At 39.9% G+C, this 60,948-nt stretch overlaps 5 protein-coding genes across 6 annotated transcripts; 1 reads left to right on the top strand and 4 right to left on the bottom strand.

Annotated features, from left to right (window-relative positions):
• Positions 1-6,415: 6,415 nt before the first annotated feature.
• Positions 6,416-7,246, bottom strand: LOC124979261 (keratin-associated protein 4-12-like). The gene is made up of 2 exons (XM_047543781.1): positions 7,113-7,246; positions 6,416-7,052 (listed from the first exon to the last, which is right to left on the bottom strand). The coding sequence occupies exons 1-2, from the start codon at positions 7,244-7,246 to the stop codon at positions 6,416-6,418; spliced, it is 771 nt and encodes a 256-aa protein (XP_047399737.1).
• A 5,477-nt stretch (positions 7,247-12,723) lies between these two features.
• On the bottom strand, positions 12,724-13,530 carry LOC124979260 (keratin-associated protein 4-4-like). Its single transcript, XM_047543780.1, has 4 exons — positions 13,409-13,530; positions 13,082-13,303; positions 12,895-12,962; positions 12,724-12,815 (listed from the first exon to the last, which is right to left on the bottom strand). Exons 1-4 carry the CDS (start codon positions 13,528-13,530, stop codon positions 12,724-12,726), a joined length of 504 nt encoding a protein of 167 aa, XP_047399736.1.
• An 8,449-nt stretch (positions 13,531-21,979) lies between these two features.
• On the bottom strand, positions 21,980-22,591 carry LOC124979834 (keratin-associated protein 4-4-like). Of its 2 annotated transcripts, XM_047544604.1 has the most exons (3): positions 22,467-22,591; positions 22,324-22,397; positions 21,980-22,221 (listed from the first exon to the last, which is right to left on the bottom strand). In XM_047544604.1, the coding sequence occupies exons 1-3, from the start codon at positions 22,589-22,591 to the stop codon at positions 21,980-21,982; spliced, it is 441 nt and encodes a 146-aa protein (XP_047400560.1). The 2 variants fall into 2 exon arrangements, with proteins under 2 accessions (XP_047400560.1, XP_047400559.1); XM_047544603.1 differs by having other exon boundaries at positions 21,980-22,397.
• An 8,367-nt stretch (positions 22,592-30,958) lies between these two features.
• LOC124979833 (keratin-associated protein 5-2-like) lies at positions 30,959-31,588 on the bottom strand. The gene has a single exon (XM_047544602.1). It carries the CDS (start codon positions 31,586-31,588, stop codon positions 30,959-30,961), a length of 630 nt encoding a protein of 209 aa, XP_047400558.1.
• A 12,945-nt stretch (positions 31,589-44,533) lies between these two features.
• Positions 44,534-45,043, top strand: LOC124979259 (keratin-associated protein 4-2-like). Its single transcript, XM_047543779.1, has 2 exons — positions 44,534-44,667; positions 44,764-45,043. The coding sequence occupies exons 1-2, from the start codon at positions 44,534-44,536 to the stop codon at positions 45,041-45,043; spliced, it is 414 nt and encodes a 137-aa protein (XP_047399735.1).
• Positions 45,044-60,948: the final 15,905 nt, after the last annotated feature.

The following is a 60,948-nucleotide window of genomic DNA, read 5'->3' as shown; positions in this document are numbered from 1 at the left end:
TGCATTCTACTGTCATGCACAACTAATTGGAACAAATAGAATTAAAATAAAAAAAACCAGAAAGAACAGAAGTCATCCAAATCATTAAATTTCAATTAATGCCATTGAAGCCCGAATTAAAGGTAGTCAGTTAGTGTAGAATAGGAAGTTGGATTGAATAGAGAAAATGGAGGCCAATTTGAGTCTGGGAAGTTGGAAACTGCCCCTGGAGAATGGAATGCTCATGTCTCCAGAGCCCTTGGATACCACCCCTCCCAAAAAGGTCATTAATGAAGCGACTCCTGAGCAGACAGAGAGCTACTAACCAATGCCCCCTGGACTTCCACTCCCTTCCTAGCTAACACTCTGCTGTGACCCTTCCAGCCTACCTGCTCGTCCCCTGGCCACTCCACTGACATCTTCCAGTCACTATACAGGATGGGGAGAAATAAACAAGATGAGGGAGAAGAATGCAGGGGAACAAAGGAAACTTTAGATGTCTAAAATGGACAAGACTCCTCATCCCACGGATTCCGCCTTTGGGTCCCCTTCTTCCATCTGGGAGAAGGCTGTTTCACTATCCTTTAGTAAAGTTTCTTTCCTTCTACTCTCCATTTGCCTCTGCGTGCTTCTCTGGTGTTATATAGTTCACATCTGAGGAAGCAGGACTCGTCAAGGTAAATGATAACCGGCGGTATCACTAACTCAATAACAGATAAAATATCCTGAATGGGGAACACTGAAGATTGAACAATGTGGACTGGAAAACTGATATTCCTCTTTAGTGTTTTGGATCATTCTTGTACTCACATGGGTGAGATGGACCACAAGAGCATGAAGAACAATGGGAAATGGCTGTTCAGCACCCTGCACTGTGAGGGAGGGAACTCTAAACAGGGGAGACACGGCTAACTGTACTTCCTGGCAAATTTTACCTGTGAAATACAGTGAATACTTAATATCTGAACCTACACACAAATCACCTAAAGCCTTCTCTTCTGCTATGAGATGATATGGTACATGAAGTGTGATGTTTTCCCTTTACACTGTTACTTCTTTGACTTGTGGAAATGCCATAAAATAAAATACTGCAGATAATTAGGCACCAAGGACATTTGAATGAGTTGGAGCTAAATGACATTCGCAAGATCCAGGTAGGAACTGGATTATGTTTGTAAGCAGCCTGGACTCATCATGCCAGTATATCCTTTAAAAAATAAGGAAACAGACATTTGTTTTCAGGAGTCACTTACATGATATTAGTGCATTGCCATTTTAAAATAAATACATCCTATGTATTGTGTCCATAGTTACAATGTACTATGATAAATTGAATTACTGTGTGTTAGGAACAACATCATAATTGTGTAAGTAAACCTTTCACCACTGTGACCAAATAATTGACAAAAATAATTTAAAAGTGGAAATATTTATTTGGGCTCACAGTATCAGAGGTTCTGTCCATGCTCCACAGACTACATTGATTTGGTCCAAGAAAAGGCAGAACACTATGGCAGAAGGGCATGGTGAATATGCCTTGCTGTGCTCCATTAATCCCAGCCAGGAAGCAGAGAGATGGAAGGGGCCACAGGGAAGAGGCACTTACCAGGACCCCCCAGTGACCCACCTCCTCCAGCCATGCTCCACCTGCCTGCAGTTATTACTCAGTACTTTCAAACTAGGAAGCACTCTTAAGGTTGTAGCCCTCAAAACCCAATCATTTCAACTTTGAACAATTCTTCCTAAACACGGGGGGTTCTGGGGAGAACCTTTATCTGTTCATATTCAACCCATAAAGTTGCTCGAAGTGGAGACCTCTACAGTAACCATGTAGGTTGATAGGAATGTTAATGTACTTTAAATCCAACCCTTTACTTTACAATGAAAATCAAGTTGTTTCAAATATTGAAGTATATATAATGAGCAGTATTATCAGATTTGATATGAAGGGGTACATGTAATCAGAGCAGTATTTAAAGCAATAAAATTGTTGGTCTAGCATCAATTGGCTTTCCATTTTTCCTTGAAATATCTTCATTCATTTCTTCTCTAAAATTGTTTTTCATATTTTTGAATGAGTATTTCAATTCACCTGACTTCTTAAGAACACATTTTTTTTGGGCTGAGGGCACATGCCTGTAATGCCATACACTAAGAAGACTGAGGCAAGAGGATTCCAATGGTGAGGTCAACCTGGACAGCTTAGTTAGACCCTATATAAAAACAAAAATGAGAAGAGCTTGAGTTTGATCTCAGTGGTAAAGCACTCCTAGATAATACGCCAAGTAACAGAGAAAACAATAACAACAAAATGGTAAAAATTTTAAAATTTCCAGTGATTTTATTATGGAAATCACTTTTATTGCAAATATATGTAGATATAGATGTATATCTTATACTGGTCCTGGGCTTTTCTTGGTTGTTAGGCTTTTGATAGCTTCTTCCCTTTCAGTGCTTGATATCGATCTCTTTAATTGTGTATGACTTCCTGATTCAGTTTTGGAGGATCATATGTCTTTAAAAATTTATCATGTCTTCGATATTTTCTATTTCGTTGCAGTAGAGATTTTCAAAGTAGCTTCTAATTATGTTATGTATTTCAATGATGTCTGTCGTGATCTTTCCTTTTCCATCATGTATTCTAGTAATTGGAATTTCCTCTCTTCTTCTCTTCATTGTGTGGCTAAGGGTTTATCAATTTTGTTTACTTATTCAAAGAACCAATGTTTGGTTTTGTCAATTGTTTGAATTGTTTGTCTTGTTTCAATTTCATCAATTTCAGTTCTGATTTTAAAGATTTCCTGTCTTGTACTATTTTTGGTGCTGATGTGTTCTTCTTTCTCTAGGGCTTTGAGATGTAAGTTAGGTCATTTAGTTGTTGACTTTTTATTCTTTTAATGTATGAACTCAATGCAATGAGCTTTCCTCTTAGTACTGCTTTCAGAGTATCCGAGAGATTATCATGTGCTCTATCATTGTTCTTGTTTACCTCTAAGAATTTTTTTTTTATGTTCTCCCTGATGTCTGGTATCACTGCATCATTCAGTAGCATATTATTTAGTCTCCAGGTGTTGGAGTAGTTTTTGTTTTTTATTTTATCATTGTTTTCTAATTGCAGTCCATTATGCTCTGACAGAATACAAGGTAGTAGTTCTATACTTTTGGATTTACTAATGGCTGCTTTGTGCCATCGCATATGGTCTATTTTGGAGAAAGATCCATGAGAAGAAAGTGTACTTGCTCGCACATGGATTGATATACTCTATATGAGTCTATATCATTGATTGTAATGTTTAATTCTCTAGTTTCTTTGTTCAGTTTTTGTTTGGATGATCTATCCAGCAGTGGGAGTGGTGTGTTAAAGTCACCGAGTATTATTGTGTTCTGGTCTATTGATTCTTGAAATTGTGAAGGATTTGTTTGATCTACATAGATGCTCCATTGTTTGGGGCATAAATGTTTAAAATCATTATGTCTTCCTGGTTTATGGTTGACTGAAGCAATATGAAATGTCCTTCTTTATCCCTTTTGACTAACATAGATTTGAAATGCACTTTACCTGATATGAGCAGGGAGACCCCTGCTTTTCTTCTGAGTCCATGTGCATGGTATGCTTTTCTCCATCCTTTCACCTTTAGTCTGTGAATGTCTTTTTGTGTGTGATGAGTCTCTTGAGGGCAGCATATTGTTGGCTCGCTCTTTTTAACCAATCTGCCAGTCTATGTCTTTTGCTTAATGAGTTTAGGCCATTAACATTCAGAGTTATTATTGAGATATGATTTCTATTCCTGGTCGTTTGGCTTATTTTTGTTTTTTAACTTGACTTTGTTTCTCCTTCTATGGGCTTTTCCTCCCGTTACTGACTTGCATTGTTGCTTTTCACTTCTTCCTGATGAAATATTTTGCAGAGAATTTTCTGTAGTGCAGGCTTTGTATTTGTAAATTCTTTTAACTTCTGTTTATCACGGAAAGATTTTATTTCATCACCAAATCTGAAGGTTAATTTTGCTGGGCATAGGATTCTTGGTTGGTATCCATGTTCTTTCAGAGATTGAAATTTATTGTTCTGGTCCTTCTAGCTTCTGTGTCTCTGCTGAACAATCTGCTGATATCTGTATTGGTTTCACCTTATATGTAATCTGACACTTTTCTCTCACAACGTTTAAAATCCTATCATTATTTTGTATGTTAGACATTTTCATAATAATGTACCTTGGTGTGGATCTGTTGTAATTTTTTGCATTTGGCATTCTGTAAGCCTCTTCTATTTGATTTTCCATTTCATTTTCAGGTGTGGGAAACATTCTGATATTATTTCATTGAACATATTGCAGAATCCTTTGGTTTGTATCTCTGTGCTTTCCTCAATTCCAATAATTCATAAATTTGGTCTTTTATGATATCCCATAATTCGTGCACGATATATACTACATATTTTTATATATATATAGTATTATATATAATTATCAGACAAGTATCTACATGCTCAAAACTCAAGTCTGGAAGAGAAAGTCGGCATTACCATGGGATCTATATGTCATTTCCTGATCTCATCTCCCTCCCTCCACCTTGGAGAATCTGTATCCTGATATTTAACATATTCTTAACATCATTTCTCTTTGTACTTTATTCACCTACATATACATTTCTAAACAATGAAGTTTAGTTGTCCATGACTTTGCATTTTATATCAATAGAATCAGTGAATACAAGTTTTTTATTTTTATACTTTGAGTCAATATGCTGGACTATGAGAAATAGCAGCCTGTAGGAAGTCCCACCATTTTCTACTTCCTGGTGTTCTCAGTTACTGTGCATGAACATGGGACGTGTCTCTTATGCTTATGGTCAAGGATGGCCTCCCAGAGTGACAGAAATGGGAGATACTGTGGACCTTGAAAAGGTGAGTTTGCTGGGAAGCCATTAGGCCACTGGCAGCAGGCTCTCCAAAGGGACTGGCTGAACCCTGCCCTTTCTGTCTTTTTCTTTGCAGGTGGTGATGGGTGCAGTTTGCTCAAGGACAGAGTTTTGCCTTTGCCACTCAGCATACTCAGCAAAGACCCATAGAAAATTCACCACTTTTTCTTGACTCAAACCTCCAAAATGGTGAGGAAAAAAACCCTGACTTATATAAGTTCATTGCCCTCAATTATTTCCTTGCATTAATATGAAGGGAATAATAAAGAAGTTTATGCAATTGCCTCAGCTTTGAGAACTTCCATCTAGCCAATAGCATATGGGAACAGTCAGCATTTATGTTACAAAGACTCAGACATTCCTGTAGATAATCTACCTTGTTTTCAGGTTCTCCTTCTCTCACTGGTTTAGAAGGATCCAGCTCCAGTGTAACAGTGATACTTTGGGGAAAGAGCTGAGGACAATCTCCATTCAAAAGCCAGTCAGCCTTGAGACCCATCACTGAGAGAGTCAAGGGTGAAGGCCATTAAGAATGAGAGTTGCCCATCTGGTATTGTTCCCTGTCCCTCAGTTCCAGTGATATAGTGATATATCCAGTAATATCTTAAAGGAAACTATGAGGAAGTTGGTTAGAAGGAAAATTTGATGGGAAGATTTATTGGTTCAATGGCCAGTCAGACTAGGAACTGAACCTTACATTATAGAATCTATCAATGTTTTAAGAAAAGTCGTTGAAGGACACCAACACTGATAATAGGAGTACAGGATCCCATACCCTGTTCCCTGGAAATTATACCAGACAGAAAGACTTAGAAGTAGTAGTTGGGGAAGTGATAAGAGGGAGCACTGTAGGGAATTTGGAAATTAATTCAGCACAGTACAGAGGACGTAGACAGTGAAGAGAACACCACTGGTGCAATGAGATGCAATGAAGGATTGGAAGTACCCACCCAGGGGACACTGAGCTGGAGGTTTGGACAGGTTCCCATTCTCTGGTTGAGCTCCACTCCTGGACCCATTAACACTCCTTCCCAGAGCTCACTCCTCATCTAGAAAGAGTACTCAGCATTGAAGTCCAAGTGTTTCCTTTACAGATCATCTTTGAGTTATAAGGGTATCAAAATCTTTAAAGATGATCAATCCACAAATTGACAGAGAAGAGCAACAACACAAAGGGAAAAATAAAGAGACAGGATGCCATTATGTGCATATGACAGGAAAATTAAAATTTATTGAAGATGTAGGTCTATCTCCACATGAGACATCACGTTTGAGAAAATTAAAGTCTAGAGTGGTAAAGTGAAATTAGAGGGAGGATATAAAAATTTCAAACTTGTTTACATTTGTACAAGAGAGAGCATGCGAGGCAATACACTTAGGGGCACACTCTATGAAAGAATCAGTTGGAATTAGGGTGTCTAGTTGTTCCATCAGGGAAGGGCTCATACATGGAGTCCATGGAGAATATTGGTGAGAGGAGAGGGGAGAGATCAGGTCAGAATTCTCAGCAGCAGGTCCTCTAGAGCAGACTGAGGAGCAGCAGGTGGCTTGTAAACACATGAATGGAGTAGCAGGAAACACAGGAGGTGAGGGGCAGCACCAGGTTGTGCAGCAGGTATTCTAGCAGCCTTTGGTTATGCAGCAGGAGGGCTGAGAGGAGCTGGGCATGTAGCACCTGGGGTGGGTGCCAGCAAGGGGGCTGGCAGCACTCAACTGTAGCCAGGTTGGGTGTCATCAGCAGGAGCCAACAGCAGCTGGGGGCGGCAGCAGGTGGTCCTGCAGCAGTGGTCTGGCAGCAGGTGGGGCGACAGCAGCAGGAGCCACAGCCACTGGAACCACCACAGCCACCGCACCCACCACCAAGCCACTGGAGCCACCACAGCCACCGCAACCCCCCACAGCAGGGACTACAGCAGCAGCTGGGGCGGCAGCAGGTGGTCCTGCAGCAGGTGGTCTGGCAGCAGGTGGGGCGACAGCAGCAGGAGCCACAGCCACTGGAGCCACCACAGCCACCGCACCCACCACAGCCACTGGAACCACCACAGCCACCGCACCCACCACAGCAGGAGCTGCAGCAGCAGCTGGGGTGGCAGCAGGTGGTCCTGCAGCAGGTGGTCCTACAGCAGATGGGCCGACAGCAGCAGGAGCCACAGCCACTGGAGCCACCACAGCCACCGCACCCACCACAGCCACTGGAGCCACCACAGCCACCGCACCCACCACAGCAGGAGCTGCAGCAGCAGCTGGGGCGGCAGCAGGTGGTCCTGCAGCAGGTGGTCTGGCAGCACCTGGGCTGGCAGCAGCCACAGCCCTGCCCGGAACAGCAGGATCCACAACAGGAGTTGCACATGGTGTCACAGGATGGAGGTTCTGGGGATGTTTCCAGGAAGGTGGGTTTGGAAGGTTTGGAGGCCTCTCTCTCTGACATCCCCTTTTATACCCTGAGAATGGGCTGCCGACTTCTTAGGTAACACCATTTCCTGTCATTATATTAGTAAATGGACTATTATCAAATTAGGCCCATTTATTTTGGGCTTACATTTCCAGGTGCATGGAAATCATGAGTTCCTTTCATAGTGTGAGTACATTCATTGTCAGCTCTTCCTTGATCATTTCTGAAGTGTTTTTCAGGCTCTCCTTCCTCAAAGAGAGGTATCAGATGACATTCTACCTCTTCCTGGTGGGCCACAGTGTCAGTGTGCATAGGACATCATGTGTGTCTTGGGAAAGGTTGACTTTATCACCCCGTTTTTCTTTATGGGGACACAAAATGGAACAACTAATTATTGTCTGATGCCTCATTGTTTATGGGTCTTCAGGGGAATGGAGTTTAAATGTGCAACATGGACCATGTAGAAAACAGGCAGGTCATTAGGACATATTTCCCTTTCCAGAGTCTAAATCTTAATGTCCATGCTCCATGTTTAACCAAAGTCTAAGGTATTATGTCAGGTGGAATGTATGGAGTGAACCTGGATGCTACTCTTTCCTCAAAAAAAAATCTTTCAAAACTAAATTTGGGGATGCTTTTATATATTCATTTATTTCTTTTCAAATTTCTAAAAATGAATGCTCTTTTTATTCCTTCTTTTTAGATATACATGATAGTAGAGTGTATTTTGATGTGCTATTCCTACAGGGAGTATAACTTCCTATGCTTGTATTAGTACATGATGTGAACTTACAGTGGTCATATACCATATATGAGTATAGGAAAGTTACATCTGATTCATTCCACTCTCTTTCCTTTATGTATCCCCCTCCCATCCCTTCTTTTTCCATTGATTAATCCAACTTCTTAAGAACACATTTTTATTGGGCTGGGCACATGCCTGTAATGGCATACACTGAGAAGTCTGAGGCAAGAGAATCCCAATGGTGAGGTCAACCTGGAAGCTTAGGTAGACCCTATATAAAAACAAAAATGAGAAGAGCTTGAGTTTTATCTCAGTGGTAAAGCACTCTTAGATAATATGCCAAGTAACAGAGAAAACAAAGCAACAAATGGCAAAAAATTTAAGAAAACCAGATGTGTTATTATGGAGATCACGTTTATTACAAATATATGTAGATGTGGATATATATCTTATACTGGACCTCGGCTTTATCGGTTGTAGACTTTTGATAGCTTCTTCTCTTTTGGTGCTTGATATCGATCTCTTTAATTGTGTATGTCTTCCTGATTCAGTTTTGGAGGATCATATGTCTTTAAAAATTTATCATGTCTTCGATATTTTCTATTTCGTTGCAGTAGAGATTTTCAAAGTAGCTTCTAATTATGTTATGTATTTCAATGATGTCTGTTGTGATCTTTCCTTTTCCATCATGTATTCTAGTAATTGGAATTTCCTCTCTTCTTCTCTTCATTGTGTGGCTAAGGGTTTATCAATTTTGTTTACTTATTCAAAGAACCGATGTTTGGTTTTGTCAATTGAATTGTTTGTCTTGTTTCAATTTCCTCAATTTGAGTTCTGATTTTAATGATTTCCTGTATTGTACTACTTTTGGTGCTGATGTGTTCTTCTTTCTCTAGGGCTTTGAGATGTAAGTTAGGTCATTTAGTTGTTGACTTTTTATTCTTTTAATGTATGAACGCAATGCAATGAGCTTTCCTCTTAGTACTGCTTTCAGAGTATCCCAGAGGATATGATGTGTTCTATCATTTTTTTTGTTTACCTCTAAGAATTTTTTTATGTTCTCCCTGATGTCTGGTATCACTGCATCATTCAGTAGCATATTATTTAGTCTCCAGGTGTTGGAGTAGTTTTTGTTTTTTTATTTTATCATTGTTTTCTAATTGCAGTCCATTACGCTCTGACAGAATGCAAGGTAGTTGTTCTATATTTTTGTATTTACTAATGGCTGCTTTGTGCCATCGCATATGGTCTATTTTGGAGAAAGATCCATGAGGTGCTGAGAAGAAAGTGTACTTGCTTGCTCATGGATGATATACTCTATATGAGACTATACCATTGATGTAATATTTAATTCTCTAGTTTCTTTGTTCAGTTTTTGTTTGGATGATCTATCCAGTGGTGAGAGTGGTGTGTTAAAGTCACCGAGTATTATTGTGTTCTGGTCTATTGATTCTTGAAATTGTGAAGGATTTGTTTGATCTACATAGATGCTCCATTGTTTGGGGCATAAGTATTCAAAATCATTATGTCTTCCTGGTTTATGGTTGACTGAAGCAATATGAAATGTCCTTCTTTATCCCTTTTGAATAACATAGGTTTGAAATGCATTTTATCTGATATGTGGATGGAGACCCCTGCCTTTCTTCTGAATCCATGTGCATGGTATGCTTTTCTCCATCCTTTCACCTTTAGTCTGTGAATGTCTTTCTGTGTGTGATGAGTCCCTTGAGGCAGCATATTGTTGGCTCTTTCTTTTATCCAATCTGCCAGTCTATGTCTTTTGCTTAATGAGTTTAGGCCATTAACATTCAGAGTTATTATTGAGATATGATTTCTATTCCTGGTCATTTTGGCTTATTTTTTTTTAACTTGACTTTGTTTCTCCTTCTATTGGCTTTTCCTCCCTTTGCTGACTTGCATTATTGTTTTTCACTTCCTCCTCATGAAATATTTTGCAGAGAATGTTCTGTAGTGCAGGAATTGTATTTTTAATTTCTTTAACTTTTGTTTATCATGGAAAGATTTTATTTCATCATCAAATCGGAAGGTAATTTGGCTGGGCATAGGATTCTTGATTGGCATCCATGTTCTTTCAGAGATTGAAATTTATTGTTCCAGCTGTTTCTAGTTTTTAGAGTCTTGGCTGAACAATCTGCTGATATCTGTATTGGTTTCACCTTATATGTAATCTGACACTTTTCTCTCACAACGTTTAAAATCCTATCTTTTTTTGTATGTTAGGTATTTTCATAATTATGTACCTTGGTGTGGACCTGTTGTAATTTTGTGCATTTGGCCTTCTATATGCATCTTGTATTTGATTTTTCATTTCATTATTCAGGTTTGGGAAACATTCTGATATTATTTCATTGAACAAATTGCTGAATCCTTTGGTTGGTATCTCTGTGCTTTCTTCAATTACAATAATTCATAAACTTGGTCTTTTATGATATCCCATAATTTGAACACTATGTATACTACATATTTTTATATATATAGTATCATACATAATTATCAGACAAGAATCTACATGCACAAAAGTCAAGTCCAGGAAGAGTAAGTAAGCATTATCAAGGGGTCTATATGTCTTTTCCTGACCCATTATCCCTTGCTCCACCAAGGAGAATCTGTATCCTTATTCTTAACATATTCTTATCATCATTTCTCTTTGTACTTTAGTCACCTACATATACATTTGTAAACTGTACAGTTTAGTTGTCCATGACTTTGTATTTTATATCAATAGAATCACTGTACACAGTTTTTTTTTTTTATTCTTTGAATCAATATGCTGGAGTATCAGACATAGCCTGTAGGAGGCCTCACCATTTTCTACTTCCTGGTGTTCTCAGTTACTGTGCATGAACATGGGAAGGTCTCTTATGCTTATGGTCAAGGATGACCTCCTAGAGTGACAGAATGGTAGGTACTGTGAACCTTGAGAAGGTGAGGTTTCCTGGGAAGTCATTAGGCCACTGGAAGCAGGCTCTCCAAAGGTACTGGCTGAACCCTGCCCTTTCTGTCTTTTTCTTTCCAGGTGGTGATGGGTGCAGTTTGCTCAAGGACATAATTTTGCCTTTGCTATTCTCAGGAAAGTCCCATAGAAAATTCACCACTTATCTTGACTCAAACCTCCAAAATGGTGAAAAAAAAAAAAAAACCCTGCTTAAGTAAGATTGTTGCCTCAGTTATTTCCTTCCATTAATATGAAGGGAATAATAAAGAAGTTTATGCAATTGCCTCAGCTTTGAGAACTTCCATCTAGCCAACAGCATGTGGGAACAGTCAGCATTTATGTTACAAAGACTCAGACATTCCTGTAGATAATTGACCTTGTTTTCAAGGCTCTCCTTCAGTCACTGGTTTATAAGGATCCAGCTCCAGTGTAACAGTGATACTATTGGGAAAGAGCTGAGGACAATCTCCACTCAAAAGCCAGCCAGCCTTGAGACCCATCACTGAGAGAGTCAAGGGTGGAGGCCATTAAGAATGAGGTGCCCATCTGGTATTGTTCCCTGTCCCTCAGGTCCAGTGATATATTGATATATCCAGTACTCTCTTAAAGGAAACTATGAGGAAGTTGGTTAGAAGTAACAATTTTCTTGGAAGATTTATTAGTTCAATGGCCAGTCAGACTAGGACTGGACCCTTACTTATAAAATCTATCCATGTTTTTAGAAAAGTCGTGAAAGATACCAACAGTGAGAATAGGAGGACAGGGATCCAGTCTCTCTTCCCTGGAAATTATACCAGATAGAAAGACTTAGAAGAAGTAGCTGGAGAAGTGATAAGAGAAGCACTGTAGGGAATTTGGAAATTGATTCAGCACAGTACAGAGGACATAGACAGTGAAGAGGACACCACTGGTGCAATGAGATGCATGAAGGATTGGAAGTGGTCACCCAGGGGACACTGAGCTGGAGGTTTGCACCGGCTCCCCATTCACTGGTCTGAGATTGGCTCCTGAGCCCTTTAACACTCCTTCACCGAGCTCACTCTTCATCTAGAAAAGTCCTCAGGCATTGAGGTCCAGTGTTTCCTTTCCAGATCATCTTTGAGTTCTAATGGTATTAAAAACTTACAGATGATCTATCCACAAATTGACAGAGAAGGGCAACAACACAAAGGGAAAAATAAAGAGACATGATGCCATTATGTGCGTATGCCAGGAAAATTAAAATTTATTGAAGATGTAGGTCTATCTCCACATTGAGACATCACGTTTGAGAAAATTAAAGTCCAGAGTGGTAAAGTGAAATTAGAGGGAGGAGGATATAAAAATTTCAAATTTGTTTACATTTGTACAAGAGAGAGCAAGCGAGGCAATCACTTAGGGGCACACTCTATCAAAGTATCAGTTGGAATTAGGGTGTCCAGTTGTTCGATCAGGCAAGGGCTCATACATGGAGTCCGTGGAGAATATTGGTGGGAGAAGAAGAGGAGAGATCAGGTCAGAATTCTCAGCAGCAGGTCCTCCAGAGCAGACTGAGGAGCAGCAGGTGGCTTGTAAACACATGAATGGAGTAGCAGGAAACACAGTAGGTGAGGGGCAGCACCGGGTTGTGCAGCAGGTATTCTAGCAGCCTTTGGTTATGCAGCAGGAGGGCTGAGAGGAGCTGGGCATGTAGCACCTGGGGTGGGTGCCAGCAAGGGGGCTGGCAGCACTCAACTGTAGCCAGGTTGGGTGTCATCAGCAGGAGCCACAGCAGCTGGGGCGGCAGCAGGTGGTCCTGCAGCAGGTGGTCTGGCAGCAGGTGGGGTGACAGCAGCAGGAGCCCAGCACTGGAGCCACCATAGCCACCGCACCCACCACAGCCACTGGAGCCACCACAGCCACTGCAACCCCCACAGCAGGGACTACAGCAGCAGCTGGGGCTGCAGCAGGTGGTCCTGCAGCAGATGGTCCTACAGCAGATGGGCCGACAGCAGCAAGAGCCACAGCCACCACACCCACCACAGCCACTGGAGCCACCACAGCCACCGCACCCACCACAGCCACTGGAGCCACCACAGCCACTGCAACCCCCACAGCAGGGACTACAGCAGCAGCTGGGCGGCAGCAGGTGGTCCTGCAGCAGGTGGTCTGGCAGCAGGTGGGGCGACAGCAGCAGGAGCCGCAGCCACTGGAGCCACCACAGCCACCGCACCCACCACAGCCACTGGAGCCACCACAGCCACCGCAACCACCACAGCAGGGGCTGCAGCAGCAGCTGGGTTGGCAGCAGGTGGTCCTGCAGCAGGTGGTCCTACAGCAGATGGGCCGACAGCAGCAGGAGCCACAGCCACCGCACCCACCACAGCCACTGGAGCCACCACAGCCACCGCACCCACCACAGCCACTGGAGCCACCACAGCCACCGCACCCACCACAGCAGGAGCTGCAGCAGCAGCTGGGGCGGCAGCAGGTGGTCCTGCAGCAGGTGGTCTGGCAGCACCTGGGCTGGCAGCAGCCACAGCCCTGCCCGGAACAGCAGGATCCACAACAGGAGTTGCACATGGTGTCAGAGGATGGAGGTACTGGGGATGTTTCCAGGAAGGTGGGTTTGGGAGGTTGGAGGCCTCTCTCTCTGACATCCACTTTTATACCCTGAGAATGGGCTGCCGACTTCATAGGTAACATCATTTCCTAGTCATTATATTAGTAAATGGACTATTATCAAATTAGGCCCATTTATTTTGGGCTTACATTTCCAGGTGCATGGAAATCATGAGTTCCTTTCATAGTGTGAGTACATTCATTGTCAGCTCTTCCTTGATCATTTCTGAAGTGTTTTTCAGGCTCTCCTTCCTCAAAGAGAGGTGTCAGATGACATTCTACCTCTTCCTGTTGGGTTACAGTGTCAGTGTGCATAGGACATCATGTGTGTCTTGGGAAAGGTTGACTTTATCATCCCGTTTTTCTTTATGGGGACACAAAATGGAACAACTAATTATTGTCTGATGCCTCATTGTTTATGGGTCTTCAGGGGAATGGAGTTTAAATGTGCAACATAGACCATGTAGAAAACAGGCAGGTCATTATGACATATTTCCCTTTCCAGAGTCTAAATCTTAATGTCCATGCTCCATGTTTAACCAAAGATTAAGGTATTTTGTCAGGTGGAATGTATGGAGTGAACCTGGATTCTACTCTTTCCTCAAAAAAAATCTCTCAAAACTAAATTTGGGGACGCTTTTTATATATTCATTTATTTCTTTTCAAATTTTTAAAAATGAATGCTCTTTTTATTCGTTGTTTTTAGATATACATGATAGTAGAGTGTATTTTGATGTGCTATTCCTACAGAGAGTATAACTTCCTATGCTTGTGTTAGTACATGATGTGAACTTACAGTGGTCATATACTCATATGTGAGTATAGGAAAGTTACATCTGATTCATTCCACTCTCTTTCCTTTATGTATCCCCCTCCCATCCCTTCTTTTTCCTTTGATTAATCCAATGAACTTCTAACCCAATGAACTTCTGCCACCGCTTATTGTGTGTTAGCATGCTCATATCTTAGAGACTCTAGGGCTCCTTATTTTCTGGGATTGACTTAGTTCACTCAGCATGATATTCTCCTGTTCTATCCAATTATCTGTAATGGCATGATTTCATTCAATTTTATGGCTGAATAGTATTGCATTATATTTATATACCACACTTTTTCCCATTCATCTAAAGCACTGAGGTTCCTCATTTCCCATATAACTCCAACCTGCCACTTACTGTCTCCACTGCATTTCAAGGCTCTGAAGATGCTATGTATGCTCTTTTTCATTGTTGGGGCTATTGATCTCATTTCACCATATATGTTTATCATATAAGAAAGAAAAAAAAAATCAACCAGCCAACAAAAAGCAAAAGGAAATCAGAGTGAAAAAAGAAAACAGATATCTGGATAATCAGTATAAGCTGGCATATATTCATAGTGAGGATGAAGTCAACTTGCAAAGGTCACTGAATACCATGGTGAAAAGTCATTGACTAGTGTTGTAAAAATGAGGAATGTTGGCAGTTCATTAGTTGGTCTCCTGTTGGTCAAGACACAGGAAGGAAGAGACTATTTGGTCTCTGTATGATGGCATCCTTCAGTGTCTTCATTATTTGTTAATTACGTTCTTTTTAAATTTTATTCTTTAAATTTTTTGTTCTATTTTGTTGTTCATGACAGTAGAATTCACTTACACATTTTGATAGTTCAAGCATTAGTGAAGTTTAATCTCTTATTTTTCTTATTATATATATTGTAGGATCACATCAGTCAGGCAGTCATCTATGTACCTGAGGTAATAATGTCTGTGTCACTCTACTATCCTTCCTACCCCCATACCACTTCCCCTTCTATCACTCCCCTCTTCCTTGTATGAAGTAACTCTTAAGGATATGATCCTTTTAATATTCCCATCATGTTAGCTTGCTGAGCAAACACCTGATTTTGGTGTTCTCATTTTTAAGGCATGTGTTGTTAAGATTGGAGTATATGATTATTTAAATAATTCTATAGTCTGAGTAGGGAGATATTTCAGTGCATTTGCTGTGCCAAAGAGGTAGAGGGGAAAAAATACGAAAATAATTTTGATTACTGGGGGGATGTTTCCACACACAATTAGGGAGTTTGACAGAACCTTTTCACCATAGCTAAAAAGCAAGAAGACACTAGACATAGATCACAGTCTGGGCAATAACTACCACAAACAGTGGTTCTCAATACTACCTGCAGTTGAATCCACATGGGCAACATTAAAAACTGCCAAAGCTTGGGTCCTGCCAACAACAACATTGATGTAATTCCTCTGGGGTTACTTGGTCCTCTTCCTTGTTTATCCTGATCTGAAACAAAATTGATATCCTCCTATTAAATTATCCCTATTACATGCATTGGAGTGATTCCAATTAAGAACAGATGTCACGAAAATCACTAAATTTCAATGGATGCTACCTAAATAATTGAGGAAATATCCTGAATGGGGAACAATAAAGTTTGAACAACGTGGACTGGAAAACTGATATTCCTCTTTACTGCTTTGGATCAGTCTTGTACTCACATGGGTGAGATAGAACAAAGAGCATTTGAAACAATGGGAAATCACTGTTCAGCACCTTGCACTGTGAAGGAGGGAACTCTCAACAGGGGAGAATCTACTAACTGTACTCCCTGGTAAATTTGACCTGTGAAATACAGTCTATAATTAATATCTGAAACATACTCACAAATTCCTTGAATTCTTCACATCTTCCCTTCTCCTATGACTTGATGTAGTACATGAAGTGTGATGTTTTCCCAATAAATAGTTTTCTTTGTCTTTTTGGAATGCCCCAAGGTAAATTAATCCTGATAATGAAGCACGAAGGATATTTGAAAGAGGTGGACTCAGTTGTCATTTGCAAGACCCATCCAAGAATTTGGTTATGTCTGTGAGTAGCCTGGGCTCATCGAGTCAGTCTATCTTTTAAAAAGAATAAGGAAACAGTTTTGTTTTCAGGTGTCACTTACATGATGTTAGTGCACGACTTTTAAAAAATAAATACATGTTATGTACTGTGTTCACAGCTATATGGTAGGACAAGTATTTGGATTACACTGTGTTAGTAAAGATAAGACAATTGTGTCCATCAGTCATTCACCACTGTGACCAAATTACATGGTAAGAATTACTTGATTGAGGATAGATATATTTTGGCTCATGTTATCAGAGCTTCAGTTCATTGTGGACAGACTACTTTGCATTGGGTCCCAATCAAAATAGAACACCATGGCAGAAGGGCATAGTGAATATGCCTTGCTGTGCTCCATTAATCCCAGCAAGGAAGCAGAGAGAAGGAAGGGGCCACAGGGAAGTGGTATCTTCCAGGACCCTCCCAGTGACACACCTCCTCCAGCCATGCTCCACCTGCCTGCAGTTATCATTCAGACCTTTCAAATTTGGATGCACTCTTAAGGTTATAGTCCTCAAAACCCAATCATTTCTCCTTTGAACAATTCTTCCTAAACACGGGGGGTTCTGGGGAGAACCCTTATCTGTTCATATTCAACCCATAAACTTGCTTGAAGTGGAGACCATTACAGTAACCATGTAGGTTGATAGGAATGTTAATGTACTTTAAATCCAACCGTTTACTTTACAATGAAAATCAAGTTGTTTCAAATATTGAAGCATATATAATGAGCAGTATTATCAGATTTGATATGAAGTGGTACATGTAAGCAGAACAGTATTTAAAGCAATAAAATTGTTGGTCTAGCATCGATTGGCTTTCCATTTCACCTTGAAATATCTTCATTCATTTCTTCTCTAAAATTGTTTTTCATATTTTTGAATGAGTATTTCAATTCACCTGACTTCTTAAGAACACATTTTTATTGGGCTGAGGGCACATGCCTGTAATGGCATACACTGAGAAGTCTGAGGCAAGAGAATCCCAAAGGTGAGGTCAACCTGGAAGCTTAGGTAGGCCCTATATAAAAACAAAAATGAGAAGAGCTTGAGTTTTATCTCAGTGGTAAAGCACTCCTAGATAATATGCCAAGTAACAGTGAAAACAAAGCAACAAAATGGTAAAAACTTAAAAAATGCCAGATATGTTATTATGGAGATCACATTTATTGCAAATATATGTAGATGTAGATATATACCTTATACTGGACCTCGGCTTTTCTTGGTTGTAGACTTTTGATAGCTTCTTCTCTTTTGGTGCTTGATATCAATCTCTTTAATTGTGTATGACTTCCTGATTCAGTTTTGGAGGATCATATGTCTTTAAAAATTTATCATATCTTCGATATTTTCTATTTATTGCAGTAGAGATTTTCAAAGTAGCTTCTAATTATGTTATGTATTTCAATGATGTCTGTTGTGATCTTTCCTTTTCCATCATGTAGTCTAGTAATTGGAATTTCCTCTCCTCTTCATTGTGTGGCTAAGGGTTTATCAATTTTGTTTACTTATTCAAAGAACCAATGTTTGGTTTTGTCAATTGTTTGAATTTTTTGTCTTCTCTCAATTTCATCAATTTCAGTTCTGATCTTAATGATTTCCTGTCTTGTACTACTTTTGGTGCTGATGTGTTCTTCTTTCTCTAGGGCTTTGAGATGTAAGTTAGGTCATTTAGTTGTTGACTTTTTATTCTTTTAATGTATGAACTCAGTGCAATGAACTTTCCTCTTAGTACTGCTTTCAGAGTATCCCAGAGGATAAGATGTGTTCTATCGTTTTTCTTGTTTACCACTAAGAATTTTTTTATGTTCTCCCTGATGTCTGGTATCACTGCATCATTCAGTAGCATATTATTTAGTCTCCAGGTGTTGGAGTAGTTTTTGTTTTTTATTTTATCATTGTTTTCTAATTGCAGTTCACTATGGTCTGACAGAATACAAGGTAGTTGTTCTATATTTTTGTATTTACTAATGGCTGCTTTGTGCCATCGCATATGGTCTATTTTGGAGAAAGATCCATGAGGTGCTGAGAAGAAAGTGTACTTGCTTGCTCATGGATGATATACTCTATATGAGACTATACCATTGATGTAATATTTAATTCTCTAGTTTCTTTGTTCAGTTTTTGTTTGGATGATCTATCCAGTGGTGAGAGTGGTGTGTTAAAGTCACCGAGTATTATTGTGTTCTGGTCTATTGATTCTTGAAATTGTGAAGGATTTGATTGATCTACATAGATGCTCCATTGTTTGGGGCATAAGTATTCAAAATCATTATGTCTTCCTGGTTTATGGTTGACTGAAGCAATATGAAATGTCCTTCTTTATCCCTTTTGACTAACATAGGTTTGAAATGCACTTTATCTGATATGTGGATGGAGACCCCTGCCTTTCTTCTGAATCCATGTGCATGGTATGCTTTTCTCCATCCTTTCACCTTTAGTCTGTGAATGTCTTTCTGTGTGTGATGAGTCCCTTGAGGCAGCATATTGTTGGCTCTTTCTTTTATCCAATCTGCCAGTCTATGTCTTTTGCTTAATGAGTTTAGGCCATTAACATTCAGAGTTATTATTGAGATATGATTTCTATTCCTGGTCATTTTGGCTTATTTTTTTTTAACTTGACTTTGTTTCTCCTTCTATTGGCTTTTCCTCCCTTTATTTTTTTTCACTTCCTCCTCATGAAATATTTTGCAGAGAATGTTCTGTATTCCTGGTCATTTTGGCTTATTTTTTTTTAACTTGACTTTGTTTCTCCTTCTATTGGCTTTTCCTCCCATTATTGTTTTTCACTTCCTCCTCATGAAATATTTTGCAGAGAATGTTCTGTAGTGCAGGAATTGTATTTTTAATTTCTTTAACTTTTGTTTATCATGGAAAGATTTTATTTCATCATCAATCGGAAGGTAATTTGGCTGGGCATAGGATTCTTGATTGGCATCCATGTTCTTTCAGAGATTGAAATTTATTGTTCCAGCTGCTTCTAGTTTTTAGAGTCTTGGCTGAACAATCTGCTGATATCTGTATTGGTTTCACCTTATATGTAATCTGACACTTTTCTCTCACAACGTTTAAAATCCTATCATTATTTTGTATGTTAGGTATTTTCATAATTATGTACCTTGGTGTGGACCTGTTGTAATTTTGTACATTTGGCATTCTATATGCCTCTTGTATTTGATTTTTCATTTCATTATTCAGGTTTGGGAAACATTCTGATATTATTTCATTGAACAGATTGCTGAATCTTTGGTTGGTATCTTTGTGCTTTCCTCAATTCCAATAATTCATAAACTTGGTCTTTTATGATATCCCATAATTCATACACTATATATACTACATATTTATATATACATATATAGTATCATACATAATTATCAGACAAGTATCTACATGCTCAAAAGTGAAGTCCAGGAAGAGAAAGTCAGCATTATCAAGGGGTCTATATATCTTTTCCTGACCCCTTCTCCCTCGCTCCACCAAGGAGAATATGTATCCTGATTCTTAACATATTCTTATCATCATTTCTCTTTGTACTTTAGTCACCTACATATACATTTGTAAACTGTACAGTTTAGTTGTCCATGACTTTGTATTTTATATCAATAGAATCAGTGAATACAATTTTTTTTTTATTCTTTGAGTCAATATGCTGGAGTATCAGAAATAGCCTGTAGGAGGTCTCACCATTTTCTACTTCCTGGTGTTCTCAGTTACTGTGCATGAACATGGGACATGTCTCTTATGCTTATGGTCAAGGATGACCTCCTAGACAGAAATGGTAGGTACTGTGGACCTTGAGAAGGTGAGGTTTCCTGGGAAGTCATTAGGCCACTGAAAGCAGGCTCTCCAAAGGTACTGGCTGAACCCTGCCCTTTCTTTTTCTTTGCAGGTGGTGATGGGTGCAGTTTGCTCAAGGACATAGTTTTGCCTTTGCTATTCTCAGGAAAGTCCCATAGAAAATTCACCACTTTATCTTGACTCAAACCTCCAAAATGATGAAAAAAAAACCCTGCTTAGGTAAGTTTGTTGCCTCAGTTATTTCCTTCCATTAATATGAAGGGAATAATAAAGAAGTTTATGCAATTCCCTCAGCTTTGAGAACTTCCATCTAGCCAATAGCATGTGGGAACAGTCAGCATTTATGTTACAAAGACTCAGACATTCCTGTAGATAATCGACCTTGTTTTCCAGGCTCTCCTTCAGTGACTGGTTTAGAAGGATCCAGCTCCAGTGTAACAGTGAAACTATTGGGAAAGAGCTGAGGACAATCTCCACTCAAAAGCCAGCCAGCCTTGAGACCCATCACTGAGAGAGTCAAGGGTGGGAGCCATTAAGAATGAGAGTTGCCCATCTGGTATTGTTCCCTGTCCCTCAGGTCCAGTGATATAGTGATATGTCCAGTACTCTCTTAAAGGAAACTATGAGGAAGTTGGTTAGAAGTAACAATTTTCTTGGAAGATTTATTAGTTCAATGGCCAGTCAGACTAGGAGCTGACCCTTACATTATTGAATCTATCCACGTTTTTAGAAAAGTCATTGAGAATAGGAGGACAGGGATCCGAGACTCTGTTTCATGGAAATTATACCAGATAGAAAGACTTAGAAGAAGTATTTGGAGAAGTGATAAGAGGAAGCATTGTAGGGAATTTGGAAATTGCCTCAGCACAGTACAGAGGACGTAGACAGTGAAGAGAACACCACTGGTGCAATGAGATGCAATGAAGGATTGGAAGTGGTCACCCAGGGGACACTGAGCTGGAGGTTTGCACCGGCTCCCATTCACTGGTTGAGATTGGCTCCTGGACCCTTTAACACTCCTTCCCAGAGCTCACTCTTCATCTAGAAAAAGTCCTCAGGCATTGAGGTCCAAGTGTTTCCTTTCCAGATCATCTTTGAGTTATAATGGTATCAAAATCTTTACAGATGATCTATCCACAAATTGACAGAGAAGGGCAACAACACAAAGGGAAAAATAAAGAGACATGATGCCATTATGTGCATATGCCAGGAAAATGAAAATTTATTGAAGATGTAGGTCTATCTCTGCATAAGACATCACGTTTGAGAAAATTAAAGTCCAGAGTGGTAAAGTGAAATTAGAGGGAGGATATAAAAATTTCAAACTTGTTTACATTTGTACAAGAGAGAGCATGCGAGGCAATACACTTAGGGGCACACTCTATGAAAGAATCAGTTGGAATTAGGGTGTCCAGTTGTTCCATCAGGCAAGGGCTCATACATGGAGTCCATGGAGAATACTGGTGGGAGAAGAAGAGGAGAGATCAGGTCAGAATTCTCAGCAGCAGGTCCTCTAGAGCAGACTGAGGAGCAGCAGGTGGCTTGTAAACACATGAATGGAGTAGCAGGAAACACAGTAGGTGAGGGGCAGCACCGGGTTGTGCAGCAGGTATTCTAGCAGCCTTAGGCTATGGAGCAGGAGAGCCGAGAGGAGCTGGGCATGTAGCACCTGGGGTGGGTGCCAGCAAGGGGGCTGGCAGCACTCAACTGTAGCCAGGTTGGGTGTCATCAGCAGGAGCCACAGCAGCTGGGGCGGCAGCAAGTGGTCCTGCAGCAGGTGGTCTGGCAGCAGGTGGGGCGACAGCAGCAGGAGCCACAGCCACTGGAGCCACCACAGCCACCGCACCCACCACTGCCACTGGAGCCACCACAAACACCGCAACCCCCACAGCAGGGATTACAGCAGCAGCTGGGGCGGCAGCAGGTGGTCCTGCAGCAGGTGGTCTGGCAGCAGGTGGGGCGACAGCAGCAGGAGCCACAGCCACTGGAGCCACCACAGCCACCGCACCCACCACTGCCACTGGAGCCACCACAAACACCGCAACCCCCACAGCAGGGACTACAGCAGCAGCTGGGGCGGCAGCAGGTGGTCCTGCAGCAGGTGGTCTGGCAGCAGGTGGGGCGACAGCAGCAGGAGCCACAGCCACTGGAGCCACCACAGCCACCGCACCCACCACAGCCACTGGAGCCACCACAGCCACCGCACCCACCACACCAGGGGCTGCAGCAGCAGCTGGGGCGGCAGCAGGTGGTCCTGCAGCAGGTGGTCTGGCAGCACCTGGGCTGACAGCAGCCACAGCCCTGCCCGGAACAGCAGGATCCACAACAGGAGTTGCACATGGTGTCAGAGGATGGAGGTTCTGGGGATGTTTCCAGGAAGGTGGGTTTGGAAGGTTTGGAGGCCTCTCTCTCCCACATCCCCTTTTATACCCTGAGAAGGGGCTGCCATCTTCATAGGTAACACCATTTCCTAGTCATTATATTAGTAACTGGACTATTATCAAATTAGGCACTTTTATTTTGGGCTTACATTTCCAGGTGCATGGAAAACATGATTTCCTTTCATAGTGTGAGTACATTCATTGTCAGCTCTTCCTTGATCATTTCTGAAGTGTTTTTCAGTCTCTCCTTCCTCAAAGAGAGGTGTCAGATGACATTCTACCTCTTCCTGCTGGGCCACAGTGTCAGTGTGCATAGGACATCATGTCTGTCTTGGGAAAGGTTGACTTTATCATCCTGTTTTTCTTTATGGGGACACAAAATGGAACAACTAATTATTGTCTGATGCCTCATTGTTTATGGGTCTTCAGGGGAATGGAGTTTAAATGTGCAACATGGACCATGTAGAGAACAGGCAGGTCATTAGGACATATTTCCCTTTCCAGAGTCTAAATCTTAATGTCCATGCTCCATGTTTAACCAAAGACTAAGGTATTATGTCAGGTGGAATCTATGGAGTGAACCTGGACATTACTCTTTTCTCAAAAACAAATCTTTCAAAACTAAATTTGGAGCCTCTTTTTATGTATTCATTATTTCTTTTCAAATTTTTAAAAATGAATGCTTTTTTTTTGTTCTTTTTAGATATACATGATAGTAGAGTGTATTTTGATGTGCTATTCCTACAGGGAGTATAACTTCCTATTCTTGTTTTAGTACATGATGTGAGCTGACACTGGTCATATACTCATATATGAGCATAAGAAAGTTACATCTGATTCATTCGACTCTCTTTCCTTTATGTATCCCCCTCCCATCCCTTCTTTTTCCTTTGATTAATCCAATGAACTTCTAACCCAATGAACTTCTGCCACCGCTTATTGTGTGTTAGCATGCGCATATCTTGGAGACTCTAGGGCTCTTTATTTTCGGGAATTGACTTACTTCATTCAGCATGATATTCTCCTGTTCTATCCAATTATCTGTAATGCCATAATTTCATTTGTTTTTATGACTGAATAGTATTGCCTTATATTTATGTACCACACTTTTTCCCATTCATCTAAAGCACTGAGGTTCCTCGTTTCCCATATAACTCCAACCTGCCACTTACTGTCTCCACTGCATTTCAAGGCTCTGAAGATGCTATGTATGCTCTTTTTCATTGTTGGGGGTATTGATCTCATTTCACCATTTCTGTTTATCATATAAGAAAGAAAAACAAAATCAATCAACCAAGCCAACAAAAAGAAAAGTAAATCAGAGTGAAAAAAGAAAACAGAAATCTGGATAATCAGTATCAGCTGGCATATATTCTTAGTGAGGATGAAGTCAACTTGCAAAGGTCACTGAATACCATGGTGAAAAGTCATTGACTAGTGTTGTAAAAATGAGGAATGTTGGCAGTTCATTAGTTGGTCTCCTGTTGGTCAAGACACAGGAAGGAAGAGACTATTTGGTCTCTGTATGATGGCATCCTTCAGTGTCTTCATTATTTGTTAATTACGTTCTTTTTAAATTTTATTTTTTAAATTTTTCGTTCTATTTTGTTGTTCATGACAGTAGAATTCACTTACACATTTTGATAGTTCAAGCATTAGTGAAGTTTAATCTCTTATTTTTCTTATTATATATATTGTAGGATCACATCAGTCAGGCCATCATCTCTGTACCTGAGGTAATAATGTCTGTGTCACTCTACTATCCTCCTACCCCCATACCACTTCCCCTTCTATCACTCCCTCTTCCTTGTATGAAGTAACTCTTAAGGATATGATCCTTTTAATATTCCCATCATGTTAGCTTGCTGAGCAAACACCTGATTTTGGTGTTCTCATTTTTAAGGCGTGTGTTGTTAAGATTGGAGTATATGATTATTTAAATAATTCTATAGTCTGAGTAGGGAGATATTTCAGTGGATTTGCTGTGCCAAAGAGGTAGGGGGGAAAAAAGACAGACGAAAATAATTTTGATTACTGGGGAGATGTTTCCACACACAATTAGGGAGTTTGACAGAACCTTTTCACCATAGCTAAAAAGCAAGAAGACCCTAGATATAATGCACAGTCTCGGCAATAACTACCACAAACAATGGTTCTCAATTCTAGCTGCAGTTGAATCCACATGGGCAACATTAAAAACTGCCAAAGCTTGGGTCCTGCCAACAACAACATTGATGTAATTCCTCTGGGGAGGAACTTGGTCCTGTTCATTGATTATCCTGATATGAAGCAAAATTGAGACCCTTCTTGTTTAATTATCCCTATTACATGCATTGGAGTGATTCCAATTAAGAACAGATGTCACGAAAATCACTAAATTTCAATGGATGCTACCTAAATAATTGAGGAAATATCCTGAATGGGGAACAATAAAGTTTGAACAACGTGGACTGGAAAACTGATATTCCTCTTTACTGCTTTGGATCAGTCTTGTACTCACATGGGTGAGATGGAACAAAGAGCATGTAAAGCAATGGGAAATCACTGTTCAGCACCTTGCACTGTGAAGGAGGGAACTGTAAACAGGGGATACACCCCTAACTGTACTCCGTGGTACATTTTACCTGTGAAATAACAGGAGATAATTACTCTTTGAGACCTACTGACAAATTACCTGAATTCTGCTCAAACTTCCCTTCTCCTATGACTTGAAGTAGTACATGAAGTGTGATGTTTTTCTAATAAATAGTTTTCTCTGTCTTTTTGGAATGTGCCAAGCTAAAATAATCCTGATTATTAAGCACCAAGGAAATTTGAAAGAGGTGGACTCAGTTGTCATTTGCAACACCCATCCAAAATTTTGGTTATGTTTGTGAGTAACCTGGGCAGATCATGGTAGTCTATCCTTTAAAGAATAAGGAAACGGATTTTTTTTTTTTAGGTGTCTCTTACATGATGTTATGGCACAACCTTTTAAAAATACATACATCCTATGTACTGTGTTCACAGCTATATGATAGGACAAGTATTTGGATTACACTGTGTTAGCAATGATAGGATAATTGTGCACATCAGCCTTTCACCACTGTGAGCAAATTGCACGTAAGAATTACGTGATGGAGGAGAGATTTGTTTTGGCTCATGTTATCAGAGCTTCAGTTCATTCTGGACAGAATACTTTGCATTGGGTCTCAATCAAAATAGAACACCATGGCAGAAGGGCATAGTGAATATGCCTTGCTGTGCTCCATTAATCCCAGCCAGGAAGCAGAGAGAGGGAAGGGGCCACAGGGAAGTGGTATCTTCCAGGACCCCCCAGTGATCCACCTCCTCCAGCCATGCTCCACCTGCCTGCAGTTATCATTCAGTCCTTTCAAACTTGGATGCGCTCTTAAGGTTATAGTCCTCAAAACCCAATCATTTCACCTTTGAACAATTCTTCCTAAACACGGGGGGTTCTGGGGAGAACCCTTATCTGTTCTTATTCAACCCATAAAGTTGCTCGAGGTGGAGACCTCTACAGTAACCATGTAAGTTGATAGGAATGTTAATGTACTTTAAATCCAACCGTTTACTTTACAATGAAAATCGAGTTGTTTCAAATATTGAAGTGTATATAATGAGCAGTATTATCAGATTTGATATGAAGTGGTACATGTAAGCAGAACAGTATTTAAAGCAATAAAATTGTTGGTCTTGCATCAATTGGCTTTCCATTTCACCTTGAAATATCTTCATTCATTTCTTCTCTAAAATTGTTTTTCATATTTTGAATGAGTATTTCAATTCACCTGACTTCTTAAGAACACATTTTTATTGGGCTGAGGGCACATGCCTGTAATGGCATACACTGAGAAGTCTGAGGCAAGAGAATCCCAATGGTGAGGTCAACCTGGAAGCTTAGGTAGACCCTATATAAAAACAAAAATGAGAAGAGCTTGAGTTTTATCTCAGTGGTAAAGCACTCTTAGATAATATGCCAAGTAACAGAGAAAACAAAGCAACAAATGGCAAAAAATTTAAAAAAACCAGATATGTTATTATGGTGATCACATTTATTACAAATATATGTAGAGGTAGATATATATCTTATACTGGACGTGGACTTTTCTTGGTTGTAGACTTTTGACAGCTTCTTCTCTTTTGGTGCTTGAAATCGATCTCTTTAATTGTGTATGTCTTCCTGATTCAGTTTTGGAGGATCAAATGTCTCTAAACATTTATCTTATCTTTGATATTTTCTATTTCATTGCAGTAGAGATTTTCAAAGTAGCTTCTAATTATGTTATGTATTTCAATGATGTCTGTCGTGATCTTTCCTTTTCCATCATGTAGTCTAGTAATTGGAATTTCCTCTCTTCTTCTCTTCATTAGTGTGGCTAAGGGTTTATCAATTTTGTTTACTTATTCAAAGAACCAATGTTTGGTTTTGTCAATTGTTTGAATTGTTTGTCTTCTTTCAATTAAATCAACTTCAGTTCTGATTTTAATGATTTCCTGTCTTGTACTACTTTTGGTGCTGATGTGTTCTTCTTTCTCTAGGGCTTTGAGATGTAAGTTAGGTCATTTAGTTGTTGACTTTTTATTCTTTTAATGTATGAACTCAGTGCAATGAACTTTCCTCTTAGTACTGCTTTCAGAGTATCCCAGAGGATATGATGTGTTCTATCGTTTTTCTTGTTTATCTCTAAGAATTTTTTTATGTTCTCCCTGATGTCTGGTATCACTGCATCATTCAGTAGCATATTATTTAGTCTCCAGGTGTTGGAGTAGTTTTTGTTTTTTATTTTATCATTGTTTTCTAATTGCAGTCCATTACGCTCTGACAGAATGCAAGGTAGTTGTTCTATATTTTTGTATTTACTAATGGCTGCTTTGTGCCATCGCATATGGTCTATTTTGGAGAAAGATCCATGAGGTGCTGAGAAGAAAGTGTACTTGCTTGCTCATGGATGATATACTCTATATGAGACTATACCATTGATGTAATATTTAATTCTCTAGTTTCTTTGTTCAGTTTTTGTTTGGATGATCTATCCAGTGGTGAGAGTGGTGTGTTAAAGTCACCGAGTATTATTGTGTTCTGGTCTATTGATTCTTGAAATTGTGAAGGATTTGTTTGATCTACATAGATGCTCCATTGTTTGGGGCATAAGTATTCAAAATCATTATGTCTTCCTGGTTTATGGTTGACTGAAGCAATATGAAATGTCCTTCTTTATCCCTTTTGACTAACATAGGTTTGAAATGCACTTTATCTGATATGTGGATGGAGACCCCTGCCTTTCTTCTGAATCCATGTGCATGGTATGCTTTTCTCCATCCTTTCACCTTTAGTCTGTGAATGTCTTTCTGTGTGTGATGAGTCCCTTGAGGCAGCATATTGTTGGCTCTTTCTTTTATCCAATCTGCCAGTCTATGTCTTTTGCTTAATGAGTTTAGGCCATTAACATTCAGAGTTATTATTGAGATATGATTTCTATTCCTGGTCATTTTGGCTTATTTTTTTTTAACTTGACTTTGTTTCTCCTTCTATTGGCTTTTCCTCCCTTTGCTGACTTGCATTATTGTTTTTCACTTCCTCCTCATGAAATATTTTGCAGAGAATATTCTGTAGTGCAGGAATTGTATTTTTAATTTCTTTAACTTTTGTTTATCATGGAAAGATTTTATTTCATCATCAAATCGGAAGGTAATTTGGCTGGGCATAGGATTCTTGATTGGCATCCATGTTCTTTCAGAGATTGAAATTTATTGTTCCAGCTGCTTCTAGTTTTTAGAGTCTTGGCTGAACAATCTGCTGATATCTGTATTGGTTTCACCTTATATGTAATCTGACACTTTTCTCTCACAACGTTTAAAATCCTATCATTATTTTGTATGTTAGGTATTTTCATAATTATGTACCTTGGTGTGGACCTGTTGTAATTTTGTGCATTTGGCCTTCTATATGCATCTTGTATTTGATTTTTCATTTCATTATTCAGGTTTGGGAAACATTCTGATATTATTTCATTGAACAAATTGCTGAATCCTTTGGTTGGTATCTCTGTGCTTTCTTCATTACAATAATTCATAAACTTGGTCTTTTATGATATCCCATAATTCGTACACTATATATACTACATATTTATATATATATAGTATCATACATAATTATCAGACAAGTATCTACATGCTCAAAAGTCAAGTCCAGGAAGAGTAAGTAAGCATTATCAAGGGGTCTATATGTCTTTTCCTAACCCATTATCCCTTGCTCCACCAAGGAGAATCTGTATCCTTATTCTTAACATATTCTTATCATCATTTCTCTTTGTACTTTAGTCACCTACATATACATTTGTAAACTGTACAGTTTAGTTGTCCATGACTTTGCATTTTTTATATCAATAGAATCACTGTACACAGTTTTTTTTTTTTTTATTCTTTGAATCAATATGCTGGAGTATCAGACATAGCCTGTAGGAGGCCTCACCATTTTCTACTTCCTGGTGTTCTCAGTTACTGTGCATGAACATGGGACATGTCTCTTATGCTTATGGTCAAGGATGACCTCCTAGAGTGACAGAAATGGTAGGTACTGTGAACCTTGAGAAGGTGAGGTTTCCTGGGAAGTCATTAGGCCACTGGAAGCAGGCTCTCCAAAGGGACTGGCTGAACCCTGCCCTTTCTTTTTCTTTCCAGGTGGTGATGGGTGCAGTTTGCTCAAGGACATAGTTTTGCCTTTGCTATTCTCAGGAAAGTTCCATAGAAAATTCACCACTTATCTTGACTCAAACCTCCAAAATGGTGAAAAAAAAAAAAAAACCCTGCTTAAGTAAGTTTGTTGCCTCAGTTATTTCCTTCCATTAATATGAAGGGAATAATAAAGAAGTTTATGCAATTCCCTCAGCTTTGAGAACTTCCATCTAGCCAATAGCATGTGGGAACAGTCAGAATTTATGTTACAAAGACTCAGACATTCCTGTAGATAATCGACCTTGTTTTCCAGGCTCTCCTTCAGTGACTGGTTTAGAAGGATCCAGCTCCAGTGTAACAGTGAAACTATTGGGAAAGAGCTGAGGACAATCTCCACTCAAAAGCCAGCCAACCTTGAGACCCATCACTGAGAGAGTCAAGGGTGGAGGCCATTAAGAATGAGAGTTGCCCATCTGGTATTGTTCCCTGTCCCTCAGGTCTAGTGATATATTGATATATCCAGTACTCTCTTAAAGGAAACTATGAGGAAGTTGGTTAGAAGTAACAATTTTCTTGGAAGATTTATTGGTTCAATGGCCAGTCAGACTAGGAGCTGACCCTTACATTATTGAATCTATCCACGTTTTTAGAAAAGTCATTGAGAATAGGAGGACAGGGATCCGAGACTCTGTTTCATGGAAATTATGCCAGATAGAAAGACTTAGAAGAAGTATTTGGAGAAGTGATAAGAGGAAGCACTGTAGGGAATTTGGAAATTGCCTCAGCACAGTACAGAGGACGTAGACAGTGAAGAGGACACCACTGGTGCAATGAGATGCAATGAAGGATTGGAAGTGGTCACCCAGGGGACACTGAGCTGGAGGTTTGCACCGGCTCCCATTCACTGGTTGAGATTGGCTCCTGGACCCTTTAACACTCCTTCCCAGAGCTCACTCTTCATCTAGAAAAGGTCCTCAGGCATTGAGGTCCAAGTGTTTCCTTTCCAGATCATCTTTGAGTTATAATGGTATCAAAATCTTTACAGATGATCTATCCACAAATTGACAGAGAAGGGCAACAACACAAAGGGAAAAATAAAGAGACATGATGCCATTATGTGCATATGCCAGGAAAATGAAAATTTATTGAAGATGTAGGTCTATCTCCACATGAGACATCACGTTTGAGAAAATTAAAGTCCAGAGTGGTAAAGTGAAAATAGAGGGAGGATATAAAAATTTCAAACTTGTTTACAGTTGTACAAGAGAGAGCAAGTGAGGCAATACACTTAGGGGCACACTCTATGAAAGAATCAGTTGGAATTAGGGTGTCCAGTTGTTCCATCAGGGAAGGGTTCACACATGGAGTCCATGGAGAATATTGGTGGGAGAAGAAGAGGAGAGATCAGGTCAGAATTCTCAGCAGCAGGTTCTCTAGAGCATACTGAGGAGCAGTAGGTGGCTTGTACACAGGTGAATGAAGTAGCAGGAAACACAGGAGGTGAGGGGCAGCACCAGGTTGTGCAGCAGGTATTCTAGCAGCCTTTGGCTATGCAGCAGGAGAGCCGAGAGGAGGTGGACATTTAGCACCTGGGGTGGGTGCCAGCAAGGGGGCTGGCAGCCCTCAACTTTAGCCAGGTTGGGTGGCATCAGCAGGAGCCACAGCAGCTGGGGCGGCAGCAAGTGGTCCTGCAGCAGGTGGTCTGGCAGCAGGTGGGGCGACAGCAGCAGGAGCCACAGCCACTGGAGCCACCACAGCCACCGCACCCACCACAGCCACTGGAGCCACCACAGCCACCGCAACCCCCACAGCAGGGGCTACCGCAGCAGCTGGGGCGGCAGCAGATGGTCCTGCAGCAGGTGGTCTGGCAGCAGGTGGGGCGACAGCAGGAGTAGCCACAACCACTGGAGCTACCACAGCCACCGCACCCACCACAGCCACTGGATCCACCACAGCCACCGCAACCACCGCAGCAGGGGTTACAGCAGCAGCTGGGGCGGCAGCAGGTGGTCCTGCAGCAGGTGGTCCTACAGCAGATGGGCCGACAGCAGCAGGAGCCACAGCCACCGCACCCACCACAGCCACTGGAGCCACCACAGCCACCGCACCCACCACAGCCACTGGAGCCACCACAGCCACCACATCCACCACAGCAGGGGCTACAGCAGCAGCTGGGGCGGCAGCAGGTGGTCCTGCAGCAGGTGGTCTGGCAGCACCTGGGCTGGCAGCAGCCACAGCCCTGCCCGGAACAGCAGGATCCACAACAGGAGTTGCACATGGTGTCAGAGGATGGAGGTTCTGGGGATGTTTCCAGGAAGGTGGGTTTGGAAGGTTTGGAGGCCTCTCTCTCCCACATCCCCTTTTATACCCTGAGAAGGGGCTGCCGTCTTCATAGGTACCAACATTTCCTAGTCATTATATTAGTAAATGGACTATTATCAAATTAGGCCCATTTATTTTGGGCTTACATTTCCAGGTGCATGGAAAACATGATTTCCTTTCACAGTGTGAGTACATTCATTGTCAGCTCTTCCTTGATCATTTCTGAAATGTTTTTCAGGCTCTTCTTCCTCAAAGAGAGGTGTCAGATGACATTCTACCTCTTCCTGCTGGGTCACAGTGTCAGTGTGCATAGGAAATCATGTCTGTCTTGGGAAAGGTTGACTTTATCACCCCGTTTTCTTTATGGGGACACAAAATGGAACAACTAATTATTGTCTGATGCCTCATTGTTTATGGGTCTTCAGGGGAATGGAGTTTAAATGTGCAACATGGACCATGTAGAGAACAGGCAGGTCATTAGGACATATTTCCCTTTCCAGAGTCTAAATCTTAATGTCCATGCTCCATGTTTAACCAAAGACTAAGGTATTATGTAAGGTGGAATCTATGGAGTGAACCTGGATATTACTCTTTCCTCAAAAACAAATCTTTCAAAACTAAATTTGGAGCCTCTTTTTATGTATTCTTTAATTCTTTTCAATTTTTTAAAAATGAATGCTCTTTTTATTTGTTCTTTTTAGATATACATGATAGTAGAGTGTATTTTGATGTGCTATTCCTACAGGGAGTATAACTTCCTATTCTTGTTTTAGTACATGATGTGAGCTGACACTGGTCATATACTCATATATGAGCATAAGAAAGTTACATCTGATTCATTCGACTCTCTTTCCTTTATGTATCCCCCTCCCATCCCTTCTTTTTCCTTTGATTAATCCAATGAACTTCTAACCCAATGAACTTCTGCCACCGCTTATTGTGTGTTAGCATGCGCATATCTTGGAGACTCTAGGGCTCTTTATTTTCGGGAATTGACTTACTTCATTCAGCATGATATTCTCCTGTTCTATCCAATTATCTGTAATGCCATAATTTCATTTGTTTTTATGACTGAATAGTATTGCCTTATATTTATGTACCACACTTTTTCCCATTCATCTAAAGCACTGAGGTTCCTCGTTTCCCATATAACTCCAACCTGCCACTTACTGTCTCCACTGCATTTCAAGGCTCTGAAGATGCTATGTATGCTCTTTTTCATTGTTGGGGGTATTGATCTCATTTCACCATTTCTGTTTATCATATAAGAAAGAAAAAAAATCAACTAAGCCAACAAAATGCAAAAGGAAATCAGAGTGAAAAAAGAAAACAGAAATCTGGATAATCAGTATCAGTTGGCATATATTCATAGTGAGGATGAAGTCAACATGCAAAGGTCACTGAATACATGGTGGAAAGTCATTGACTAGTGTTGTAAAAATAGGAATGTTGCCAGTCCATTAGTTGGTCTCCTGTTGGTCAAGACACAGGAAGGAAGAGACTATTTGGTCTCTGTATGATGGCATCCTTCAGTGTCTTCATTATTTGTTAATTATGTTCTATTTTAATTTTATTCTTTAAATTTTTTGTTCTATTTTGTTGTTCATGACAGTAGAATTCACTTACACATTTTGATAGTTCAAGCATTAATGAAGTTTAATCTCGTATATTTCATATTATATATATTGTAGGATCACATTAATCAGGCAGTCATCTATGTACCTGAGGTATTAGTATCTGTGTCACTCTATTATGCTTCCTACCCCCATCCCACTTCCCCTTCTATCACTCCCCTCTACCTTGTATGAAGTAACTCTTAAGGATATGATCCTTTTAATATTCCCATCATGTTAGCTTGCTGAGCAAACACCTGATTTTGGTGTTCCCATTTTTAAGGCATGTGTTGTTAAGATGGGAGTATATGATTATTTAAATAATTCTATAGTCTGAGTAGGGAGATATTTTACTGGATTTGCTGTGCCAAACAGGTAGAGGGGAAAAAGACCGATGAAAATAATTTTGATTACTGGGGGGATGTTTCCACATACATTTAGGGAGTTTGACAGAATCTTTTCACCATAGCTAAAAAGCAAGAAGACACTAGATATAGAGCACAGTCGGGGCAATAACTACCACAAACAATGGTTCTCAATACTAGCTGCACCTGGAATCCACATGGGGAACATTAAAACCTGCCAATGCTTGGCTCCTGTCAACAACAACATTGATGTAATTCCTCTGGGGGTACTTCGTCCTCTTCCTTGTTCATCCTGATATGAAACAAAGTTGATACCCTCCTATTAAATTATCCCTATTACATGCATTGGAGTGATTCCAATTAAGAACAGAAGTTACCAAAATCATTAAATTTCAATGGATGCTACCTAAATAATAGAGAAAATATTCTGAATGAGGAACAATGAAGTCTGAACAACGTGGACTGGAAAACTGATATTCCTCTTACTGCTTTGGATCAGTTTTGTACTCACATGGGTGAGATGGATCACAACATCATGAAGAACAATGGGAAATCACTGTTCAGCCCACTGCACTGTGAAGGAGGGAACTCTAAAGAGGGGAGACTCCACTAACTGTACTCCCTGGTTAATTTTACCTGTGAATTACAGTCTATAATTAATATTTGATACATACTCACAAATTACCTGAATTCTTCACTTCTTCCCTTCTCCTATGACTTGAAGTAGAACATGAAATGTGATGTTTTCCCAATAAATAGTTTTCTTTGTCTTTTTGGAATACCCCAAAGTAAAATAATCCTGATAATTAAGCATGAACGATATTTGAAAGAGGTGGACTCAGTTGTCATTTGCAAGACCCATCCAAGAATTTGGTTATGTCTGTGAGTAGCTTGGGCACATCATGTTAGTCTATCCTTTAAAGAATAAGGAAACGCAGTTTTGTTTTCAGGTGTCACTTACATGATATTAGTGCACAACCTTTTAAAAATAAATACATCCTATGTACTGTGTTCAGAGTTATATGGTAGGACAAGTATTTGGATTACACTGTGTTATTAAAGATATGACAATTGTGTCCATCAGTCATTTACCACTGTGACCAAATTACATGGTAAGAATTACTTGATTGAGGATAGATTTATTTTGGCTCATGATATCAGAGCTTCAGTTCATTGTGGACAGACTACTTTGCATTGGGTCCCGATGAAAATAGAACACCATGGCAGAAGGGCATAGTGAATATGCCTTGTTGTGTTCCATCAATCCCAGCCAGGAAGCAGAGAGAGGGAAGGGGCCACAGGGAAGAGGTACCTTCCAGGACCCCCACTGACCCACCTCCTCCAGCCATGCTCCACCTGCCTGCAGTTATCCTTTCAAACCAGGATTCACTCTTAAGGTTACAGCCCTCAAAACCCAATCATTTCACCTTTGAACAATGCTACCTAAACACAGGAGCTCTGGGTTGATCCCTTATCTGTTTGTATTCAACCCATAACCATGCTCTAAATGGAGACCCCTACAATAACCATGTAGTTTGATAGGAAAATTAATGTCCTTTTATTCCAACCCTGTTGCTTTACAATGAAAATCATGTTGCTTTCAAATATTTAGGAGTATGTGTTAAGCATATTACCAGATTTGATATGAAGGGGTACATGTAATCAGAGCTTTATTTAAAGCTATATGAAGGTCCACCTAGCATTAATTTGCTTTCCATTTTTCCTTGTAATGTCATCATTCATTTCTTGTCTAAAATATTGTTTTAATTTTTGAAGGAATATATCATTTCACATGACTTCTTAAGAAAACTTTAATAGGATCCAAGGGCACATGTATCAATGTTATACACTGAAAAGACTGAAGCAACAGGATCCCAAGGGTGGGGTTATCCTGGACAGCTTAGTGAGACTATATATCAAAATAAAAATATCAAAAGTTTGGGGTTAGCTCAGTGGTAAAGCACTTTTGGATAATATGCACAATACCAGAGAAAGCAGTACCAACAAAATGATACAATTTCCAGCCTTTCAATGTTATTTAAATATAATCTCACTATATATCTTCTTTTCTTCTAAGACTTAACATTTTCCCATATTTTTATAGTCATAAATAATGATGATATTTGCTATTACATATTTGTACAGGCACATAATATAATTTGGCTAGTGTCCCTTTGACTTTTTGTGATGGGCTTATTTCACTTAGCATGATAGTCTCCAGCTTCATCCATTAACGGGCAAATGGAGAATGTCATTCTTCTTTGTGGCTGAGTAATACTCCATTGTGTATATATATTACAATATGTTTATCCTTTCAACTCTCAAAGGGCACCTAAGTTGACAACATTGCTTGACTATTGTGAATTATGTGGCTGCATTACTGTAGTACACTGATTTAGAACCTTTTGGATATATACTGGTGCAGTGGGATAACTTGGGCATATGATGGTTCCATTTCTAGGTTTTTCACGAATCTCCATATTGCTTTCCAGAGTGGTTGCACTAATTTGCAGATCCATAAACTATATATGAGTGTATTCTTTCTACCACAACCTTGCAGCACTTATTATTATTTGCATTCTTGATATTGTCATTCTGACTAGAGTGAGATGAAATCTCAATGTAGCTTTGATTGACATTTTCTCAATTGCTAGAGATGGTGAACCATTTTTCATGTATTTATTAACCATTCATATTTCTTCTTTTGAGAACTGCAGGTGAAAAGGTATACAGTTACCCAAACTCAATGCCAACCCTGGTCAGAAACAAATAATTGGCTGTTGTTCTCAGGTGTGGTTCTCTACTAGCACCTCTGTGTTGGACTCTGAATGGATGGTGTTCTAAAAAACACCAACAATAAAACTTTTTTATTGTTGTGATCAAAAGACCTGATGAGAACAGTTTTAGAGGAGAAAAGGTTTATTTGGGACCCAGGGATTCAGAGGTCTCAGTCCTTACATGACTGACTCTTTTGCTGTGTGCCTAAGACAAGGCCCAACACCATGCCAGAATGATATGGAGGAGCCAGCAGATCAGGAAATGGGAATGAAGAATCAGAGAGGTGGTTCCACGCACAAGGACAAAATGTCAACCCCAAAGGCATGACCTCAGTGACCTTTCTCCTCCAGCTATATCCTATCTACCTACACTTACTGTCCATTTAATCCCTGTAAGGGAATTAAGGTACTTACTAGTTTTGGGCTCTCATAATCCTATCATTTTGACTCAGAACATTCTTGCATTGTCTCACACATGAGCTTTTTGGGGGATACTTCCTATCTAGACAAGAACAGACCATCATGCATTCAGATGATAAGTCCTGGAATTCTCCAGGTAGAAGTCTTGAACATGGGAGTAATGTGGTGATCCCTGGAAGCTTTGACAAATTTATCTCCCATCTTTGGAGTTAAAGATATCTTACTGAGGTATCCACAGTATTTGTGTTTCTAATTCATCAGATCTGTCTAGCCTGATGACATTGATGTCATGATCAGTATTAACCTCTGTGGGGTGCCCAGAATGTCCACTTCATATTAGACTCCATTGTGACAAAAAGCAAGGGAATTTGACTAGCCCTGGGTCAAGACAACAAGTTGATACTGCTTTTAGTTCCATGTCAACTAAACTCACTTTTGCTTCTCCTTCCTTGGGGATTCTAAAGTTTTTATTTCCCAGTCTAATATCCACATATCCCATGTTAATCTATTTTATCCAGAATTCTACATCCATCACAACAGCTTCACTTTTATCTTTTATTAAATTGGTAGTTCTGGTGGTCATCTACTGGTAGTAGTCATGATTCACCTGGTTTTGTGGAGGATAACCTAGTGAATTTTCTGGAAATAATACAGGATTCAACTCTGCTTCATTGATTTAGTCTTTCAAGGTAGCACTAATTTCTGATTTTTAGTTCCTAGATTGCTTAGGGGATGGTGGTGACAGTAAGGCACATGCACAGCTTCCATTTGGCATTTTCTTTTATAATTTTCTTACTCTGGCCTGATGTGGTGATGCAAACCTGTAAACCCATTGACTTAGGAGGCTGAGGCAGTTGAATTGCAAGTACAAAGTCAGCATCAGCAACTTAGCAAGGCCCTAAGCAACTTACACCAAAAAATAAAAAATGGACTGGGGATGTGGCTCAATGCTTAAGAGCCTCTCAGTTCAACCTTCAGTACCACAAAAATTAAAAATATATATTCTTACTTTGTAACTCAAGGAAAAGATGTGCTGGATTTTGCATTTGTGAACCAGGTCAATGACTAATGACCATGTGGTGTGTCTTTGGACCCAGTAGCAAGAATGTGGACCCCATATTGTAATTAGAGCTGTGTTGGCAGTTTTGCATGCAACATGGGTGTCACCTCTGCTCTGGTATCACATTTTTCCCTAAGTAGATTGCTAAAGGTACATTTGGAAATGGACCACAGAGGCTAGTGCTATATATTTGCTGTGTTCCTGTCTCTTGAAAGAATGGACTCCTTTCTGGGTGATGGGTCACAGTTCTGAGATCTGTACCAGGACTGGAGTTTGGAGGAAGGATCATGACTTTTCACAGGAATAACTGATCTCAGCCCTTTGCTCATTTAATCTTTTTTTTTTTAATTTTACAGACTGCATTTTGATTCATTGTACACAAATGGGGTGCATCATTTCATTTCTGTGGTCGGCCATGTGATGGGCATAGAAAACACAATAGAATGAATTAGACATAACATTCTTATGTTCATATATGAATACAGGACCAGTGAATTACCACATAATTTACAACTATGAGAATGGGATCCTATTTAGAATATGTTATTCTGCCTATATGTATACTATGTCAAAACACTTTCTACTATCATGTATATCTGAAAAGAACAAATAAAAATTAAAATTAAAGGAAGATAAAAGATCAATACAAATAAAAGAATATTTAGCTACTTTAAGGAATATATACTCATTACAACTGGAAATAAGCCCATCTATAAGATATTGATTTATTTAGATATATGCAAATACATGCAGTCTGACATAGAGATCGATCCACAGAGTTTCTAGTTATACCACTTTTGGCTTCTGATTTCCTACTGGAACTACTCCACATTCTCTTATCACTTTCCCTAATTCCCTGTGAGTTACATGCTTCTCTGCCCCAGTTGCCTTTGCTATAAAGCCACCATCACATAGTTATACCCATGTTAATTCTTATAGTTTGTTAGCCCCTTAGGGTTTTTCTGTTCTGTGATCTTTTCATTCCAATTACCCTTGGGAGTTAAATTTTGCAACTGTTATTTCCTACCACAGGCTCCAATTTTAGAGAATGGAAATCCTGAATTTCTTGGCGACAAAACTTGGTAATCCGTTTTCCTTCTCCTTCCTCGCTTCCTAAGTGCGCACAGTATCTCTGGGACCCATCCGGGGAGTACTGGCAGCCTTTGAGTTTTTAAGCCTAAAATCTATATATCTTCTAGTATCTCTCTCTCTCCATGCTTTGAGACTTTCCTCTTTTCCAGTGTGGTGTGCAGTGCTGGATCAATCTAGATTCAATGTAATTTTCATTAATGACTTCAAAAGGTAACAACAACAAATACTATCTCACAGTTTTTAGGAAATAGCAATGTAGGGGCAGTTTGGCTGCATTCTGCATAGTGTTTTACAAGTCCTCAATCAAGCAATTAGTTTGCCCTGGAATTTCATGTGAGAGATCACCTGAGAAGGATTGGTTGGCTCAGTTCATTTCTGTGGTTGCTGAGATTATTTGCTTTCTGGAGGCCATGGAATGAGAATATCAGGGCCTCATTGGCTTTTGAATGGAGACCGTTGTATCTCTACCACAGAGCTGCTGGATTCATCTAAACCAGTGACAGAGGGAGAATCTGCAAGAGAGGGTTGAGTAGCTAGAGCAACACTGGATCCTTTTTGCATCTTAGTCACTGACCATTGCCATGTACTATTGGCTAGGAGGAAGGTCTGCATGGAGAGGTAATCACACACCACTGTATTAGTCAACTTCATATCAATGGAATGAAAATTCCTGAGCCAAATTGCCAGCAAGGGTGAAGTTTAATTTTTCTCATGATCCTGGAGGTTCCAGAGACCAAACAGCTCCCATCACCAGCCGGGAAGAAGAAAAAGACAGAAAAGACTGGGATTCCACTATCCCTTTGGCAACCCTGCCCTCTGTGACCTAAGGGCCTCCCAATGAAGGCCCAGGTCTTCAAGGACCACAGCACCTACCAATTCACTATGTCAAAACACAGGATGGCCCATCCTGGAATACATGAAATGGTGAGCAACACTATCCACAACCAAAACACAGAAACCATGAACACCAGGAGATGGAAATCAATGGGGCTGCCTTAAGGGCTGCCATTCCTTGCTAGCATATAATACGGGGTCAAGAATCAAAATACAAAATATGTGTAGGGATATTCTATTGATATAAAAATCAAAAGCATGTAAGACTAAAATGTAATTTTAGAAACATATATATGGGTGGTTAAAGTTCAAAGAAAAGCCACGGAAAGGATATTTCATACGTTCATATATTGATACTTCTTAGTGGTAGGAGGGAGATGGGGTCAAGAAAAGACATATAAGAATCTTTCCTGATGATTGCCACTTTCTCTTGTTGGCCTTGAATTTTGAGGGCACAGATATTTGCTTGGGCATAGATATTTGCTTAGTTGTTATTTATTATAAGTGTACTCCTTGTACACTTTTCACTATCTCTGTGTTTTGCAAAATAACAGTTTGAAATAACCAAGAGAATTGAAATATTTATCTTTTTAATTTTTTCTTTGTTCTAATTAGTTATACATGACAATAGAATGCATTTACACATTTTGATAAATCAAGCATAAATGAAGAATAATCTCTCATTTTTCTGATTGCACAGATTGTAGGTTCATATTGGTCATGCAGCCATACATGTGCATGAGGTAATAATGTCTGTTTCACTCTACTATCCTCCCTCCCCCCATACACCTTCTCCTCCCTTCACTCCCCTCTACCTAAACTAAGGTAGTTCTATTTCCCCTAGTATCCCCTGCCCCTTATTGTGAATTAGCATCACCATATCAGAGAAAATATTTGTCCTTTGGTTTTTTGGGTTTGGCTTATTTTGCTTAGCCTGATATTCTCCTACTCCGTTCATTTACCAACATATGCCATAATTCCATTTTTCTTCATTCTTCTCAATGATACAAAACATCAGGATGCACCCTTACATTGTCACAAAAGCATGGAACATAACCAGCTCCAATTCGGTCCATAACTCTTCCCCACAACTCCCTGTACCCTCCCTTCACTCCACTGATCTCTCTTCAATCCATCTGCAGTTTACAGTTTTAAAATGAGTGTAGGGTGGATGCACCTGATTCCAGGAACCACTCTTCTACATCCATGTGTGTGCATGTGAAAGTTTGCTCAGATTCACTCTACTGCTCTTCTCTTTTCCTGCCACTTTTTCCTCCTCCTTCATCTTCTTTGTCTACTCTAGTGATCTTTCTCCTGTTTTGATTAAATTCTCACTTCCTTTTTTTCCCTCTCTCTTTATCCTCAACCCCTTATCTTGGATTAGCTTCTGCATATCTGAGAACATCCTCGATTTTTTGGGACTGGCTTGTTTCACTTAGCATGATAGTCTCCAGTGCCATCCATTTACTGGCAAATCCATAATGTCATTTATCTTTATGGCTCATACTAAAGTATGTACAGAGATATACCACAGCCTCTTTATCCATTCATCTGTTGAAGGGCACCTGGTTTGGTTTCATGACTTGGTTACTTTGAATTGTATTGCTATCAACATGGAGGCGACTTTGTCACCATAGAACGCTGATTTTTATATCTTTTGGAAATATGCTGAGGTGTGGAATAGCTGGGGAATTTGGTGGTTCCATTCCTTTTTCCCTAAGGAATCTCCATACTGCTTTCCGTAGTTATATTGATTATTGATTATTTGCATTTATTCTTTTGAGAAGTGTCTGTTTAGTTCTTTTGCCCACTTGTTGATTGTGTTAATAGTTTTTTGATATTAATTTTATCGTGTTCACTGTGTATTCTGGATATCAATGACCTATGTGAGGATGAGGTGGCAAAGATCTTCTCCCATGCTGTTGGCTTTCTCTTCACACTCTCATCCCACATATTGGTATTTCGATTTTATTTCTTGTGCTTTAGGAATCTTGGTAAAGATGTTGATTCCTATGCCAACCTGTGGGAGAGTTGAACCTTCATTTTATCCAAGTAGTTGCAGGTTTCTAGTCTAATTCCTAGGCTTTTGAACCACTTTGAGTGGACTTTTGTGCAGATTGAGATAGGGATTAAATTTCATATTTCTACATGTGGATTTTCCTTATATCCAGAACCATTTGTTAAAAAGGCCTTGTTTTCTCCAACATGTATTTTTGGCATGATCCTTTTTTTTAAAAATATGATTCTTTCCTTTTATTTTAATGTTGCTTCCAAAACTCAAATTGCATACGTGACTTGAATTATATAAAATTGCACAGTGGGAACCGTAAGTACAAATGCTATGCCACATCTAGTGTAATGTGTCCTGACCCCAAAGGTACCTGGACTTTCTCCTTTAGAGTGTCTGAGTCAACAGCTCCCCATGTAAAATGCTCAAGTCCTGTCTTCTCAATTTGACCCAGCTCCCTATTTACCTGCCTGCTTTTTTTATTTTTTTTTTGTTCCAGGGATTGAACCCAGTCAATGGACTCGGCCAACCACATACTGAGACCTCTGAAACCACGAGCCCAAATTTCCCTACTCTAAGTTGTTTTTGTCAGGTATTTTGGTCCTGTGACACAAAGCTGACTAACAGAGACTTATTTCCAAAAATAGTACCTTTCTATTTCTCCTCCCACTTCATCTCTTTCTCAAAAGTGACATCATATAATTATTTTATGCTTCTTTTGTTCTTTACCTCCATATATATAAATAACATATTTATATTTTCTTCCTTTTGATTTTTTTCAATTTTCATATTGTCTATGAAAAATGAAAATTTAGTTCCTACTCATCATCTTCCATGTCTATATTCACACACCACAATGACCACCACGACCACCACCATTACTAACACCACTCACATTTATAGATGCATATACACCATACGGCAGGTTCTGCATCTATAAATTCAACCATCTATGGATCAAATATATTATTGACCAAAAAAAAAATTACATCAGAAAAGGCATGATCCTTTTGAAAAAGATCAGATAACTGTTTTTATGTGGATTTGTCTCTGCATCTTCTAATTTATTCTATTTCTCTTCATGTCTATTATGATGCCAGTACAATGCTGTTTTTGTTGCTATAGCTCTGTAGTATAATTTGAGGCCTGGTATTGACAAGACTCTCTGCTTTGCTTTTCTCATTAAAGATTGCTTCGGCTCTTCTGAGTCTCTGATTGTTCCAACTGAATTTCATAACTACCTTTTATTGTTCTGTGGAAAATGTCATGGGATTTTTGGTGGAAATGCCATTGAATCTGTATAGTGCTTTTGGTACTATGGTCATATTGACAATATTAATTCTGCCTACTGAAGATCATGGGAGATTTTGGATCAGAAGCTTAATTTTGATGGATATAACATTCTTGGTTGGCATCCATGTTTTCAGAACTAGTTATATATTATTCCAAGCCCTCCAGTCTTTCAGGGTCTGAGTTGAGAAATCTGTTGTGTCCTATTTGTTTACCTCTACTTGTGAGCAGTCACTTGTCTCTTGCACCTGAAAAATTTTTTGAAATATAAGAAAACAAGTTTAGATAGGAATGTCTGCACCTAGATTTATGCATTGGCAATTTTTTACCCTGTAAGATTTTCTTCTATCCATATATGAAGATTTTCTTCATATATCCATTGATCTAGATAAATGTTTTCTTTACTTTCTGATTTTCTCTGTGTGTGTGTGTGTGTGTGTGTGAAATGAACTTTAAAGAGTGAAATCCAATCAACAGCCTCAAAAGTGAATAATAAATGAATAATGAGAAAGGAGTGTATGTTGCATATTCAGGGACAAGCAACCCAACACAGAGAACCAGCAGGCAGATGTTCAAGGAGTTGCATAAGGGGCAGTGGGCATCAGGCATCTATGTGCAGTCATCAAGTGAGTCTTGGAAACAGGAGACATGAGTCAATATGTTCTGTTCAAACCACAATAACAGGAAAGGAAACAATTTACCCCCAGGTAGAGAGTTGAGTAACTTGAATCCCATGGTGTAGCTGATTTCTATAGTCAACATCACCCCAAAGTCCCTAAAAATTCATTTTTGAGATTTTTTTCCCTGGAAAAATCTCCAGGAATTGCTACTAGCTTTCAAAGTCACAAAAGTTCTGTGCATCCCAGGAAAGATCCAGTAGAGACTTTATGACAGGCATGAGGGGGACATGTGTCCAAGTGGCCTTTGTGTTCTCATCCAGAGTTTCCATGTTGCATATTCTAAACTTCTTTGCCCACCAGGGGCTGAAATGAGTGAGCCAGTGGATGAAAAGTCAGTTTTATCCCTTTCTGCCCACAGAAAGAAAAACAGGAGTCATTATCACCCAATGACTGACATGATGTTCTATGCACACTGACACTCAGTTCCAGAGTACATAGAATGGCATGTGACATCTCTTTTTGAGGAAGAGAACACAAGAAAGAATATCACCTATGACTCAGAAGGAACTGAAGAATGAGTCCTAACACTTGAGGAAAAAGAAATCATGTTTTCCATCCAAAGTGAAAATGAAACCAGAAATACACAGGCCTAATTTGATAATTGCCTATTTACTACAATAAACAGTAGTAAACACAAGGATGTTCTATGTGAGGGCATGAACCACTTGGCAGGGTATAAAAGGGGATGTGGGTGAAAAGGACTCCAATCCTTCCAAACCCACCTTCCTGGAAACATCCCCAGAACCTCCATCCTCTGACACCATGTGCAACTCCTGTTGTGGATCCTGCCGCTCTGGCCAGGGCTGTGGCTGCTGCCAGCCCAGGTGCTGCCAGACCACCTGCTGCAGGACCACCTGCTGCCGCCCCAGCTGCTGCTGCAGCTCCTGCTGTGGTGGGTGCGGTGGCTGTGGTGGCTCCAGTGGCTGTGGTGGGTGCGGTGGCTATGGTGGCTCCAGTGGCTGTGGTGGCTGTGGTGGCTGTGGTGGCTCCAGTGGCTGTGGTGGGTGTGGTGGCTGCGGCTCCTGCTGCTGTCGCCCCACCTGCTGCCAGACCACCTGCTGCAGGACCACCTGCTGCCGCCCCAGTTGCTGCTGTAGCCCCTGCTGTGGTGGTTGTGGTGGCTGTTGTGGCTCCAGTGGCTGTGGTGGGTGCAGTGGCTGTGGCTCCTGCTGCTGCCGCCCCACCTGCCTCCAGACCACCTGCTGTAGGACCACCTGCTGCCGCCCCTGCTGCTGTGTGTCCAGCTGCTGCCGCCCAAGCTGCTGCTGCTAGGCTCTGTGTTGCCAGCCCACCTGTTGCTAGCTCACCCACCACTTCATTCCTATCCTCCTGCTCTGCTTCTCTTGCTGCTCAGCACCCTCCCCTGCCATTCCCTCTTGCTCAACAACCAGCATAATTGATGGAGTCCATATCAGGGTCCAGTCAGCACAGGCCAATTACAAACCTTCATTCCAATTGATGGCTTGATGGAATTTGGTCTCCAAATGGATAGGCCCTCCTGCAGCATATTTACATTTACCACCCAAATGAAATGAACTTTCATTTTCTGTCATTCTTTCAGTTCTCATGTACCCCTATGGAACCAGTTGCCTGTTATATTTCCTTATGTGAATAGAATTCTACATCTTAAATAAATATTAATTTTACTGGCATCCAAACAGAAATCTATTGTGTCTCCTTATTTGTCTCTTTTGAATTTTTATCATTTTTGTCATGTTTTCTGATAGTCCCTCTCTATGGATTGAGAGAACATAGTGTACAATATGAGATGTTCTATCAGCATCTGATGCTAATAAAGGAAGACAGTTTGGAAAGCAAGCCCTAGGACATCCCTGCCTGAGGACTTTCTCTGGATAAAGAGCAAGTTCTGGCCAGGAAGGGTGAAGCTCCCAGGAAGAGAGTTCAGACAGTGAATGGTGACAGTTTCACAGAGTCCCCCTGGGTGAGCCTTCTGGTCAACCAGAGTTCTTCAGCGGGATTGGAGTCCCTCTACCTCCAGGAATTTTCTGTTCAATATGTCACTCTCTACCATCTTCCCTTCCTGCCTTGGAGCACTTTCTGTGGTCCTGCCAAGGTTTCCTGTGATCATTTTTCAAATAAACTATTGATTCCCAAACTTCCATATCTGTGACTGTATACATGGGTATCCAGACTTGGTGTTGTGGGTGCTGTTGAACAACTTTTCATGCAGTATGGATGGTGGCCTTATTGTCATGGTCAGTGCCTGGTTGGACTGTACACCAAATTGATAAATCTTCTGAGTAAGTGACTGTTTCTTACCAGTCCTTTTCATAGCATCCTTTAGAGTAGTCTTGAATGCTTTCTTTCTCTACATCACTGGATCTAAGGGATAGGCAACAATACCACTTTCCTAACTCTTTCAAGGAGTAACCACCCTAGGCTTTGTGAAATGAGGCTGTGCATAATGATGCTTCACCTCTGATTTGTGTTCATCAGAGCCTTCTAAAACAGAATGTGAAATGAATTATTTTTCAGGAATGATTAATGAAAAATGCTCTGAGAAAAAATTGGAAGGAAGTGAGGGAGACAAGTTAGACTACCTCAGATAACAGTTTGTGTGATTTCCACCCACTGTGATTTTCCAGAAAGCTCTACAGAGTGAGAGGGAGCATATGTCTGCTTCTCATATAGGTGAGTTGGTTGGACAGTAGCACTCCTGCTTGGGTGTCACTAGCTGTGGGTGACCTCAGGGAATGAGGTTAGGTACAGAGAGGGCAGAATGTTCCAGAGGAAGTGGCATCTATCCTGGAGAACAGAGCCCATGAGCAGTATGAGCCAAGTGTTTTGTATGCACAACAAACTTGAAGATGGAGGAATATCTCAGTCAATGTTCAATCAGTAGAGAATCTAATGGTCCATTCTATTGACCCATTTCCCTTATAAAGTCGCCCCAACTCATTAGACAAAATTACTTGAGGAAGTTATCTTACAAGAGTCAGTATGAAGGATTTCTGCTATTCTAGTTGTCTTGTCTAACAAAGTCACCTTGGTCTCACGCTCAGAGATTTGGCCCTGGTGGGCCTGTAACTGTTGTATTTGCCCATTTGCAGTTGAGCGTGGAACTAGAAATTAGAGGGATAAACCCTTGGGTCACATATATGCTAAATATGTTGTTCTTCAAAGCAGTGCTGCCACTCTCTCCTCATCATGAGGTCACTTACCAACGGGAATAGTTTCTTTCATTGCTTCAGTGTCTACAACAAGAGAAGCCTAACGTGATCAGGTGACAGCCATAGCTTTCATTGCAATGTCATTCATGCTCTGTCCCCTGGAGTTTCCTCACCTCTGTAGCCAGAACACTTACTTCCAAGGAGCCTAAATGTATACAGTAAAGGAGTACCAACTTCCTGGGAAGCATCACTAGGTACATGAGTTAGAGAGGTCGACGTTTAATGCTTTTTTTTTTTCTGTATTGGTGCATTGTAACTATTGAGACATAGCTCCACATCATGGTCCTTAGTTTATGTGTTTACTGCATCATGAGGGGTCAGGCTATGTCCTCACAGGGGATCGTCACCATGCTGGTGCATCTGCTGTGGTGTAAAGTGTTGCTGGTATCATATTCATTCAACTGCTTCTGGGGAGTGAGAGAGAATGTAGAAACAGTGAATTCCCATGGTCACATATGAATTGTCCTACAGCCTTTGCAGTTCATTTGAGTTTATTAATCCCAGGTGTTGTTAAATAAGACTCCATGGTGTACATCAAATGCTTTTGAGCCCCAATATAATGGTGCTGACTAAGGCTCTGCTGGCTATAAAGGCAAACACTGGCTGATGTCCTCAGGTGTGGCACCTTAGTCGGACCTCTGTGTTGGATTCTGGATGGATGGTGTTTAGTCAACTTTTTTATTGTTCTGTCCAAAAGACCTGACAAGAACAATTTCAGACGATAAAAGGTTTATTTGGGACCCAGGGATTCAGAAGTTTCAGTCCTTACATGACTGACTCTGTTGCTCTGGGCCTAAGACTAGGTTCAACACTATGCCAGAATGGAATGGAGGAGTCCCAGCAGATCAGGACAAAGCAATGAAGAAACAGAGAGATGGTTCCACTCACCAGGGACAGAATGCCAACCCCAAAGGTGTGACCTCAGTGACCTATCTCCTCCAGTCACACTCTGTCTACCTACACTTACTATCCATTTAATCCCTTTAAGTGGATTAAGGCACTTGGATTGGGTTCTTAGAATCCTATCATTTTGACTGAACATTCTTGTATTGTCTCACACACATGCTTTGGGCGGAATTCCTCATATCTAAACAACAATGGACACCCTTGTATTCACATGGTAAGTCTTGGAATTCTCCAGTATAAGTCTTGAACATGGCACCCATGTGGAAATCCCTGGAAGCTTTGAGAGATTTTTCTCTCATCTTCAGGGACGTGGGTATCTTCCTGAGATTTCTATAGTATGCATATTTCTTATTCATCAGATCTGATTAGCCAGATGCCATTAATATCAGGATCATTACTAATTTCTACGGGGTGCCCTGAATATCCATGTCATATTCAACTGCATTGTGATAAAGAGCAAGACAAATCACCTAGCCTGAAGTCAAGACAGCAAGTTAATACTACTTTTGCTTCCACATCAACCGAACCCACTTCTGCCTCTCTTTCTTTGGGGATTCTGAAGTTTTATTTCCCTGTTTAATTTCTACACAACCCATTTAAGAGATTAAGTTAATCTATTGTAACCAGGCAGTCTCACTTGTATCACTTATTGATGTGATAGATCTTTTGGTCATCCACCAGTAGAATTCATGATCCACCTAGTTTTCTGAAGGTGAACCTAATGAATTTCCTGGAAATAATAATGAGTTCAACTCGACTTCATTTACTAAGTCTTTCAAGGTAGTACTAATTTCTGGTTTTGAGTTCCTAGATTTCTTAGGGGATAGTGGTGATGGTAAGGCTCATCCACAGCTTTCATTTTGTCTATCCTTTTATAATATTCTTACTCTGGCCTGCTGTGGTTGTGCAAACCTCTAATCCAAGTGATTCTGGAGGCTGAGGCATGTGGATTGCAAATTCAAATCAGTCTCAGTCACTTAGCAAGGCCCTAAGTAACTTCCCAAGAATCTGAGTCACCATAAAAATTACCAACAAGCTGGGGATGTGGCTCAGTGGTTAAGAACCCCTTGGGTTAATTCCAGTACCAAAAAATTATAAAATATATTCTTAATCTGTGGCTCAAGGAAAAAAATGTGCTAGATTTTACATTCGTGAAATAGGTCAATGACTGCAAAGTGTGTCTTTGGACCCTGTAGCAAGAATGTGGGCCCTGGGCCAAGACTCCATTCATTTTCTGACCCACTATAGCCATATTATAATGGGAGCTGTGTTGACATTTTGGCATCAAATGTGGTTATCACCTCTGCTCTGTTATCCAACAGCATATGTGGATATCCAATTTTTCTCTGAGTAAATTGCTCAATAGAAAATCTGGAAATGGACCATAGAGGTTAGTGCTATAAATTTGCTGTGGTCCTGTCTCTTAAAGGAATGGCCATCTTTTCAAGTGATGGATTACAATTCTAGGATCTGTATCAGATTGGAGACTGGAGGAAGGATCATGATTTTTCCCTGAAACCATTGATCTCAGTCCTTTTCTCATTGATTCCTAAGCATCTAAAAATATCTATGTGGGATGGCTATAGAAAAGACAGTAAAATCAATTGGACATGTTTCCTATGTTCATGTATGAAAACAAAATCAGTGAAAATCCACATCCTTTACAGATACAAGAATGGGATCCTAATTAGAATATATTTTTCTCCATGTATGTATAATTTGTCAAAATACACTCTAATGTCATATATAAATAAAAAGAACAAATTAAAATTAAAAAAGAAAAACAATATATTTAAATAAAATAATAATAATATTGAGCAAATGGAAAGAAAATATTCTCATTTCAACACATCCTAGGGCAAATAGCTTCCACCACCAGTTAGGAAAAAGTAAAAGACAGAAAAGACTGGAACTCTACTATCCCTTTGGCAGGCATACCTCCTGTGACCTAAGAGCTTCCCATGAAGGCTCAAGTCTTTGCATACAAAGCACTGCCCCATTTGGCCACCCAACTGGAACACCTGAAATGGTGAGCAACGCTATCCACATTCCTACACAGAAACCATGAACAACAAGGAGGTGGAAGTCACTGGGGCCGCCTCATGGGCAGCCATCCCTTGGTAGTACATTATATGGAATCAATAATCAAAGTACAAAATATGTGTAGTGAGCTTCTCTTGATGCAAAAAAAATCATAAGCATGTAAGACTAAAATGTATTTTCAGAAATGTATATGTAGGTGGTTAAAGTATGGAGAAAAACCATGGAAATGATATTTCATAAATCCTTCCATTGATACATCTGGTGGAAGTAGTGAGATGAGGTCACGAAAACACATATAAGAGTCTTTCTTGGTGATTGCCACTTTCTCTTGCTGGCTGTGAACTTTGAGAACCTGGATACTTGCTTAGTCACTATTTATTATGATATACATGTACATCTTATACACATTTCACTATATCATTGTTTTGCATAATAGCAGAGTTTGAAATAACCTGAAGAATAGAATTTTTCAAATTTTTTTCTTTTCAATGATATAAAACACCAGAATGCACTCTCACATTGTCCCAAAAGCATGGAACATAACCAGTTCCAATTCAGTCCTGAGCACTTTCCCCCACTTCTGTTTTCTCCCCCAACTCCATTGATCTTTTTTCAATCCATTTGCAGTTTACATTGTTTAAGTTAGTGTCGGGTGTATGTATCCAACTCCAGAAACCACTGTGCCACATTCATGCATGTGTATGTGAAATTTTGCTCAGGTTCATTCTACTGCTCTTCCCTCTTCCTGCCACTTCTTCTGCTTCATCCATCTTCTTTGTGTACTCTACTGATCATGCTCCTATTTTGATAAAATTCCCTCTTTTTTGTCCCTTCTCTCATTCTATATCTTCAACCCCTTATCTTGAATTGGCTACTGGATATCAGAGAACACATTTAAACTCTGACTTTTTTGGGACTGGCTTATTTCACTTAGCATGATAGTCTTCTGTGTCATCCATTTACCAGCAAATCCATAATGTCATTCTTATGTGTGGTTAATACTCCAGTGTGTATAGAGACATACCACAGCTTTCTTATCCACTCATCTGTTAAAGGGCACCTGGTTTGGTTTCATGGCTTAGCTTTTTTGAGTTGTGCTGCTATAAACATCGAGGTGACTTTGTCACCATAGTATGCTGATTTTTATATCTTTTGGAAATACACGGAGATGTGGAATAGCTGGGGCATATGGTGGTTCCATTCCTTTTTCCCTAAGGAATCTCCATACTGCTTTCCAGAGAGATTGTACTAATTTTCAGACCCACCTACATTGTATGAATGTTCCATTTCTACCACATCCTTGCAAACGTTTTGATCCTTTGTATACTTGATAATTGCCATTCTTGCTAGAGTGAGATGAAATCATTATGTGGTTTTGATTTGCGTAAGATGTTATTGACCATTTGGATTTCTTCTTTTGAGAAGTGTCTGTTTAGCATGGTTGCCCATTTATTGATTGCAATAGTTTTTTGGTGTTAAATTTATTGTGTTTACTGTATATTAAGGATTTTAAGGCCTTATATGAGGCACAGATGGCAAAGATCTACCTTTCTGTTGACTTTCTTTTCACACTCTAATCCCACTTACTGATTTTTTAAATTTTACTTCTTGCACATTAGGAATCTTGGTAAAGATATTGATTCCGGTGCCAATCAGTTGTAGAGTTGGACCTACACTTAATTCGAGCAGTTATATGGTTTGTAGTCCAATTCCTACACTTTTGATCCACACTGAGTTTACTTTTTCAGGATGAGAGATAGGGTTAAAGTTCTTTCTTCTACATATGAATTAACTGTTTTCCCAGAACCATTATATAAAAAAGGGTATCTGAATCCAAGATGGCGGAGTAGAGGGTGACTGCATCTCCTGTCGCTCCAGAAACCAGGATTCAAGAAGGGGAGGCATTGAGAGACTCAGACTAAAATAGAGCAACAGGTGAGTCTCCCCCACTGGGTGAAGCTCGGCCTGGGCAGGAGGCCCGGATAGGGGCGGCTTATCAGAGCAGGGCAAGGCAGCTAGAGTCTCCCCAGGTAGCCCTGCTCACTCCAGCGGTGTGCTCCTCCCACACGGCCAACTTCTCAGAGCAGGCCCCCCAGTGAGAGCCTTTCCGCACAGAGCCAGCTCCAAGCCCTGGAACCAGTAGCGGGCTAGGGCAGCTTTCTTCGGAAGCACTGCATTATCAAGTTCCTCCAAGACTTCAGACTACTGAAGGCTGGGAGGTGATACACTGGAAATCTACAGGGACACTATAAGCCAATAGAGGAAATCTGCAATATCTCAGAGTCCCACTGACATCTGAGCAATATGAGAAAACAAGGGAAGAAAATGTCCCAAACAAACCTAGATACTATATCAATAAAACCCAATGACAGCACAGCAGAAGAAATGTCAGAAAGGGAGTTCAGAATGTACATAATTAAAACAATCAGGGAAGCAAACAAGGAGATGAAAGAGCAAATGCAGACATTGAAGTGGAGATGAAAGAGCAAATGCAGGCATTAAATGATCACACCAATCAACAATTCAAAGAGCAAATACGGGAAACAAGAGATCATTTCAATAAAGAGTTAGAGATAGTGAAAAACAAACAAACAAACAGAAATACTTGAAATGAAGGAAACAATAATCCAAGTTAAAAACTCCATAGAAAGCATAACCAATAAGATCGAACACCTGGAAGACAGAACCTCAGACATTGAAGACAAAATATTTAATCTTGAAAACAAAACTGACCAAACAGAGAAGATGGTAAGAAATCATGAGCAGAATCTACAAGAATTGTGGGATATCATGAAAAGGCAAAATTTAAGAATTATTGGGATTGAGGAAGGCTTAGAGAAACAAACCAAAGGAATGAACAATCTATTCAATGAAATCATATCAGAAAATTTCCCAAATCTGAAGAATGAAATGGAAAACCAAGTACAAGAGGCATATAGGACTCCAAATATATAAAATTACAAAAGGCCCACAACAAGGCACAATATTATGAAAATACCTAACATACAAAATAAAGACAGAATTTTAAAGGCTGCAAGAGAAAAGAATAAAATTACTTTCCGGGGGAAACCAATAAGAATATCAGCAGACTTTTCAATCCAGACCATAAAGCTAGAAGGGACTGGAACGACATTTACCAAGCTCTGAAAGAAAATGGATGCCAACCAAGAATCTTATACCCAGCAAAACTTACTTTCAGATTTGACGACAAAAGAAGATCCTTCCATGATAATCAAAAGCTAAAGGAATTTACAAAAAAAGTCGGCATTACAGAACACTCTCAGCAAAATATTCCATGAGGAAGAGATGAAAAACAACGACACAAATCAGCAATGGGAGGAACTACATTAAAGGAATAGCCAAATAAAGGAGAAACCAAATCATGTCAAAAAAACAAAAATGAGTCAAATGACTGGAAATACAAATCTTATCACAATAATAACCCTGAATGTTAATGGCCTGACCACATCAATCAAAAGACATAGACTGGCAGATTGGATTAAAAAGAAAATCCAACAAATGCTGCCTGTGAGAGACTCATGTCATAGAAAGAGATACCCATAGACTAAAGGTGAAAGGATGGGGAAAAAACATACCATGCACACGGACATAGCAAAAAAGCTGGTGTATCCATCCTCATTTTAGATAATGTGGGACTTCAAGTCAAAACTAGTCAGAAGGGATAAAGAAGGACATTGCCTACTGCTTAAGGGAAGCATAAATCAGCAAGACATAACAATCATAAATATCTATGTCCCAAACATTGGCTCATCCATGTACGTCAAAAAAATCCTTCTCAATTCCAGAAATCAAATAGACCACAACACAATAATACTAGGCAATTTTAACACACCTCTCTCACCACTGGATAGATCTTCCAAACAAAAATTGAATAAAGAAACCATAGATTTCAATAACACAATCAACAATTTAGACTTAACCAACATGTATAGAATTTACCATCCAAAAAAGAACGAATACACTTTCTTCTCAGCAGCACAGGGATCCTTCTCTAAAATAGACCATATTTTATGCCACAAAGCTACTGTTAGGAAATACAAGAAGATAGAAATACTATCTTGTACTCTATCAGATCATAATGGATTGAAATTAGAAATAAATGACAGAATAAAAAACAGAAACTTCGCCAATACCTAGAGATTAAATAGTACACTATTATATGATGAATGGATAACAGAAGACATCAGGAGGGAAATAAAAAAATTCTTAGAAGTAAACGAGAACAAAGACACATCATATCAAAATCTCTGGGACACTATGAAAGCAGTACTTAGAGGAAGGTTTATTTCATGGGGTGCATTCAACAAAAGAAGTAGAAATCAACAAATAAATGACTTAACACTACAGCTCAACGTCCTAGAAAAAGAAGAGCAGACCAACACCAAAAGTAGTAGAAGACAGGAAATAGTTAAAATCAGAGCTGAAATCAATGAAATTGAAACAAAAGAAACAATCAGAAAAATTAACAAAATAAATAGTTGGTTCTTTGTAAAAATAAACAAAATTGATAAACTCTTAGCCACACTAAGAAAGAGAAAGAGGGAGAAAACTCAAATTACTAAAATTCGGAATGAACAAGGAAATATCACAACAGACATGAGTGAAATACAAAACATAATTAGAAGCTATTTTGAAAATCTATACTCCAACAAATAAGAAAACCTCGAAGACATCAACAAGTTTCTAGAGACATATGAATTACCTAAACTGAATGAGGAGGACATACACAACTTAAATAAATCAATTTCAAGCAATGAAATAGAAGAAGTCATCAAAAGCCTACCAACAAAGAAAAGTCCGGGACCAGATGGGTTCTCAGCCAAGTTCTACAAAACCTTTAAAGAAGAGCTTATTCCAATACTCCTCAAAGTATTCCATGAAATAGAAGAGGAGGGAACCCTCCCAATCTCATTCTATGAAGCCAATATCACCCTGATACCTAAACCAGACAGAGACACAACAAGGAAAGAAAATTTCAGACCAATATCCTTAATGAACATGGACGCAACAATTCTGAACAAAATTTTAGCAAATTGCATACAAACATATATTAAAAAGATAGTGCACCACGATCAAGTGGGTTTTATCCCAGGGATGCAAAGTTCATTCAACATCTGGAAATCAATAAATGTCATTCACCATATCAACAGACTTAAAGTTAAGATTCACATGATTATTTCAATAAATGCAGAAAAAGCATTCGATAAAATACAGCATCCCTTCATGCTCAAAACACTAGAAAAAACTGGGGTAGTGGGAACATTCCTTAACATTGTAAAGTCCATCTATGCTAAGCCCATGGCCAATATTGTCCTAAATAGTGAAAAACTGAAAGCATTTCCCCTAAAAACTGGAACAAGGCAGGGATGCCCTCTTTCACCACTTCAACATCCTCTTTGAGACTCTAGCCAGAGCAATTAGACAAACCAAAGACATTAAAGGGATACGAATTGGAAAAGAAGAACTCAAACTATCCCTGTTCACTGATGACATGATTATATATTTAGAGGAACCTGGAAATTCCACCAGAAAACTTTTAGAACTCATAAGTTATGATCGTCCACCGCCCGCGGGGACAATCACAACACGTACGCTCTTCTTGATCATAGGAACCAAAAGGGGTTTATTCCACAAGTCTCAGACTTATATTGAGAACATCAGCCTATCAGGAGTAGACTACCAGGAAAGTCAGCCTGTCAAGGAACAGTCTCCAGGCAGATACCATGATTGCCTCATGTACAACAGCCAACCAGAGTTACTTCCTAAAACTTGTATATGAGTGCAGCTATGTCTGGCAAGCTGCCAGGCGCCATCTTAGAGATCAGGCCACAGTGCGGCTCTGGGGCCCTCAGAGCTCACCCCTGACATCTCCCCCTTATTATTTAAATAAAGAAAAGATGACTTGGGACCATGCCTGTCTTAGGTTGTCCATGGCTAATTACATCCTTACCCGTCATTGGAATTCTGACCTCCAGGCATCAGAACCCTGTCTTAGGGTGATATGCATTTCCATGGATCTTACCTGTCTTTGACTACTGGTCCATCATGCTTAGCCATACTTGGGGGGATGTGCCTGTCTCAATGGCTGTCAAAGCCTGTACTATAGCCCGTCGATGACATCGAGCATCCTGGTGAGCTCTGATTTGGCTGCGTATAACATAGGCTATCCCTAAGCAGATAATAATCAGAACAGCTACTGTTCCAGCCCACTGTTTTGTCAATCCCAGGGCTTTAGATAACAAAGAGAACATCTCGGATACCGATGCAACTTGAACCCTGGTGGCATTGACTCTGAGTATTTCAGCTCATAGCTGACTGGTTAAATTATCAAACATAGATGACCAATTGCCAGTAAGATAGACAGAGAGATTTTTAGATAACATAACTGCAGAGCTAAGGTTATTATAAGCAATGGGGGTGACACACACTGCTCTTAAAGGATAAACACATCCCAGTCCCAAAAGTTCTTGCAAGATATCCACTTGTTCTTGTAGTAAGTCCACTCTTTGATTTACAAGGAGTATGCCTGCCTTAAAATGGTTGTTTAGAGCTTCTTGAGTCTGTAAGGCTGTAGCTGTATTTTCGGCCAAGTGATTGACTGCTGTTGCTGTAGGTATGGCAGTTGCTAGTGCTGCTGCTACAGAAACCACTATTGCAGTGACCACAGCTGCTGTGATGCCAAAATCTCTCTTGTCTCTAGATAGTAGTACTGGTAGTTCTGTATCTGTAACAGAGACTGGAACAGGTAGGAAGGTAGGAATACGCATTTGCTTGAGGTGCAATTGAGAAGAGAAGAAGTTGAAAACATAAAAAGGGGGGGCACACAAACTGGGGTAGGTGGAAAGGTAATATTTCTGGTACACGTAGATTGTGAGGCAGCACCAGTGAACCTAGAACTGTTTGTCCATGTAGAGGAGTTCCAAGTACATAGCCGAAATGCCCCTCCTAAGAGACTGAAAAAAGATTGTAAGTTAGTATATCCTGAAGCTGCAGTGAAAAGCATCCAATTGTCAAAGGGGTTGACACGTTTCATGCCTAACTGAACATTATTAGTGAAGTTATCATTAGCAGCGAAAGAAGTGAAATTGAGAGTGAAAAAAAATCCATTTTGTACAGGAGTCACTGGTCCTGCATGTTGACAACCTGTCCATATAGGAGGTGTACTGTATTTAGGATTAAGGAGGGAAGATTCTAGGGGTTTTGAAAGTAGTTCCTGTAGCATTATGTCTGCAAGGTACCCATCCTGAAAGTAAAACAGCATCTCCTGTTAAGTTTTTTATGTATTCTTGAAATGTAGAATCATTTTCACCTGGGTGAAAAGAAAGTGTGGCTAAGGGGTGAAAGACTGTCAATAGCATGATCGTCAGGAGTGTCTTTGGCGTCTTCATTTTGTTGATCCGAATTACTTGTTGGTAGCATTGACACTGGTTGAGTCAGTCGTTCAGGAACCCAGATAGGTGACGTTTTATCCTGTGGAAACACACAAACCGAGCCACGGCTCCAGTAAAGCACCGGGTCCGGGCCATTCCATTGTCCAGTAAGAACATCCTTCCATTTTACCATCTCTCTATCATGTTGTTTATGATTGCCATGTCTCTCAGTGGCAGAGCGACCCTCATTATCCAAAGTTAAAAAATTTAAAATAAACTAAAGGACGAATGATCTCGCTGATAAGCGGATGAGGACATATAATGGGGGGTGGGAGGGGTTAGCATTAGGTTTAGGGTTAGGTTTAGGGTTAGGGATAAGGAGAGCGGTAAGAATGAAGGAAAGAAGGACTGTATAGAGGGAAAAGAGGGGTGGGAGGGGTGGGAGGGAAGGAAAAAAATAATCAAACATCATTGCCCTATGTAAACGTATGATTACACAAATGGTATGCCTTGACTCTATGTACAAATAGAGAAACAACATGTATCCCATTTGTATACAATAAAAAAAAATTAAAATAAAGAGGCAAAGAGAAAGTTTATCTTTAGGGTACCTGAAGGTCTCCCCTATTCCCCCTTTTTGTTTATAAAGAGTATTTTTGAGGGTGAGATGTGCACGTTCAACAATATCTTGTCCTCGTGGGTTATAAGGTATACCTGTGGTTAGAGTTATTTCAAACTTAGTGAGAAATTGGTTAAAAGAGGTTGAAGTATAAGCAGGGCCATTGTCCGTTTTAAGTTGTTTAAGGTTACCAAATTCAGGAATGTGGGTAACATCCATTTGCCATAGATGATTAGGTAACAGTCCTTTAGGATTAACTCCTATAGAAGGTGGATGATGGAGGAGTGTACACTGGCCACAAGATTTAACAATAGCACGTGCAGTTTCTTTAGTAATGGGAAACTTCAGTTTTAATGTTATAGAATTAACATGGAATTGTTGATGATAATTTTTTGCTACCTCAAACGCAGAAAAAATGTGGGGATTCTTAGTTGCTATGTCTGCTACATTATTCCCTAGAGCTAAAGGTACAGGTAAATTGGTATGAGCTCTGATATGTCCAATAAAGATAGAATTATAACAATCCCAAATCATTTGTTGTAAAGTCCGTAAAGGATAAAAAATAGTAGAGTTTGAGGCAATAAACCCTGCACATTCTAAGTTACTGAGAGCTTGAACTACATATAAACTATCTGAGTAGGGAAAAGGAATGTTTGGACTTTATCTAGATAACAAATAGCTCCAGTCCCTGTTTTGGATTCATCAGTGAAAATCACAGGAGCCTTAGGAATAGGTTGTTGTCAGGTAACTCTTGGGAATATTACAGAATTATTACTACAAAATTGTATATAAGGATGTTTAGGATAGTGAATATCAAAGTTAGCTTGAGTGGAGCATCTAACAACAGTCCAAGAATCCATGAAATTACATAACCAAGAAAGTTGATGCTTATCATAGGGAATAATGATAGTAGCTGGATAAATTCCAAACACTGTGATAGATGATTTAAGTGCCTTTAAGATTACTTGAGCTACTGCTTCAGGGTAGGGTAAGAGAGTTTTATTGGGTGAACAGGCTAGATGGACCCAAAACAAGGGACCCTCTTGTCAAAAGACTCCAGTGGGTAGTTTCTTGTTAGGAATAACAATGAATTGTAATGGCTGAGAGAGATCAATATGATCTACTTGGGCCTTATCTAATCTTTTTTGTATAATATTCAAAACCAGACGCACTTCAGGAGTGAACTCTCTGGGAGATGTGGGATGGGGATCCCTTGTAAGATATTAATTGGGCTCCTAAGAATTCTTGTGTAGTACCAACTTGAACCTTTTCGGGGGCTATAATGAGTCCCCATAATTTGAGTTGTTCTATTAATTCAGAGTGAATATTCTTTAAAATATCTTCCTCAGAGTGGCATATTAATATATTTGGAGTATTAAAAATAGGGATATTCCAATGAGAAGTTGAAGGTCTAGTATGATTTGCTTCTAATTGTTGTTGTACCAATTCTTGGGCCGCTTTAAGTTTTTCTAATGTCAGGGGCCACTGAGAAACCCACACTGGTGCATTGGATTTCCAAGTTATTTTTACTTACTTTTGTTCAGTGGCCCCAAGGAAAAACCCAAGCCTTGGCGACCTTGATTGCCCTTAACACTAATTGGTTGGGTATTTCCCTGGCCATAGCGGCCTATCCCCTTGTCCCATTTATGACCTTGTTTTACCATTAGATTTTGAGCCTTTTGGCTATAATGGCCTTCTGTAGTGAGTACTAAATCCATTTGCATGAGAATATCTCTGCCCCATAAATTAACAGGTAAATGGTCTAAGACATAAGGTTGAAATGTTCCCTGTTGGCCCTCATCGTTTTTTCCATGTCAATACAGTACTACTCCTTTGTGGGCTAGTAGCTACACCCAACCCCCTCAGGGTTTGTTCCACTACTTGTAGAGGCCATTCTTTTGGCCAGTCTTTTAGGGTAATAAAGCTAGTATCAGCTCCTGTATATAGGAGTCCCGAAAATTCTCTATTTTTAATCTTTATTTTAAGCATTGGCCTATTTTTTAAGTCCATGGTAAGACAGGCAAAATCAACTCCAGAAGATCCCAAACCTTCAGTTCCCTGGTTGCTGTGGTTGATGGAAAATTATTATGAAGGCTGGGAATAATCAAAAGCTGAGCTATGCAGTCCCCAGGTGATATGGAGATAATTCCTTGAGGAGAATGTTCAAGAACCTTAATTTCTCCTGTAAAATCAGAGTCAATAACTCCAGGGATAACTAAGTTCCCTGAGTGCACTAGAGCTCCTACCTAATAAAATTCCAACAGTATCAGGAGGTAAGGGACCTTTTAGGTCTGTAGGGCAAATCCTTTAAGGGATCTTCCATGCACATTCATGACATTTCAGTGCCCATTAGCTACTGCTAAACAAACCAAAAGGCAGATCACTTTAACTAATAAAACAAAAGTGAAAGCACACACAAACACTTAGTCTCCGTCAATTATTCCATGAACTTTAACTCCGTTGCTTATCCCGCGAACTTTAACTCCGTTGCTTATTCCGCGAACTTTAACCTGGCCAGACTGTACTTTACTTACCCTGTATTTACCTGATCAGTTCCTTCTTTGTAACTCGAGATCCCGGGTTTCGGCACCACTTATGATCGCCCACAGCCCGCAGGGACAATCACAACGCGTACTCTCTTCTTGATCACAGGAACCAAAAGGGGTTTATTCCACAAGTCTCAGACTTATATTGAGAACATCAGCCTATCAGAGAGTAGACTACCAGGAAAGTCAGCCTATCAAGGAACAGTCTCCAGGCAGATACCAGGATCCCCTCATGTACAACAGCCAACCAGAGTTACTTCCTAAAACTTGTATATGAGTGCAGCTATGTCTGGCAAGCTGCCAGGTGCCATCTTAGAGATCAGGCCACGGTGCAGCTCTGGGACCCTCAGAGCCCACCCCTGACAATAAGTGAATTCAGTAAAGTAGCAGGTTACAAGATCAATGCTAATAACTCCAATGTATTTTTTACATAAGTGGTGAATCTTCAGAAAGAGAAATTAGGAAAACTCTCCCATTCACA

This window comes from Sciurus carolinensis, chromosome 3 (assembly GCF_902686445.1).
Source record: "Sciurus carolinensis chromosome 3, mSciCar1.2, whole genome shotgun sequence".
Classification (NCBI taxonomy): Eukaryota; Metazoa; Chordata; class Mammalia; order Rodentia; family Sciuridae; genus Sciurus; species Sciurus carolinensis.
The sequence above is the reverse complement of the archived record's forward strand: the minus strand, read 5'-3'. Positions and strand labels throughout refer to the sequence as shown.

Coding starts and splice junctions, on each gene's coding strand:
- LOC124979261 (XM_047543781.1), bottom strand. CDS start 7,246: ATGTGCAACTCCTGTTGTGGATCCTGCTGTTCCGGGCAGGGCTGTGGC. Junction 7,053..7,112: donor TGCAGCTCCTGCTGTGGTGG/GTGCGGTGGCTG, acceptor TGGTGGCTCCAG/TGGCTGTGGCTCCTGCTGCT.
- LOC124979260 (XM_047543780.1), bottom strand. CDS start 13,530: ATGTGCAACTCCTGTTGTGGATCCTGCTGTTCCGGGCAGGGCTGTGGC. Junction 12,963..13,081: donor ACCACCTGCTGCCGCCCAGC/TGCTGCTGTAGT, acceptor CTGTGGCTCTTG/CTGCTGTCGGCCCATCTGCT. Junction 12,816..12,894: donor CTGCAGCCCCAGCTGCTGCT/GTAGTCCCTGCT, acceptor TGGTGGCTCCAG/TGCTGGGCTCCTGCTGCTGT.
- LOC124979833 (XM_047544602.1), bottom strand. CDS start 31,588: ATGTGCAACTCCTGTTGTGGATCCTGCTGTTCCGGGCAGGGCTGTGGC.
- LOC124979834 (XM_047544603.1), bottom strand. CDS start 22,591: ATGTGCAACTCCTGTTGTGGATCCTGCTGTTCCGGGCAGGGCTGTGGC. Junction 22,398..22,466: donor AGCTGCTGCTGCAGCCCCTG/GTGTGGTGGGTG, acceptor TGGTGGCTCCAG/TGGCTGTGGCTCCTGCTGCT.
- LOC124979259 (XM_047543779.1), top strand. CDS start 44,534: ATGTGCAACTCCTGTTGTGGATCCTGCCGCTCTGGCCAGGGCTGTGGC. Junction 44,668..44,763: donor TGCAGCTCCTGCTGTGGTGG/GTGCGGTGGCTG, acceptor TGGTGGCTCCAG/TGGCTGTGGTGGGTGTGGTG.